The following is a 72089-nucleotide window of genomic DNA, read 5'->3' as shown; positions in this document are numbered from 1 at the left end:
ACAGAACCTGGGTTCATCCGAAAAATGATGTTTTGCCATTCGTGCACCCAGGTTCTGCATTGAATACACCATCGGCGGCGCTCCTGTCTGTAATGGAGCGTCAAGGGTAACCGCAACCATGGTCTCCGAGCTGATGGTCCATGCTGGTATAAACTGTTGTGGTTGGCAGGAGAGACAACACCGCGTTAATAGAGGAGGCCGAAAGGCACGCGATTTAGTTCACGCAGGCTGGCGTGAGGTCTGGAACAGTACGAGGAAATTAGAATTTAGAAACAACGGACGTAGCTGGTGGAATACTTAACTTTAATCCATTAATGACGAACGTCGGTCTGGACGGTACATATTTTACAATATCAATAGTAACGGATAATGGCGCCTTGCTAGTTCGTAGCAAATAACATAGCTGATGGCTATGCTAACTATCGTCTCGGCAAATGAGAGCGTAGAAGTCAGTGAACCATCGCTAGCAAAGTCGGCTGTACAACTGGGGCGAGTGCTAGGAAGTCTCTCTAGTCCTGCCGTGTGGCGGCGCTCGGTCTACAATCATTGATAGTGGCGACACGCGGGTCCGACGTATGCTAACGGACCGCGGCCGATTTAAAGGCTACCACCTAGCAAGTGAGGTGTCTGGCGGTGACACCACACAAACGTCGTGGAACTGTTCGTGCAGGTGGTAGTTGTCTTGCAAACGTCCCCATCTGTTGACTCAGGGATCGAGACGTGGCTGCACGATCTGTTACAGCCATGCGGATAAGATGCCTGTCATCGCGACTGCTGGGATCGAGCACGGCGTTCCGTATTACCCTCCTGAACCCACCGATTCCATATTCTGCTAACAGTCATTGGATCTCGACCAACGGGAGCAGCAATGTCCTGATACGATAAACCACAATCGTGATAGGCTACAATCCGACCTTTATCAAAGGCGGAAACGTGATGGTACGCACTTCTCCTCCTTACACGAGTCATCACAACAACGTCACCAGGCAACGCCGGTCAACTGCTGATTGTGTATGAGAAATCGGTTGGAAACTTTCCTCATGTCAGCACGTTGAAGGTGTCACCACCGGCGCCAACCTTGTGTGAATGCTGTGGAGAGCTAATCATTTGCATATCACAGCATCTTCTTCCTGTCGGTTACATTTCGCGTCTGTAGCACGTCATCTTCGTGGTGTAGCAATTTTAATGGCCAGTAGTGTATAAAAGCAGAGTATCTGGTTGAGTTTTGTGTGTCTGAGGAGTTGCAAATTGCCGTGAAATGGCTGGGCCAGTAAAGTAAGGAAATTTTGCAATTTTGTAGTAAGATCCTATGGGACTAAACTGCTGAGGTCATCGGCCAGTAAGCTTACGCACTTCTTAATCTAACTTAAACTAACTTATGCTAAGGGCAACGTACACACCCGTGCCCGAGGGAGGACTTGAACCTCCTACGGGGGAGCCGCGCAAACCGTGACAAGGCGCCCCTGACCGAACTGCTACCCCGCGCGGCCGGCAAATTAAGACTTGGTGCTACATAGAGTAGCCAGCTTATTGCAGCGAGTTGTGAGGGGATTGGAGGGCGAGAGGGGGGAGGGGAGGCGAGGTCTCGCCGGGTACAGCGGCCCAGCCACTTTGAAATCCCGAGGTGGTAGGGGAGAATGTGCCGCCAAGTGAATAATGAAGTGAGGTGAAACAGCCCAGAAACCATGTTAAAACTGAAATGTTTCTATAATTTATACAAAAATTAAAATTCAGTGAAACAGTCTTGGTCGCAACAGATGTTTATTTTCGTTGGCAAGATTTAGACTATCTTCAGGCCTTAGGCACCATAATGACCTGATTGCTCTTCACTGTCCATTAAAAGACTGCTTTCTAAAAAAAACTTTTACGCCAAATAATGCGTTTGTATACTCAATAGCAAATGATGCAGACACACAAATATTTATTTATTTATTTATTTATTTAACCTGATCAGATTAGGGCCATCAGGCTCTCTCTTACATCGGACCAGTGTTCCACACTTGCAGCATTTCACCCATCAGAGTTACATCATGACAATAGTTTAAATGAGAATGTTAGCTTACTCTAGTGACAATATGAATAAAGAGTAGTGACTAAGGCCTAATTAAGTAAATGCGGCAGTATTCTTACAACAGGCGCTATACATACAGATTATGATAAAAGCAATAATAAAATGTAATGATAAACATGACTAAGACTTAATAAATTAAATGCTGGCAGTATTTTTACAGCAGGTGCTGTACATACAGATTATGATAAAAGCAATAATAAGCAATAATAATAACAGTAAAAAAAATCAAATATTAATGGCAAACATGAGAAGGATTGGCAATAGTAACGAAGGTTTGTGCAGATGTACATAATATCTTGGTGTGTAAAGTAGATGTTTACTAGTTTAGCGTGTTTTGGGGAATGGGGATTTAAGGAGGGGGAAAGAGGGAAGTAATGAGGTGAAGTGCATTGATGTACAGAGGAAGGCATTACTGTTGCTTAAGTAGATACGTCATTAACTGTTTTTTGAAGCTGGATATGTTTTTAAGTTCTCTAACATAACGAGAGAGGTTATTCCAGAGTCGGGTTCCCGCTACTGTAAAGGACTTGGAGAAGGTGACTGAGCGCTGCAGTGCAACGGAGAGGATTCTGTTATAATGGGAACGTGTGTTTCTGTCATGTTGTTCCGACATGAGCGTTAGGGACGAGGAGAGATATGAGGGACAGTTTACATTTATAAGGCAGTAGATGAGACAGAGTGTATGGAAATCTCTGCGTTTGTCTGCACGCAGCCAGGACAATTTTGCATATGCTGGTGAAATGTGATCAAAAAGTCGAACGTCACAAATATATCGGACGCAGGCATTCATGACCAGTTCTAGAAGTCGGGAATTTTCCTGCATATGGCACACACTTACGTAGGTCTTGACGTCAGCTAGGGAAAGACCACATTTCTATTATTGTTACACAAATAAAGATATAGTCATAAATTATTTCTTCAAAAATGCCGAAACAAATATTTCTTTGCATGTAACTAAACGATTAACGCCAGCATGACAGGGTTGGTTCATTATCCTACTGATCCACATGTTTATTTAGTGAGATTTGGTAACATAACATATGAAGATTGTCATTTGAGTAGCATAGAACAGCAGTACCGAGTTAAATAAAGTTATCAAGATTACTAGGTCTTCTGATTCCTGTTTGTGCCTCCCAAAATTTAATAACGATGTGACGCTACAACGCAGTCCTTGCTATGAACTTTTTCGCTTACTTAACACATGAAACTGTTTGTATACGATGTATTGTCTAGTGTAAATATGTATTGTAAATAGTATGTTTAAATTATGTAATATTTAATACTGACAAGTCAGGGCATATTTAGTCAACGTTGAAGTCAGAGAGATTGTTTTGTCGTGCCGCTGGGCGCGGGAGCGCGCCGGCGGGCAATGGTAGCAGTGACGCCGTGCTCGGTGTGAGGCGTGCAGTCGAGTGCTGCCGGTGCTAGCTGTGTTGCGTCTAACGGCCAGTGTGTGGAAAGTAATGGTCGGCATATCTGGAAGCGTGGCCGGGCAAGCTATTATGGATTAATGGGCACAGTGCTGAAGAAACGAGGGCTTAAATGTGAAGCTCACTGTGGGCTCAAGTCTCAACAGTAAAAGCCGGCTGCCACATTGTGTCGCCACCGTGGACTTCCGTCGATCCACCGACAACGAGGGAAGTAAGATCTACGTAATTTTCGTAGGATAAAATTGTAGAAGGCTTGCCAGTGACTGTGCTTTTCTCTGAAGTTGAACAATTAATAACAAGCACTTTATAATCGAAGTGTTGCAATTTCATTCCACCTGACAATAACACCAAGTAGGTTCCCTCCGATCCTTACCTTATTGAACCGAGTGTGTCACGCCATTATCAAGAGTAAATATGTTAATTATCAAATTATTTGCATACACGGTGAAGAGTAAATTTCAGACTGCTTATCGTAGGTAATTGTTGCACTTAATAAGCTTACGCTAACCGTAGTAACTTAATAATAGACTGAAGGAATAAATTTGATTATTAAGATTTATTTCAATGCAAATTCAGCTGAAGTTAGTTCAAGGATATTTCATGAAACTATAAAGCTTATTCCACCTGACAATCCCCCAGTTAATGAATTATTATCATCCAAAACATAGTTAATCAATAATTGGTAATATATTTCATTATCAGTAGATTAAACTGTGCAAAGTACCTAATTTTAAAGCCAGAATGACAGTCCATTATTCAAAATCTCGATAGATAATTATCTGTCTTGTCAGCATTGCACTTAGCTGACAAATTATGAACAAAATAATTATCGAAATACTTATTGAAAGTTAACCATTAATGTTTACGTGTAGTTAGATTTTTATGACATTGTTTTATATGAATACTCAGTCTGATACAGCGCTTACGTAAAAGTTCCCGTTCCACCTGCTGCGCTACAAACAGGTAAACTTTATTTTTGACACAATTGTTCACGTACTTAACAGTCCTGTCGCTCATCAGTTGAGCTGGCGACCGATTTTTTAATTGCTTTTACAACTTAATCATTTGTTTCGGCAAAATTTCCAGTGGCAAAATTTATTTCCAAATTATTTCCATTATTTTATTTACCGATCGTTATTGAATGAAATTACTCATTCAATAACGATCAAGTTATAACGTCTCCTGTTTTCCGCGGAATAGTCACTATTTACTTCGGATTCGGATGCCTTATCCCGACGCGGGTCAAAATTCATAATTCACGGTCATTGTCAACTTGTAATTTCGCGAATCCCGAGAAGCAGGGGGGTGTTATAACGAGAGTTATTTTGCCGTGTTTAAAACTGAATAACGTGATATGAGGTTGTGAATCAAGGAGAGAGTATGTTGCATATGTTTAAAATGTACTAATGTTATAATATGTGTAATATCACGAATGGTGGTCAAGTTGCTGTTTTGAGAACAGCGGTGGGTCACATGACCCAGTTTTTAGAAAGGTAGACAGAGAAGAGAACAGGGAACCTAGAAAGATTTTGGAAATGAGTGATAGTAGACATATTCATCGTCAGGCTAAAAGTGACTGAATACTTCAGCTGTGGTGAATTTTTTGTTGTATGAAGACTTGTATACAATGTTGAAGTTTAAGATCTCTTTTCTGTTTAAGTCATTTGATACCTTTAGTTCACATTCGTTACTGCCCATGGACGCTCTGCTTGCACTCCTAAATTAATCACCTTGGTTTCTTGTATCTGTATTATGTTCAGTAACTATCTATGTCAGGCCATCATTCGGAATAAATTTGAATGAGATTTGAATAAAGGAATTATTTCCCTACGTTATCTATATCACATTGTTTGTTTCTCTTCTTAATAATCACAATCCATTTAATGATTTGTCTAATTACTTAGTCATTGTTAAATTAAGGTTCTCGTGAAAGATCCATGTTTCTACAAGGGCTTGAGGAGCAGTGCCTGGCCATATCCCTTATGATCACATGAACCCCACTCAAATCTATGGGTGTGTATTCGCACTGTCTTGGTTACATAGCAAGATAGCAAGAAACTGATGCTGACTGCAGTTTAATTTTTAATTATTGTTACTGTATTATAATGAAATTGCACACGCTAACGGTTTTGTTCTCCCACTGAGGAGATGTGTTATGTCGAGCAACAACAGTCTTCCTTCATACACCTTTAACAACTGTGTAGTTTGTCTTTTGTTCTTGGAACCTTCTATTCTCCCGGTGTAATGCATCTTTTAACTTGACTAATGATATTCTTCAGCAATTTGCAATTCTGACTGTTTTAACATTCTGTTATTAAGTATTCCCTTCCTCACGGTATTCTAACGCTGTAACGAACCCAAGCTGGTTGTTTATTAGTACATACTGTTTCTCATCGTCGATGCCGCTCATCAGACCACTGCTCCAGTTTCCGCAATTCCGCAGTAGTACATGGTGGGTGAAACAATAGCATAGGTCTGAGAAGAGAAAATCACAACTCTAAAAGCACTTGAGCAGTATGATTTAAAAGCCAGCCTGCTGTTGTAATTCTTTCACCTCTACGATGTTTTGTTTCCTTTTCTGTGTGCACTGGCCGTCATTCCGCTGCTTGCAATTTTCTCGAAAGCACTCGCAAAAAGCCTCTGCTAAACTAATTAGTCATTCCGCCCACAGAGAACCACATCGCCCGTGCGGCATTTGTAAGCCACTGTGTGCCTAGAGAAGCGCGGCGCAGGAGTATACGTTTTAATTTCTGAGCGTTCCTTAACCAAATTACAGCGTAAATAAACGGAGACAGTTCATATTTCTCTTGCCCGACTAATTAATAAACATAAATCTTAACTCCCCATTTTTAACGGCTTAATCCCGTTTAGGTTACGGTGACTGCAGTTTGTTTATTTTACTTGCAGCGTGGCACTGGATTCAGATCCACTCTCCATTTCCTCTCGTTACGTTTCTATCTAATTTTTTTGCATAATGACTTTATAAGAGCACAGATATCAGTAACGCTACGATGTCTCGAATCTCACATTTACCCGTCTCTGCAGGACGCAGGTAGAGAAGCGACGCGCTGACGCACCGTCAGCTAGGGAATGAGGCGAGCGTCTGTCGCCTGCAGGAAAAGTGTGCAGGCAGCTGGCTTGAGGGGTCGGCTCGTGGAATGAACGAGTGCGAAGCTGATCACACACCTCTTTGGCGCGAAAAAGCGGCGGGGGGTATTTATTATATAATTACCGTTGAGCAATATGAAACAGTATACTTTTCTTTACATCGACCGAATGGACTCTACAAGGGCAATGGATTGAAGAGATTGAAGAAATGCATGATGAGATAAAAGAAATTATTCAGATACTTAAGGAAGACGAAAATTTAATGGTCATGGGGAAGTCTATAGTAGGAAAAGGAAGAGAAGGGAAAACAGTAGGTGAATATGGACCGGGCGAAAGTAATGAAAGACAAAGCCACCTGGTATAATTTGGCACAGACCGTAATTTCATCACAGCTAACACTTGGTTTAAGAATCATGAAAAAGTTTCTCTACATGGAGGAGACCTGGAGACACCGAAAGGTTTCAGATTGACTATATAATGGTAAGACAGATATTTCGGAACCACATTTTAAATTGTAAGATATTTCCCTGGGCAGATGTGGGCTCTAATCACAATTTCTTGGTTATGAACTGCAGATTAAAACTGAAGAAACTGCAAAAGGGTAGGAATGTAAGGAAATGGGACCTGCACAAACTGAAAGAACGAGAGACTGTAGGGGGAGCGTTAGGGAACGATTGAAAAGAACAGGGGAAAGGAATACAGTAGATGAAGAAGGCGTAGGAGATGAAATAGCGAAGGTAGCAGAGGATCAAGCAGGAAAAAGACGAGGGGTAGTAGAAATCCTTGCGTAACGCAAGAGATACTTAATGTAACTGATGAAAGGAGACAACATAAAAAGGTCGTAAATTAAGCAGGCGAAAGGGTAATACAAATGTCTAAAAAATGAGATCGGCATGAACTGCAAAATGCTAAACAGGAATGGCTAAAGAGCAAATGTAAGGATTTAGAAACATACATCACTAGGGGAAAGATAGATACCGCCTACAGGAAAATTAAAGAGATCTTTGGAGAAAAGAGAACCATCTGCATTGAAATGAAGAGCACGGACTGAAAACCAGTCCTAAAAGTAATCAGAAAGATAGGAGTATATAGAGGGTCTATACAAGGTGATGTACTCGAGTGCAATACTATGGTTATGGAAGAGGGCGTAGGTGAAGATGAGATGGGAGATACGATACTGCATTAAGAATTTGACAGAGCACTGAAAGTCGAAACAAGGCCCCAGGAGTAGATAACATTTCATTATAATTAGTGATAGCCTTGGGAAAGCCAGCCATGACAAAACTCTTCCATCTGGTGTGCAAGATGTGTGAGACAGGTGAAATACCCTCAGGCTTAAAGAAGAATATAATAATTACAATTCTAAAGAAAGAAGCTGCTAACAAGTGTGGAAATTACCGAAGTATCAGTTTAATAAACGACGGTTGATAAATGCTAACACAAGTTCCTGACAGAAGAATGTAATAACTGGTAGAAACAAACCTTGGGGAAGATCAGTTAGAATTTTGGAGAAATTTAGGAACATACGAGGCAATACTGAACCTACGACTCCTCACAGAAGATAGGTTAAGCAAAGGCAAAGCTATGTTTGTAGCATTCGTAGACTTAGAGAAAACTTTTGACAATGTTGACTGGAATACTCTTTTTTCAAATTCTAAAGCTGTTAGGGGCAAAATACAGCGAGAGAAAGGCTATATACAATTTGTACAGAAACCAAATATCAGCTATAAGAGCCGAGGGGAATGAAAGGGAAGCAGTGGTTGAGAAGGGAGTGAAACAGGATAGTAGGCTATCCCCGATGTTATTCAACCTGTATATTGAGGGAACAGTAAAGGAAACAAAAGAAAAATTTGGAATAGGAACTAAAGTCCAGTGGGTAGAAATAAAAACTTTGAGATCTGTCAATGAAATCGTAATTCTGTCAGTCACTGGGGGACTTGGAGGAGCAGTTGATTGGAATGGACAGTGTCTTAAAAGGAGAATATAAGGTGAACATCAAGGGAAGTAAAACGAAGGTAATAGAGTGTAGTCGATTTAAACTAGGTGATGCTGAGGGAATTAGATTAGGAAATAAGGCACTTAAAGTAGTAGATGAGTTTTGCAATTTTGCAGAAAATAACTGATGATAGTTGAAGTAGGGAGGATATAACATGTAGATTGGCAATGGCAAAAAAAGCTTAGCTGAAGATTAGATATTTGTTAGCACAGTGTATAGATGTGTTAGTAAGTCTTTTCTGAAAGTATTTGTATGGAGTGTAGCCATATGTGGAAGACAGACATGGACGATAAACAGTTAAGACGAGAAGAAAATGGAAGGTTTGGAAATGCGGTGCTGTAGAAGAATGCTGTACCTTAGATGGGCAGATGACGAAACTAATGAAGAGGCAATGAATAGAACTGGGGAGAAAAGAAATCTGTGGCACAAGCTGTCTAGAAGAAGAGGATCTGTTGGTAGGACACATTCTGAGACATCAAGGGATCACTAAGCTGGAGTACTGGAAGGAAGCGAGGGGGAAAAGTCGTGGAGGGAGCCCAAGAGATAAATACAGTACGTAGCTTCAAAAGCATGGAGGTTGCAGTGGTTACTCGGAGATGAAGAGGCTTGCAGAGGATAGAGTAGCATGGAGAGCTGCATCAAACGAGGATTCGAACTATAGACAACAACAGCAACAAAGGCAACGGCTAATCGGAGTAAAATTGTGAATAATGGACATTCGTACGTAGCGCGAATGGATTTCAGATCGACGTAGGAACATTTCCATGAACTCAAAGCACAGTTGTACCGGTGGTAGTGGGAGAGACAGGAATGGGCTGAGCTGTGTATTTCACCATTTATTCACTGACCACATAAAGTATCAGTTTACAGAACTGGGTATCCAAAATAACAACAAAGATTTATTAATACGGTAACAATCAATAGAAGGCAAATGCAAGAAACAATACAACGTCGTTTAAGGCCGTGGTGATTGCACAACCCAATAAGAATGAAAACAATAATAATCAAAAATATTACAAATAGATAATGACCTTGCACTGTGAAGAACAGGATGTCAAATAAAACCGAGCTCTGCAAAATTATATTATTTATATTAGAATGCTCGCGATAGACGGTCCGGAATTTGTGCGTGCAATGACTGGAATCGAGACTGGATTCTGATAAGGATTTTCCGTCTTAGAAAAAAAACGTTAAAAAAGAGGAAAACACATTCGCGGTGAATTATGTTCTGCCAGAAACGTTCTGATCGTACGCAGGCTCCTGGACTGCTACCAGATTCCATCCGTCCGATGGTCTGTTTTGATCAACGACTCCTAGGGATCTTTCCACCCAGTATCACTTGGAATGGGGACGACATTTGCCTTTTCACAACTAAGGAATGCTGTATTTTCATATGTTCTTCTTGTAGAGTACATTGACAAATACTGCTTGTATCAATCAGATCGTTAAACATCCTGAATTAAAAATTTATCAAGATGGCTGGCTGTAACAACGAAGAAAAATAGCCTCAGACATAAAATTCAGCAACACGTTCATCTGCAGAAGTACTCGCACTAGACTCACAACAATCTCATAGCTTCAGTCGTTCAAAAATCCAGAGAGAAACACTGCACGCCACGGAGCGCATAGCCTCCCTCTCCCATTCAGGAAGCAACTGCTGTCCTTTATGAACAAAAACTGATTACTATTTAAATGACTTGCATATCTTTGTCCAGTGTTGCATTACATCGCTTACCTAGGGATCGTCAGGCTAAGATAGTAATAATTAATGGATGCACAGACGCATTCATACATTCATTCTCCCCATGCTCCATACGAAAATATAATAGTCATGGGCGCCTGAAACTCGATAGTAGGAAAAAGGAGAGAAGGAAACATAGTGGGTGAATATGGATTGGAGGAGAGAAATGAAAGAGGAGGCCGTCTGGTACAATTTTGCACAGACCATAACTTAATCATAGCTAACACTTGGTTCAAGAATCATAAAAGAAGGTTGTATACATGGAAGAATCCTGGAGATACTAAAAGGTATCAGATAGACTATATAATGGTAAGACAGAGATTTAGGAACCAAGTTTTATATTGTAAGACATTTCCAGCGCCACATGTGGACTCTGACCACAATCTATTGGTTATGAACTATAGATTAAAACTGAAGAAACTGCAAAAAGGTGGGAATTTAAGGGGATGGGACCTGCATAAACTGACTAAACCAGAAGTTGTACAGAGTTTCAGGGAGAGTATAAGGGAATAATTGACAAGAATGGGGGAAAGAAATACAGTAGAGGAAGAATGGGTAGCTCTGAGGGATGAAGTAGTGAAGGCAGCAGAGGAACAAGTAGGTAAAAAGATGAGGGCTAGTAGAAATCCTTGGATAACAGAAGAAATATTGAATTTAATTGACGAAAGGAGAAAATATAAAAACGCAGTGAACAAAGCAGGCAAAAGGGAATATAACCGTCTCAAAAATGAGATCGACAGAAAGTGCAAAATGGCTAAGCAGGAATGGCTAGAGGACAAATGTAAGGATGTGGAGGCTTATCTCACGAGGGGTAACATAGATACTGCCTACAGGAAAATTAAAGAGATCTTTGGAGATAAGACAACCACTTGTATGAACATCAAGAGCTCAGATGGAAACCCAGTTCTAAGCAAAGAAGGGAAAGCAAAAAGGTAGAAGGAGTATATAGAGGGTCTAAACAAGGGCGATGTACTTGAGGACAATGTTGTGGAAATGGAAGAGATGTAGATGAAGATGAAGTGGGAGATACGATACTGCGTGAAGAGTTTGACAGAGCACTGAAAGATCTGAGACGAAACAAGGCCCAGGAGTAGACAACATTCCATTGGAACTACTGACGGCCTTGGAAGAGCCAGTCATGACAAAACTCTACTATCTGGTGAGCAACATGTATGAGACAAGCGAAATACCCTCAGACTTCAAGAAGAATATAATAATTCCAATCCCAAAGAAAGCAGGCGTTGACAGATGTGAAAATTACCGAGCTATCAGTTTAATAAGTCACGGCTGCAAAATACTAACGCAAATTCTTTACAGACGAATGGAAAAACTGTCAGAAGCCGCCTCGGTGAAGATCAGTTTGGATTCGCAGAATTGTTGGAACACGTGAGGCAATACTGACCCTACGACTTATCTTAGAAAAAAGATTAAGGAAAGGCAAACCTACATTTCTAGCATTTGTAGACTTAGAGAAAGCTTTTGACAATGTTGACTGGAATACTCTCTTCCAAATTCTAAAGATGGCAGGGGTAAAATACAGGGAGCGAAAGGCTATTTACAATTTGTACAGAAAGCAGATGGCAGTCATACGAGTCGAGGGGCATGAAAGGGAAGCAGAGGTTGGGAAGGGAGTGAGACAGGGTTGTAGCCTGTCCCCCATGTTATTCAATCTGTATATTGAGCAAGCAGTGAAGGAAACGAAAGAAAAATTCGGAATAGGTATTAAAATCCATAGAGAAGAAATAAAAACTTTGAGGTTTGCCGATGACATTGTATTTGCTATTTGGGGAGCAAAATAACTGATGATTGTCGAAGTAGAGAGGATATAAAATGTAGACTGGCAATAGCAAGGAAAGCGTTTCTGAAGAAGAGAAATGTGTTAACATCGAGTATAGATTTAAGTGTCAGGAAGTCATTTCTGAAAGTATTTGTATGGAGTGTAGCCATGTATGGAAGTGAAACACGGACAATAAATAGTTTATACAAAAAGATAATAGAAGCTTTCGAAATGTGGTGCTACAGAAGATGCTAAAGATTAAATGGGTAGATCACATAACTAATGAGGAGGTATTGAATAGAATTGGGGAGAAGAGAAATTTGTGGCACAACTTGACTAGAAGAAGGGATCGGTTGGTAGGACATGTTCTGAGGCATCAAGGGATCACCAGTTTAGTATTGGAGGGCAGCGTGGCGGGTAAAAATCGTAGAGGGAGACCAAGAGATGAATACGCTAAGCAGATTCAGAAGGATGTAGGTTGCGGTAAGTACTGGGAGATGAAGAAGCTTGCACAGGATAGAGTAGCATGGAGAGCTGCATCAAACCAGTCTCAGGACTGAAGACAAACAACAACATGATCCATACGTGAGTGGCACGGAAAAAAATCCAAATGGCTGGTACAATTCAGTAGGAATTCAACCCTTTAATACTATACAAATTCCATTACTTAGCACTTCTATTCTTTTAACCACCCTCTGCCATTCGTCCCACGGTGGTTTGCAGAGGACAAATGTAGAGGCCGACGCAACCATACAGATGCATAATAAGCCCCTTAGCGCCGAAATGTTGTAACTCATGTTATTTTTGTTCTCATATATTTAATGGTTTACTATAACTGTTATTCAAAATTCCACAGCACTTTTTGGATTATTTTTATCATATGTGTTATCAGAATAGTTTTATACTCATAATAACAATGACAATAAATTTAATCCAGTTATTGACCTGACATAAGGACCCAAACGAAGTTACACCTCTTGTGATACGTGGAGGTAAAGAATTTTATTTACTATGAAAATATATATGCCAATCAGCAACACAATTTACGTAGTATTACATAATCGTTAGTACTCGTCGCCAATACCATTAATTCTGTTGAGTAGCCCAACGTCTTTTGCTGGGTTTCAGATGAGCGACGTGAGCACTGCTAGATTTTCCACTGCTCGGCATAGGTGAACCCTACCCTCTGGACGAGGAGGTCGGAACGGCCCTCCGACAAGCCATCCTCCGTCGGTTTCGACACTACGTAAAGCTGTTGTTCTGTTACATCACAAAGTTTCAAAAACAAACTTTAAATGATGAAACTAGGAATATTTTACAACTCCCTACGTATCGCTGCTGTAAATATCGTAGACACCAAGGTCAGAATAATTACAGCGTCTAAGGGGCCTTTAAACACTGTGACGCCATGTGAAGTGTGAGGTCTAGATATACACAAATGTAGATGTTTCGCAACAACGTATTAATCTAATGGGTACCAAAGTGTAGTTAAATATTTAGGTGAGATTAGGCACCTGTGAAATGTTATGGATCAACTGTACTCGTATTACACTGACCACAAATTGATATTCATATAGCTATTGGCGGAAAATGCAACAATGGAAACTTTGGCAGTCGATGGGTGAATGTGTGACAATGCATACAAGAATAGTAAACAGGGGAGGCCACAAAGTCTTTGAGAATTTCATGTACTGGGTCGAACCATAACTGTGCCTCAGAGACAGGCGCGTGAACAACGTACGCAGGGTAATGTCGATATTTGAGAGAAGACGCGTAATTGGGTTCAAAGAAGCCGGTTGGCGTTAGCAGAGAACCGCCCACCATTTGAAGAGCAGCTGTTGCACGATTCGACGACGATGGTAGGAATGGGTGAACACAGCGTCACGAATGAATTTGTCGATCCTGAGAGACGACAGAACGTGAGGACCAAGAAATCGTCAGAGAGGCACTCATAGTCCCGGATTCATCAATATCAACGATCAGACGTGCCAGTGGTGCTTCACTGACCACAAGGACTATTAATAGCAGGCTCAAAGAAATGGGGCTGATCTCACGGTGCACTTTCTGTCGACTATCGTTGTCCCATGTACACTTACGAGTCCGTTTGGTGTTGTTTTGAGCGCATACGGCCTGGAAGCTCATTGACTGGACTAGAATTGTCTTCAGTGTTCTTCTTCGAACTGAGCCACGACGACCAGCGAAGATGTGTCTGGAGACGCCATACTACCTGACAACAAGGAATGGTGGTCTGCAGCACCCCTTTGGTTGTCATCTGTGGCACCCAAAGAGCACAGCGGTGTACCGACGATAATCTACGCCCCAGGTGGTTGCCATTCATGGCAAGCTATCCTGACCTCACATTTCAGCAAGATAATGCCCTTCCGTCCACGGCAAGAGTTTTTACTACTTGCCAAACCTTACCTTGGCCAGCAAGTCACCAGATCCCTCCCCAATTGAAAATTTTGGAACATTATGGGCAGGGCTCTCCAGCAAGTTCGAGATTTTGACTACCTAACTCGCCAATGGTGCAGACTTTGGCAGGATATCAGACAAGAGGAGGATTGTCAAGACTGTCGGTCAATGCCAGGCTGAATAACTGCTTGCATCAGTGCCAGAGGTGGACCAAAGTGTTATTGACTGGCTCAACTTGTGTAGCTATTTCTCGTGAATGAAACTGTAATCACTTGTTTGTCTGTACACGCACGTCACATTCACGCGCGTCATTCCTTCGTGGTGCGTCGTTTGCTATCTTAGAGTGTTTTGTGACGTATTCAATAAAATCGAAATAAATCAGTAAATTTGGTAACTGGGTTAGGTTGTATTACTATCTTTAATAAAGTGAGGGGATACATGTTAGTAACATTTATTTGAAGCCTTTTTGCTTCAAGTAAACGCAAAAAACTTAGAGAGGAGGGAAGGGGACCATAATGCGTTTAAACACTGTTTTAAGTAAATGCTTTTGCATGTGATATTTGTTTAGTGATAGTATAACAAAACAGTCAATAACACAATTTTCTTCATGCAACACTTAAACAACCAAAGTAGGAATTGTAAACCACAACATAAATGAAACACATGACGGTGAACACAAAGACATGCGGACAAAGTGTTGTTACTCACTAAAAGTAGTACTAACTAATTAACCCAGTCTGGCTTCTCACAGCAACAATCCCGGCGGAAAAATCTGCTACGAATTGGGAACCAACGCCGAGTACATCGAAGATTAGTCTTTGGGAAGATGTCTCGGAATTGCTAGTTGATCAAGTTACTCGTAAGGGCCAGTAGACAAAGTGATACAGTGATACAGGGAGAAGCTTTACTTGAGATGCCAGAAGGAATTTAGAAATGTTGAATAGTAACTAACATAGAGGTGTGGTGTGTACCCCAGTCAAATATGTTGGATCTTTTTCTGCTCATGCTATATATTAGCGATATTGCGGACAATATTAACACTTGTAGATGATGCAGTTATCTACAACGAAGTACAATCTGAATCGACGCTGTGCAAATATAAGCCAGACCTTGAGAAGCTTTCGAACTGTTGCAATGAATGACAATTTCCTTTAACCGTTGAAAAATGTGAAGTTGTGCACTTCACAAAACGAAGAAACATAGTATTCTAAGCATATAATATTAATGAGTCGCTCTTGGAATCTGTAAACTCATAAAACTTTACTAGGGAAATTATGTGGAACGATCACATAGGGTCAAACGGGGCAGGCAGCAGACTTCGGTTTATTGGTAGAAAATTATGGGAATGCAATCAGTCTGCAGAGGAGATGGCTTGCAAACCACTCGTGCAAGCCATCCCAGAATATTGCTCAACTGTGTGGGACCTTTACCAAATAGGATCGGCGGGACACATTGAATGTGTACGGAAAAGGACAGAATGAATGGTCGCAGGTTCGTTTGACCCCCGGGAGAGTGTCACTGAGATGACGAAAAAAGTGTGCTGCCAGACTGCCAGACTCCTGAAGATAGGCGAAAGCCATGCCGAAGAAGTCTACTAACAAAGTTTCAAGAACCGACTTTAAATGATGTCTCTAGGAACATACTACAACTCCCTATTTATAGCTCATATAGGGATCGAGAGGATAAGATTAGAATATTTAGTGCAGGCACAGGGGCATTCAAATAAACCAAAACGTAGAAACCATTTGAAGTCAAGTAACGATCAGTATAAAACGTTAAAAATCGAATAAAAACATACTTCTACGGATATCGCTCCATCTGCCGCCACCAGCAGCCATAATGTCGGGGAAAAGCTTAAAGATGGTCTGAGGAATGGACCGAAACAGATTGCTAACGAAGAAAAATTTGAAAACGTGATCTTGAGTGTTTTCATTTAATTTTTAGGATTCAGAGTATCATTCTTCCGAGCTCCATACGTCAATGGAACGTGTAATATTCCTTTTACTGGTGCACTGAAGTGTTCCCTCTGTCACGCACTTTACGGTGGCTCGCATAGTTGCAGATGTAGATGCAACACGGAGATGTGTCTCTTCGACACCACACATCACCTGTTCTTGCTGCTCATTTACGTCAATAGCGCAGGAAGCACTGTCATGGCGACCTGAGTCGGCCAGTGTTTGAACCGAAGACCACAACAACCACAGCCACCGCCTCACAGCGCACGGCTGCTCCAGTTGCCTCAACTCGCGTTTGGTAAGCCGAAGTGGCGTGACGTCACGGCCAGAGGGCGGCAAAGCCGTGCGGAAGTTGGCGCCGGCGAGGCCTCCGCAGGCGATTAACTGGCTGGAGCTGTTGCTGGAGCTCAACTCAGCTCAACTCCGGCCGCTTTGAGGCGCGGCTCCGCCCCGCCTAATGAAATCCCCGGCGGCTGGCGCCTCCAGGGGCCGACGCGTGCCCTCTGTCGTTAGCTGCTCACTTCACATCATTTTTCTTTTCCTTGTGGCTACTATGTATAGTCTCTCGAACAGTGCTTAAGGACAGGCAGCTACGAGGGAAGTTACGGCGTAAGGTTCATGAGAAAGGCACAGCACGGTTTCAGTCAATCTCACCAGGCCTTAAGGACTAAGGCTACAAGGACGGTTCTTAACTTTTGTGCGAGAAATAACGCAAGAAAAGAGCACCATGAATTGTGGTAACTGCCGGGGCTACGGGATAGGAGCATTTTCAGAGTTCGTAGCACTGACGGATGAGCCTGTCCCGTTTTCTTGCGTCAAAAGGCGCAAGTCGTAGTGGCTACATGTGAATTAAATAACGCAGTATTTTGGTCCGCGGCCATTGGTGGCCACGATTGGTGGAATGCTGTTCTACATTCGGAATACTATGTGTGGGTAGCCAGACACTGACAGTGGCATTTATTGACAGTAAAGTACTTGTAATTGAGGTTAAAAAGCACAAATATTTATATGATGTTTGCGACAGTGATGATAAAAATTGTTATAACAAGATTCAACGCATACACACTGAAGTGCCAAAAAACTGGTACATCTGCCTAATATCATATAGGTCCCCCGCGAGCACGCAGAAGTCCTGTAACAAGGCATCCCACATATGCTCAATAATGTTTATGTCTGGGGAGTCTGATGGACAGCGGTAGTGTTTAAATTCAGAAGAGAGTTGCTGAAGCCACTCTGTAACAATTCTTGACGTGTGACGTGTCGCACATCCTGGAATTTCCAAAGACCCTCGGAATGCACAATGGACATAAAAGGATGCAGGTGACAGACAGGATGGTTACGTACGTGTCACCCTTCAGATCCGTATCTAGAGGTATCAGGGATGCCATCTCACTCCAATTCCAAACGCCGCACACCATTACAGAGACTGAACACTCCCCTGCCCTGCTGACACGCAGGGTCCATGGATTCATGAGGTTGTCTCCATACCCTTACACGTCCATCCGCTCGATACAATTAGAAAGGAGACTCGTCCGACCAGCCAACATGTTTCCAGTCACAACAGTGGAATGTCAATGTCCACGAGCGCAGGCGAGGCGTGAAACTTTGTGTTGTGCAGTACACGAGTGGGGCTTCGTTTCCGAAAGCTCTTATCGATGATGTTCAATGGTTCTCACGATAACACTTGTTGAACGCCCAGAACTGAAATCTGCAGCAATTTGTGGATGGGTTGCACATCTGTCACGTTGAATGATTCTCTTCAGTCATCGTTGGGCCCGTTCTTGCAGGATCCTTTCCCAACCGCAGCGATGTCCAAGATTTGATGTTTTACCGGGTTCCTGATATTCAGGGTATACTCGTGAAATGATCGTACGGGATGTGTCCCATCGCTCGTGCGCCGACTAAATCACGACGTTCGAACTCACCTAAATCTTGACACCCTGCCATTATGACAGCAGCAACGGATCTAACAACTGCGCGAGGCACTTGTCTTCTATAGGCGTTGCCGACCGCAGCGCCATATTCTGCCAGTTTACATATCTCTGTGTTTGAACACGCAATACTATACCAGTTTCTTTGGCGCTTCAGTGCACTATCTCGCATTTTTCTATCTTTGCTGCAGGTTTTTCACGTTCTTTAGAACTTAGGCACTCAGATGAATGTATTGGCATACGACAACAAGAAAGTTGGACAATTTTTTAGTCTTGTACATGTATGTACTTTAGGCAACGACCTTGTCGCAGTGGATATGCCGTCAGATCGTAGAAGTTAATCGCTGTTGGGTGTGGCCAGCGCCTGGATAGGTGACCACCCTGGCCGCCATGGCTGTTGCCATTTTTTGGGGCGCACTCAGTCTCGTGATGCCAATTGAGCAGCTACTTGACCGAACACTAGCGGCTCCCGTCACAGAAAACCACACGCCACTCCTATTCACATCCTCAGCTGAGGATGACACGGCGGTCGGATGGCCCCGATGGGCCACTTGTGGCCTGACGACGGAGTGCTGCTTAGTGCTTATATCTATGTACTTTCCTTTGCAAGTTCGATTTAAAATTATCCATTTTCTTTGTTTTTTTTCTGTTTCCATCATCAACCAATAAGGAAACAATCGCTTCCGTTGTTATGCTTGGTATGGCGTCGTTGTACTTCTCAATTCTCGACAGGCATAGGTGCACAATGGACCTTTTAAAAAGGACACAATGTAAGCCGTACGTCATGTACCCGATGTGCTACCAAACCTGCGTTATTTACCGCATAAAACTCTACGTTATTTAGCGTTGGGTGTAGCCAAGTGTAAAAAAAAAATAAATAAATAAAGACGCCACTGCAGCCTTCGCCTACAGCTGTAGCTACCATCCATGGTTCCAGACCTCCACCCCTCTCCTCCCCCCCCCCCCCCTCCAAACAACTCTACCCGCTTGGGATCGTTCGGTGCGCCTTCTTTTGTTTGTTGTCATTTTTTATAGTTTCTGGGTTAATGTTCAATGTGTCATTGCTATTGTTTGTCGTGTGTTGTGTGATCCTGAATAGCGTCAGAAGCATATTCGTCAAATGTTATTCAGTCAAAATGTTCGATATCGCTGTCTTCGCGACGGATTTGGCGTATGAGAGAAATGCTTTGTGCACTACGTACCTACACCCTCAACAATTGTTCTTAATAATGATCCCAACCACTGCTTTGTTGCTCACGACACGCTTATTGTGGAAACGCTAAAGTAGGAGATGACTGGCTTCAACCACTCAAAAGTCAAATTAAATGATAAATTTACAAAGACGATTTAATGTCTCTCCTTAAACCATGGTTCCCCATATACCAAACTGGAGAGTGAAGTCATTAAGATGCCAACTTCTTATTGTAATTTCAAAGAAGTAGAACTGATATGCACCGAAACTAAAGGTTACGTTGCTACTAATGTAATGCTGTCTGGAGTCGAGGCATTCAGCAACGAAGCTGGTACGGGAGTCATCTCAGAAGACGCAGTTCATCATAATAAATCGTGGCTGAATGACGATTCACTGGAAAGAAGTTCTATTAGAGCGATGAGAGTAACGCCAGTAAGTTTTTTGTTTTGCTGCACAGTCATCGTAAATAAGATGACCAAGCGGATGCAGCTGAATGTTTGTCGCGTGCAGTCTGTAGTACCGACGTAGCGAAGTTGTTTTATGGATTGACTAGTAGTAAGGCAGCCGTTAGCAACAAGTAATTCCGGCTAAAGTTCATCCCGAGAACCACAAAGGAAATCCCACTCACTCTTTGCATTTTCACTGTTGCAGTACTGATGCACTGTTATCACTATTCTTCTTTATTCCAAACCATTGAGATACGTTTCCTCAGATAAGCAGAAACGTTAATCAGAAAACCTAATAACACGTAAATCATAAAGCTAGCGCTGTGTTTCTCTCAATGAAACCGAGTGGGTAACCAATGAGGTTCGCTCTCGCGATTGCACCAGCGTATGTGACATTTAACTCAAGTTATCTCCGATAGATTTCGGCTTTGGAGCAAATGAAAATGTGATGTATCCTTAAAATTTCTTTCGCACAATGTGTTTACCTGAATTCAATTCTAAACTAAGTTTCCCTATTGGTGAAAACTGGGTAACATCGTCAGTAAATTTCGTAAACCATATATCGGAGTAAAAATTGTTACCACCGATAAAACAAAAACGATTGTTACCACAGAAAAAACTTAATCGTATCGCAGCTCTTCTAGGAGATACTGATGCCAGCTCCATCCTTGTACAGCGTGCAGTTTTCGATTTTCAGCAATTGAAGGAAATCAGAGCCAAACCGAGAGGGTCCTGCGACCCTGGCGGAACAGTCCATTGAGATTTGGTACATGAAAACTTCATGGGTTAAATCTTCAGCGCAGTAATAACAAAGATGCATAATAGTTTCATTCATTTATCAGATATAAGAGTTGTAGTGAATATGTTTGTTTACATGAATATTCACCTTACTGCGTTTTCTATTGGTTTTTCTCTCTGCATCTTCTGTCTACGTTTGTATAGCAACTTTTGCTGCTTTTGTCCATCATCAGTGACTGCCACCCTGCTCCCTGGCCGCCATTGCAAATGAACCCCACAGAAATCGTTTCACAATCGTCGGCCAAAGATCCAGCTACAAAATCCAACGGGCGCTTCTCCAGAAGTTGACACGAAAGTATTAACAATTTCGTTCAAATGACTTACGGGAATGCAGTCAGGTGATGTCGTCGACAACCGCTGATAATTAAACAGGAGCACACCCTGCCATTTGCAAGACAAAACTGCGGTAAGTAAGCAGAGAAACAGCGGGAAGATGACACACACTGTAAACACTAGCACAATCACAAACCAAAGGTGACGGATTTCTGAAGTTAGCGATCGTCAAATTAATAATAACGGGTGAGGTAGCCTAAACTTTGTGCCTCTGTTCTTTGACAAGGGAGAGAGGATTTCATGGAGGATTTAAACAAAAAACGCCATCTCCAGTTATAAGGTTACTTGCTAATTTAAATCTCTGTGTTCTTATACACACATCAAAACAAGTTTTGCATCACCCCGGTTTCCAGAACTCCTGAAGCTAGTCGTTGACTGTGGATATCAGATCGCAGGCACAGTCCCTCTGATTGTTCAGAGATGTCACTAAACCCACCCAAAGATGTACACAACCAGGCATGAAGAGCGCCTATTAGACGGAGCGGGTCCGACTGCTGATCAGTTCCAGTCATTCCACCAGGAAGGAGGTAGACGGTTCCTGTTGTCTGTAGTTCAACCATGCGCATCGATCGCCCATTTTTACTTTGTGCCAGGAAGGGCTCTCAACAAGAGAAATGTCCAGGCGTCTCGGAGTGAACCAAAGCGATGTCTTTCGGACATGGAGAAGATACAGAAAGACAGGAACTGTCGATGACATGCCTCGCTCAGGCCGCCCAAGGGCTACTACTGCAGTGGATGACCGCTACCTACGGATTGAGGCATCCTGACAGCAACGCCACCGTGTTGTGCAGGAACTGAATCAAATTGAGGGCGGAGGAATGGGGGTATATGACGCAGCTTAACTAAAAGAAGAGAACTATTGATTACTTCCTGAGACGTAAAGTACTTGTCAGTTTCATAATTGGTGGAAGTATGGCATGTAAAAGCTGTAGGGAAAGATCGACGCTTGAACACAGTAAGCTCATTGAAATATATGCGGTTTATTGTAGCTGTGCATAGATGAAGAAGCTTGCACAGGACTGAAATGCTTGGAGAGCTGGATCAAGCCAGTCTTAGGAATGAAGGCAATGTCAACAACAAATAGCTATTTGAAGTAATGTGTTGCTATCCCCAGCAAAATGGTCACATAATACGTTAAGAACGTCTGACCACAGAGCGAACATCATGCCAACGCCACTGATATTTCAAACTTGCTTCAGGTCCCGTCTTAACACCAGTTCAACACACAACGTTACACCTGGCCCAGCTAACAGCTATGGACATATTCCATCACTGACGCAGTTTGGAGCCCAGACTTTGGGCTGGATCCAGCAGCTTTAGGTACCGAGCTGAAAGCAACGGGAAACTACAGCCGTAATTTTTCCCGAGGGCATGCAGTTTTACTGTATGGTTAAATGGTGATGGCGTCGTCTTGGGTAAAATATTCTGGAGGTAAAATAGTCCCCCATTCGGATCTCCGGGCGGGGACTACTCAAGAGGATGTCGTTATCACGAGAAACAAAACTGGCGTTTTACGGATCGGAGCCTGGAATGTTAAATCCCTTAATCGGGCAGGTAGGCTAGAAAATTTAAAAGGGTAAATGGATAGGTTAAAGTTAGATATAATGGGAATTAGTGAAGTTCGGTGGCAGGAGGAACATGATTTTTGGTCAGATGAATACGGGGTTATAAATGAAAAATCAAATAGAGCTAATGCAGGAGAAGGTTTAATAATGAATAGGAAAATAGAAATGCGTGTAAGCTACTAAAATAAGCATAGTGAACGCATTATTGTGGCCAAGATAGATACGAAGCCCATACCTACAGTGTAGTACAAGTTTATATGAAAACTAGCTCAGCAGATGAAGAAGAGATTGATGAAATGTATGATGAGATAAAAGAAACTATTCAGATAGTGAAGCGAGGCGAAAATTTAATAGTGATGGGTGACTGGAACTCGATAGTAGGAAAAGGAAGAGAAGGAAAAGTAGTAGGTGAATATGGAATGGGAGGGCGGAATGAAAGAGGAAGCTGCCTGGTAGAATTTTGCACAGAGCATAAGTTAATCATAGTTAACATTTGGTTCAGAATCATAAAAGGAGGTTGTATATATGGAAGAAGCCTGACGATACTGGAAGGCCTCAGATAGATTATGTAATGGTAAGACAGAGATTCAGGAAGCAGGTTTTAAACTGTAAGACATTTACAGGGCCAGATGTGGGCTCTCACCACAATCTATTGGTTATGAACTGTAGATTAAAACTGAAGAAACTGCAAAAAAGTAGGAATTTAAGGAGATGGGACCTGGATCAATTGAAAGAACCAGAGGGTGAAGAGAGCTTCAGGGAGAGCATTAGGGAATCATTGACAAGAATGGGGGAAAGAAATACAGTAGAAGAAGAATGGATAGCTTTGAAAGATGAAGTAGTGAAGGCAGGAGAGGATCAAGTAGGTAAAAAGACGAGGGCTAATAGAAAGCCTTGGGTAATAGAAGAGATATTGTATTTAATTGATGAAAGGAGAAAATACGAAAATGCACTAAATGAAGCGAGCAAAAAGGAATACAAACGTCTCAACAATGAGATCGACAGGAAGTGCAAACTGGCTAAGCAGGGATGGCTAGAGGACCAATGTAAGGATGTAGAGGCGCATATCGCTAGGGGTAAGATACTGCCTACAGGAAAATTAAAGAAACCTTTGGAGAAAAGATAACCACTTATATGAACATCAAGAGCTCATATGGAAACCCAGTTCTAAGCAAAGAAGGGAAAGCAGAAAGGTGGAAGAAATATATAGAGGGTCTATTCAAAGGCAATGTTCTTGAGGACAGTATTATATAAATGGAAGAGGATGTAGATGAAGATGAAATAGGATATATGATAATGCGTGAATAGTTTGACGGAGCACTGAAAGACCTAAGTCGAAACAAGGCCCCGGGAGTAGACAACGTTCCATTAGAACAACTGACAGCCTTGGGAGAGCCAGACCTAACAAAACTCTACCATCTGGTGAGCAAGATGTATGAGACAGGCGAAATACCCTCAGATTTAAAGATGAATATAATAATTCCAATCCCAAAGAAACCAGGTGGTAACAGATGTGAAAATTACCGAACTATCAATTTTATAAGCCGCGGCTGCAAAATACTAACACTAATGGAAAAAATGATAGAAGGAGACCTCAGGGAAGATCAGTTTGGATTCTGTAGAAATGTTGGAACACTTGAGATAATACTGACCCTACGACTTACCTTAAAAAATACATTATGGAAAGCAAAACCTACGTTTCTAGCATTCCTAGACTTAGAGAAAGCTTTTGACAAAGAGAAAGCTTTTAAATTCTGAAGATATCAGGGGTAAAATACAAGGAGCGAAAGGCTATTTATAATTCGTACAGAAAGCAGATGGCCGTTATAAGAGTCGAGGGACATGAAAGGGAAGCAGTGGTTAGGAAGGGAGTGAGACAGGGTTGTACCCTCTCCCCGATGCTTTTCGATCTGTATATTGAGCAAGCAGTAAAGAAAACAAAAGATAAGTTCGGAGTAGGTATTAAAATCTATGGAGAAGAAATAAAAACTTTGAGGTTCGCCGATGACATTGTAGTTATGTCAGAGTCAGCAAAGGACTAGGAAGAGCAGTTGAACGGAATGGACAGTGTCTTGAAAGGAGGGTATAAGATGAACATCAACAAAAGCAAAACAAGGATAATGGAATGTAGTCGAATTAAGTCGGGTGATGCTGAGGGAATTAGATTAGAAAATGAGACACTTAAAGTAGTAAAAGAGTTCTTCTACTTGTGGAGAAAAATAACTGATGATGGTCGAAGTAGAGAGGATATAAAATGTAGACTGGCAATGGCAAGGAAAGCGTTTCTGAAGAAGAGAAATTTGTTAACATCGAGTACAGATTGTCAGGAAGTCATTTCTGAAAGTATTTGTATGGAGTGTAGCCATGTTTGGAAGTGAAACATGGACGACTGGACAATAAGAGAATAGAAGCTTTCGAAATGTGGTACTACAGAAGAATGCTGAAGATTAGATGGATAGATCACATAACTAATGAGGAGGTATTGCATAGAACTGGGGAGAAGAGAAGTTTGTGGCACAACTTGACCAGAAGAAGTGATCGGTTTGTAGGACATGTTTTGAGGCATCAAGGGATCACCAATTTAGAACTGGATGGCAACGTGGCTGGTAAAAATCGTAGAGGGATACCAAGAGATGAGCACACTAAGCAGATTCAGAAGGATGTGGGCTGCAGTAGGTACTGGGAGATGAAGAATTTTGCACAGGATAGAGTAGCATGGAGAGCTGCGTCAAACCAGTCTCAGGACTGAAGATCACAACAACAGAACGTATGAGACTGGCGATACATCGTCAGATTTTCGGGAAAACATCATCCACACGATTTTCAAAACGGCTAGGGATAAAGAGTATTCCATCATAATTACTAAAATTGAAACGTCCCCTTTGAAAAATTATACAAGACTGTGCTTAAACTGACATACAGTAGTTTTTTAGCGCAACGCAATCTGACTTTCAATAATCCCTACAAGAGATTGGCCCTGACTAAATTAACCTATACGTTTCACAATTCACTTACCTCACAAAAATCTTCGTTACTCAAGCTACTGCAATACAGCGAGCGCCACTACTGCCAGCTAACTAAAAGATTAAAACTACGGAAGTCACTAACTACTGATAGGCACAGTTAGCAAATGAAAGATTTTAATAGAGAACAAACAATGTATTTACCTTTATAGTCATAATATATATCAGTTCAAGACACCAATTCTTAGAAATTTCAAAACTCCGCCATCTCTCTCCCCACGTCCACCACTGCTGGCGACTCACCTCCAACTGCGCAACGCTACGCGCTGTTAGCATCCAGCTGCCGCTGCCCAACACTACAATAGCAGACAACAATGCAAACCAGCCACAGACTGCACACGGCACAGCCAGTGATTTTTATACAGAGCGCTACGTGGCGGTGGCGTTACCAATAAGAAAACCTAAACAGCCTACGTACATAGCCCCCATGCTCCCCACAAAAAAATTTACAAATTGTTTTGGGCAGTGGCCAATACAGATTTGAAAATTTTTTTCATATCTACAATAACAAAGAAATGAAATGCACACACTTATCAATACAATGTTGGTCAAAAGCTAAAATTTTCTCACAGTCCATAAAGACAGTCCTGATCATTCATCAAAGTAAAATTGCAGTGTTTTTCTCAAAGTCTGAGTAGTAAAAGAAAATGCACACGGAAGTAGTGGATTTCCATGCAGTCTTGAAGTAGTAGTGTTGTCCTTCCAACGGAAAGACAGTGCTGACTCTTGACATGCAGACAAGTAATGGGCCACAACAGAGCAAACCCACAGCAGAGTCAGTCGAAGTTTTGAAGAAGGTAGGTCATCACAGAGTAGACACCTTGTAGTCCTGGTAGAGATTACGGTATTGGTGGGCCACCAGAGATGCAGACCCACTGTAGACATTGTAGAAATAATGGTATTGGTGGGTCATCAAAGGTGTAGACCCACTGTAGTCCTTGTAGAGATGGCCAGCAGCCATCTGTTTGACTGTGCAGGCGCACAATCACCATTGAAGAGTCTTGCAGATAATATAGCAAGTCCATAACCACCACTTGTGCACTCACAAAAATTGTTTTTGAAATGTCCTTAGAACCAGAAATGCTGTTATCCAGTCCCTTACTGAATTATTAACACATGTGCAAACACTATCAGTCCCTACTTCTCACATATTGTCCATATACTATGACCAACAGAAACGTGTGCAGTGAAATGTAATTTACAAGTTACTTAATTTGATGAACTGGTGTCAATTACAATTTTATAACATAAGAATACAATAACAAAGGTACAAAATACATCTTTAAAGAACATAACAATACAGATAACATTTGCAGTAGTAGAGGCTTTACAAAAGAATCGAAATAGCAAATACATCAGTGTTACAAAAATTATAAGTACATACATAAAAGATCAGAATAACTTTTGAAACATCAACTTCACACATGAGCATTAGAACAATACAGAACAAATAATGTGTAAACATCTTTACGAAGTAAATAACATGTTATTAATGCAAATTATATTTGAGGATAACAGTATTCCTCATCGTAGTGAATGTAGCTTAGTATTAGACGAGAATAAATTCTATGAAACAGTACACAGAGACAGGAAGAAAACAAATACACAAGGGTACACAAACATATAGTGGGATACACGAAAGGAAAGGACAGGGTTTGTTTTCAGGGTAACATTTGGTACTGCAGTTCAACCCAAAACTTCATTCTGTAGATCTTTCGTCGTATCTCAACATTTGTTTCCTCCAAAAAAATCCTATCCAAGCATGCTTTCTGTATTCTGTTCACATCCTCTTTCAAAAATAGTTTTTCTCCACTGTACACTACCTTTTTGGCCAAACCATTTTCTTATAGCTTCTCAATGCTTTTCTTCCAATTCATCATAGTTAGACTGTTATATAGTCTACCCCCTCTTAAGCTAACTTAAATCTACTAAACAGCCTACTTACAAAATCATTAGGTGATGTGGCACCAAAACAACTATCCACGTTGGTGTGCAGAGTGTGTGAGTCTGTCGGTATACCACCTGACTTTCGGCAAGATATCATCCACACACAATTCGGAAAACTGCGAGAGCTGTCAAGTGCAATAATTATAGCTGACAAGAATAATATATAGATGAATGGAAAAGAAAATTGAGGAGCTTTAGATTACGATCAGTTTGGCTTTAGACACCAGAGAGGCAGTTTTGACGTTGTGGTTGATAATGGAAGCAAGACTGAAGAAGAATAAAGATAGATTCGTAAGATTTGTCGAACTTGAAAAAGTTTTCGACAGTGTCAAATAGTGCAGATTGTTCCAAATTCTGATAAAAATAGGGGTTAGCTATAGAGAAAGTTGGATGACGCACAATATGTACAAGAACCAAGAGAGAACGGTCAGAGTGGAAGCCTAAGAAGGAAGTGCGCGGATTAAGAAGGGTGTAAGACTGGGCTTTTGCCTTCCATCCCTACTGTTCAATCTATAAATCGAAGAGGCAATGACGGAAATAAAAGAAATATTGAAGAGTGGAATTAAAATTCAAGGTGAAAGGATATCAATGATAAAATTCGCTGATGATATTGCTCTCGTCATTGAAAGTGGAGAAGAATTACAGAATGTGCTGATGCAATGAACAATCTGACGAGAACAGAATGTGGACTGGGAATAAACTGAAGGAAGACAAAAGTAATGAGAAGTAGCAGAAATGAGAATAGCGAGGAACTTAACATCACGATTGATGATAACGAAGTAGACGAAGTTAAGGAATTCTGCTACCTAGGAAGCAAAATAACCCAAGACGGACAGAGAAAGGAGAACATAAAAAGCACACTACCACTGGCAAGAAAGGCATTCCTAGCCAAGTGAAGTCTACTAGTATCGCCGGCCAGAGTGGCCGAGCGGTTCTAGGCGTTACAGTCTGGAGCCGTGCGACCGCTACGGTCGCAGGTTCAAATCCTGCCTTGGGCATGGATGTGTGTGATGTCCTTAGGTTAGTTAGGTTTAAATAGTTCTAAGTTCTAGGGGACTGACGATCTCAGAAATTAAGTCCCGTAGTGCTGAGAGCCATTTGAACCAATCTACTAGTATCAAGTACAGACCTATTTTAGGAAGAAAATTCTGAGACTACACGTTTGGAGCTCAGCATTGTATGTTAGTGAAACATGGACTGCGGGAAAAACATGAATAGAATTGATTCGAAGCATTTTAGATGTGCTGCTAAAAAGGAATGTTGAAAAGTAGGTGGACTTCTAAGGAAAGGAATGAGGAGGTTTTCCAGAGAATCTGCAAGGAAAGGATAATATGGAATACACTAACAAGAAGGAGGGACAGATGGGTAGGCCGTCTGTTAAGACAACAGGAAATAACTTCCATAGTACTAGAGGGTGCTATAGAACGTAAAAAAAGGTTAGAAGAAGACAGAGGTTGGAATAAATTCAGCAAATAATTGAGGACGTAGGTTGCAGGTGTCACTTTGAGATGTAAAGTTTGGCACGGGAGAGGAACTTGTGGTGGGCCGCAACAAACCAGTCAGAAGACATTCGACTTATATTGATTTTTATGACGGACATCGGTTGCAAATGGAGTGAATGTTTAATCTTTCAGTATTCATTATGCGATGAACATCTCCACGAAATTGTGATAAATACCGACCGAGTTGTTTCTTCATGGTGTAAGACATTCCATTCAAGTTTATGTAACAGTGACTATCTCTCCATCTCTCTTCTCCCTCTCTTTCTTTCTCTGAAACTCGCACGCACACACACACACACACACACACACACACACACACACACACAAACACACGATGTCTGACTCTGCCCGTCAGATAATAGAAATTCTGTGTTTTGCAGAGTGTCGTAAAGTCGTAATGTAAAGTATGCCCGACTTGGGCAAAAAAGCCGTCTTGCGGTCCCTGACAAATGTAATTCCTCAAAGAAGGGAAACCGTGTTGAGTCTCCATCGTTCGGCGGGAGATATTTCCTGCGGCGTTAAGTCCCTTGATAAATTCCACTCCTTCTGTCTCATTATGCCCGACATTTAATTCCACAGCAGTAAGGACTTTATGTACGATGTAAACTGCGCTACAAAAATACCGCCCTTAAGCCACTCGCGCGCCTCCGCCCGACATTACTTTTTATCTCTCGCTGGAAATTAGCGTAATGTTTCTTGATGTTTCCCTGGCCCGCGAAAATCCAGCAGCCTGGATTGTGAATTGTCTCTGCGCCCCCCATAACGCTGTTTACGACAAGCAATAGGAGTAACGCCCCACTCAAAGTACCCTTCCGTTCCCTTTCCTTCCCTTCAACTCCCTCGCGTTGCCTTCCATTGCGGACGCGTCTAAAGTGTATCGCCCCATTCCCTGCGATGGCCATATTCCCGGAAACGTCGCACTCAGCGCCATCTCAAAACATTTGTATTTCGTAGTAAGCTACTCTGAGGCTTCCAGTGCCTTTAAGACGTAAGGAATAGTTCACTGTAAGGAAAGTTATTCTCTGAATGCGCGATGAACTCTTGAGCGAGGTGAAGTGCTCGTTAACCCGGCCATCTTGGTTTACCTCTTTCCACATTCTTGTAATTCACTTCAACCGAGTTTCGCGATGGAACCTGCAAAACGGGGATAGCTGCAACATACTGTCGAACGTTCCTTGTGTTAAAAGCTGTTCTGCGTCTGCATTAACCTCCATATCGACTACGATACTGCAGTGCGCGTGTTGTCTGTAATTACGATACAATTTTCCTTCGTATGAAATATATAAAACATGTTCGCAGTTGCGACTATGGACAGTCATCAGCTGTATAATGGAATGACAATAATGAAAATTTGTGCCACACCGGAACTCAAATCTGCACTTCCCGCTTATCACGATCGGTCGCCTTACCTTTAGGCTGTAAGAGCATGATTGAGGAAATGTGGTTGTTTGGGTCTGGCCTTGGAACGTGCTCGGGTAGCCTGATGGTAGGCGGCCGCTCGCGCTGAGCCGGAAATCCGGGGTCGAGTCCCGCTCCGGCACAAATTTTCCTTCTTGTCGTTCCATTATACAGCTGGTGGTTGTCCATATTCGTAGCTGCGAATATATTTCATGTAGTCCTTATCGACTGGCCATTTAGTTAAGTGTATAGTTTTCTTGTTGAGACCTTCTCTAGGAGAATAATGTACGCTGTACACGTAATTCGGTTGATTTCATTAATACCCTCGACTGAGTTCGCTCTTGTAGTTTTTATGTGGTCTCGATTATCACAACTACCCCACTCGCGAACATTCGGGGCTGGCAACATGTTTCATGTGGATATAACTGTTTTGTTTCTGCATGCTCTTTCTCCTACGAACTTTATGCTTAACCAAAAATTTTGTGAACACATTTGTGCGGTCGGCTTGGAAGACAAATTTCTTCCATTTTATGTAGGACTTTGAGAGTCGACTTTTCAAGTCAACAGCCTTTGAAACAACAGTTTTTTACAGAATTTGTTGGCAATGCTGATCGTTCCTTGGTGGCGTCTCGCCTCCTTTACCAATCACTGTTCTTGTGCGTCACGGATCTGCTGCGTTCTCCGCTTCCTGTTAATTCTAAACAGGGACACAATGTTAACAGATACACCCCATCCTTGTACAATGTTATGCGATGATGGTCTGTTTCTCGCCAAAAGAACCCGTCAAGATCTAAAAATTCTGTCCCTTGACTGGGAGAATCGTTAAAATGGTTTACGGATTGAGGTTAAACATGAAGAAAATTCAGTACGTGGAGTGTGGACTTAAAATCAGTTGCATAATCGTCAAAGAGAACCAAACACAGTTTGAAATACTTATGTTCTCTTATCAATCCACATGACAAGACGCTTACGACTGTTCGAGTAAGGCTTAGTGCTTCGCGGCTGAAACGGCAGTGTCACTGGAGTGTTATGTGACAAGTGTCCATTCGTCTTCATGGGGGAGTTCACATATCCGTCATGTTCCCTGTGTCTCTGCACGGGTAGGAATGTTGGTCAGTGAGAGAAAAACAAGAACAGGCCTTGCTCGAATGGAAATGAAAGTGGGTGTGACGGTGATCACCAAAACAGAAACTCGCTTAAGTGATGTGGACCCCAGAAGCGGCGAAAAGAGAAACCGCTCTGCGTTATGATCCAGGAAGAAGGAATGGGTAAGGCCAATCTATAGGCCTCCAACCTTAGGATGTGCTGGAAACAAATTTGGGTGGAAAACAACCAAGCACGCGAGCCCCTTATCGATACGTGACACACACTGTTGTTGTTGTTGCTGATGATGATGCTATTTTCTTCAGTCCGACAACTGGTTTGATGCAACTATCCATTCCAGTCTGTATCAACTTCTTCATCTCTGAACCTTCCTACTTGTAACCAAGCATTGCTCTTCCTGTACAACATTTTTATCCTCCACAGTTCCCTCCATTACCAAATTGATACTGTCTTGATACTTCAGGATGTTCCTTACAGCCAGTCCCTTTTTTAAGTCAAGTTGTTCCATAAATTTCTCCAGTTCGAGACCTGCTCATTAGTTATTCGCTTTACCTAAGAAATATTCAATATTCATCTGCAGCACAACATTTCAAAAGACACTGTACTTCTCTTTTCTCAACTGCTTATTGTCGTACAAGGCAACATTCCGGACAAATACCTTCATAAACAACTTCATTTAAATTTATCAAATTTCCTGTTTTCAGAAATGCTTTACTTGCTATTGCCAGTCTGCGCTTTATACCCTCTCTACTTCGGCCCAACAACAATTTTTCCTTTTTTCAGAAATGATTTTCTTGCTATTACCAGTCTGCGCTTATATCTCTCTACTTCGGCCAGCATCAGTTCTTTTGCTGTCCAAATAGCAAAGCTCATCTGCTATTGTGGTGTTTATTTGCTAATCTAATTTCCTCAGCGTCGCTAATTTAATTCGACTACGTTTCACTACACTATTTTTCCTTTTTCAATGTTCATCTTATAATATCTCATTATCAGTTCTATTCAGCTGCTTTTTCAGGACTTCACCCTCTCTGGTAGAATTGTCATCGATCAACTGAACCTTTTATTTCTTCTCCCTAAACTGTAAATCCCTTTCCTAATTTCTTTTTGATTTCCCTTACTATTTGCTCAATGTATAGATTAAATAACACGAGAGATCGGCTACCACACCGTTTCAATTCCTTTCTCAACTTGTACTTCACTTTTATTTCCTTCGTCTGTTACAATTGCAGTCTTGTTTCTGTACAAGTGTAAACACTCTTCCGGTTCCCGTATTTTACGACTGTTACTTCAGAATGTGAAGGACAGTATTCCAATGAACATTATCAATTCTTTCTGAAAATCTACAGATTTTTGTCTTTCTTCGACCTAGGTCAGTATTACCTCTCTTCTTCTTACATTTCTCGTGAACCCAAACTGATCTTCCACAAGGTCGTCTTCTATCAACTTTTCCATTTTTTTGTGTATAATTCGTGTTGTCCTAAACTGATGTTTCACGAGTATAAACACTTGTAAGTTACTATCTTCTTCACAAATGGGGTTATTACATTCTTTGTGAAGTCTGACATTATTTGGCCTGTCTCACATATCTGGTACACCAGATGGAACACAGTTGGCATGGATGGCTCTCCAAAGGATCTCAATAATTCTGAGGGAAAGTCGTCTACTCCAGGAGCCTGTTTAGGTCTCTCAAATGCTCTGTTAAATTTTTGTCGAAGCACTAGGCAGACGATTTTCCCGCTCCGAGCAGTTACGTCAGCCGCTTTGGCCCACTAGCCAGTGTCCGTCTCGTGGACACATCGGTGTCGTCACATTGTCCTGGGCCGTCGATGATGGAGCCATCGCTCTAATCGGACCCCGACGCCTGCCGACGCCGCCCACACATCGTCTTCGCAGCCATTCGGCCTCGCTGCGTTCCAAGTGGTCGCCGTGGATCGAGCGTGCCCCGTCAGTGGCCAGCAATGCCTGTCGATGCCGCCTCCGTCTCACTGAATAAACCGACGTTGCTAGTGTCCCGGGCACCAGCCGCGACCTAGTCATAGCACCACGCCGCGTCCACAGCAGAGCCGAAGAGACTTCCACATTGTACACTACTGGCGGTTAAAATTGCTACACCAAGAAGAAATGCAGATGATAAACGTAGGACTGACATGTGACTACATTTTCACGCAGTTTGGGTGCATAGATTCTGCGAAATCAGTACCCAGAACAACCACCTCTGGCCGTAATAACGGCCTTGATAAGCCTGGGCATTGAGTCAAACGGAGCTTGGATGGCGTGTACAGGTATAGCTGCCCATGCAGCTTCAACACGATACCACAGATCATCAACAGCAGTGGCTGGTGTATTGTGACGAGCCAGTTGCTCTGCCACCATTGACCAGACGTTTTCAATTGGTGAGACATCTGGAGAATGTGCTGGCCAGGGCAGCAGTCGAACATTTTCTGTATCCAGAAAGGCCCCTACAGGATCTACACCATGCGGTCGTGCAATATCCTGCCTAAATGTAGGATTTCGCAGGGATCGATTGAAGGGTAGAGCCACAGGTCGTAACACATCTAAAATGTAACGTCCACTGTTCAAAGTGCCGTCAATGCGAACAAGAAGTGACCGAGACATGTGTAACCAATGGCACCCCTATACCATCACGCCGGGTGATACGCCAGTATGGCGATGACGAATACACGCTTCCATGTGCGTTCACCGCGATGTCGCCAAACACGAATGCGACCATCATGACGCTGTAAACAGAAGCTGGATTCATCCGAAAAACTGACGTTTTGCCATTCGTGCACCCAGGTTCGTCGTTGAGTACACCATCGCAGGCACTCCTGTCTGTGATGCAGCGTCAAGGGTAACCGCAGTCATGGTCTCCGAGTTGATAGTCCAAGGCGGTGCAAAGCCCTCATGCAATGTGGTAGTGTACCGACACTCATGATCGCTATTATAAACGACTAATAGTGACCGACTCAGCCGCAGTGGTGAATATAATAGAGGGGGTAATGAATGTTCTACTTAACAACTCTCGCTATCGATGAAGTCACTTTGTGCTGTAGTATTGTTGATGACGTCACTTCTAGTAGAATTAGCTGAACATTCCGAATGGCAGGAATAGACTACATGCCCTAGATGGAATGGCAACCAAAGAACACCTGATGAAGGTCAGAATGAAGAAAAAACCAAATTTATACAGAGAAATAGGAAGAAGAGCTTAGATATCGTGAGTTAAAATAGCAGTAAAATATTTGAAGTGTTTTTCCATTCCCTCTACTGTCCTGTTTGGACGTTGGACACTTGTGCATTGTTGGTGAACCAGGGCTGTTAAATTTTATTTACGGTAATGTTATTTCTTCGAAGTTGTCGTTAATGTAGCCGTTTTCGCACACTGCAAGCATTACACACTGTTGTGCAGATGGTTGTTGTCTTGCGAACGTCCCCATCTGTTGACTAAGGGATCGAGACGTGGCTGCACGATCCGTTACAGCCATGCGGATAAGATGCCTGTCATCTCGACTGCTAGTGATACGAGGCCGTTGGGATCCAGTACGGAGTTCCGTATTATCCTCCTGAACCCACCTAATCCATATTCTGCTAACAGTAATTGGATCTCGACCAACGCGAGCAGCATTGTCGCGATACGATAAACCGCAATCGCGATAGGCTACAATCCGACCTTTATCAAAGACGGAAACGTGATGGTCCGCATTTCTCCTCCTTACACGAGGCATCATAACAGCGTTTCACCAGGCAACGCCGGTCAACTGCTGTTTGTGTAAGAGAAATCGGTTAGAAACTTTCCTCGTGTCAGCACGTTGTAGGTGTCGCCACCGGCGCCAACCTTGTGTGAATGCTCTGGAAAGTTAATTATTTGCATATCATAGCATCTTCTTCCTGTCGGTTAAATTTCGCGTCTGTGGCACGTCAACTTCGCGGTGTAACAATTTTAATGGTCAGTAATGTAGTATGATGTGACAGGGGAACTCCACTGTTAAACGCAGAGGAGGAAGTGGGTGTTTATGAGGGGTAGAACTTGTTTCACGACGTTATGGAAAAAGAAACGGGAGGCGACGAGGAAGAGATAGAGAATACGGTATTTGAAACCGAATTTAAAAGAGATTTGTGAGGCTTAAATATCACACAAAGAGGAGGGTATTTCGCCATATTTTTATTATGCAAACCTTCATATCTACCATATTATTCCACTGTTTTCAGTGGAAGACTGTAATTTATAAGGGCCATCGCTAACTGGTCAACGGCGAGATAGTGTAGGTTCTTGGAACAGCATAGGTAAAAACATTACACGTTTATTTTTCTACTGATGATGTGCTTTCCCATAACTTCATTGACTTTACTTGTTCCTCACTTTATAAGCCACTGTTCCAGAATACTCTCGCAATTTCGAATACACAACATACCAGCGAGGTGACTTGGTATGAACACCGCAGTGTTTGCGCAAAAGAAGGAAATTTTGACATGGCAACACCAGAAATGTGTATTTTACTCAAAATTCACCTCTCATGACGATTCTTTGAAAGTGATAAATGGTTAACAAGTTTGGCGAAAATAAATCGATTCTTCTGATGCATTTTCAGCAGAATTCTTTTTTGGGTAGTGACTAAAGCAGAGGTGACTGTAGATCTTAATGGATGGTCTCCATGCAGCTGTGCACGTGGAGATGCTCCACTTAGTATTTACAAAACTGTGAGGTAGGCATAATTTGAGAATGGCACTTCTCCCTCCAGCGCTCGGCATTGCCCGTAACTTCCACTGCAACCGCTCTCCCCACGCTAAACCCTGACGATTGCGCATCCATCGGCCACGTCCATCTGCTTGCACTCTATAATCTGTACAACTCGCGCAGAACCTATGTAGCAGGACGGCGTTGTTATTGTGAATGAAAGAGACAGGTCGAGGTTCAATGTAAGTCAATAAATCATGTTTGTTTCTGTGGAAAATTGAGGGTCATGAATTCGTAGAGTTCTTTCCCTACTTACGTTAAACTGAATTTATGTTTTGTTGTCGTAGCGATTATCGACAGAAATTGCTAGCATCCAGTTGCAGCCAATTCCTTCACCTATTAGCAGTGAAGATATTCCAGACCAGTGGTTGGATCTCGGAATACTTCCTGGAAGTAGACAGACTGCTACATACGTTTGAATACTGTGAAATTTTACTGTTTCTCTTGGCTGAAAGCCAGGCTGGCGACTCTTCCTTAGACTGATTTTATACGTGTGCTCGTGCAGAGAATTAATCCGGACCAGTCAACAGACGTTTCCGACTAAACTCGCTCAGCAGTACATTCTGTAACTAGCCTCGCGCGACACACATCGCCAAAGGCATCCTCACACGAGACGCGTTTCTCATTATGAAGCATTCCTGGCATGATTTCTATCGTTTACTTTAGTTACATCACACGGGGCTTGCTCGACCGTAGCGTTTCTAGCTGCAGTTCTAGACTATATCTGATGCGAAAACAATATGATTTCCTAACGAGAATGACAGCAATTAAAACTCCTACGTTAGGTCTCTTATAACGGCAGTTTTCTCCCTCGTCCAAATGCTAACCAAGCTATTTTGTTTGTAATACATACAAGGTGTTGTTTTAACTAGAGACAACTAAATTTTTCGAAAACTATGCATCGCAGGAAGAACAATGTTCTTGGTGGAAAGTTTAGGAGAGGTTTACTATCTATGGCCCGAAAAAGCATGTTCTTTCAGAACTATTTTCTCGGGGTGTATTATAGATATCAATGTCAAATTTGGTCCAAATGTTTACTAATATTTCCTCTACAATCTGAAATTTTATCGACCGGAAATGTCGAAGAGCAAAGGCGAAAGTGCCGTCGGAACGAAACAAAATTTCGATGTAGACCCCCACGCGCGGTATGTCACAGGTCAGCCGGCTCGTCTGAAATCAAAACTGAGTCAACGTTAGCGAAGTATATAAGATTCTTTAGGACTTGTTCCTAGCTTGAGTTATTTAGACCATAGGAAAGAAAATGGCGGCCGTTTCAACAAAACAGGGTTTTTTTTATCGGTTTTTCGAATTCTTCGGCCAAGTAAAAATATTTATAATTGATGGATCGGAATAAAAGTGGTATAACTCCTAGATAATTTAGTTAGCTTCGTCGGAAACAAAGAATCATGCCAAACGGTTCAACAGATTTGAAGTTACCAAACCGCGCGAAAAAAAGAAGTCATTTCGAGAGAAACGCGTTTGAAGTTTTGACTGTATATAAATGCAATATTATGCAACTTACGTTCAGTCTGCTGTTCCGGGTCCATAAACTCGTCCTTCCTCTTCCTCATACAGGCCGTTCTGCTCGACCTGGGCCATCCTGCGCTGTTCCAGAGCCGCTCGCACGGCCGGTGACAAGCGGTTTTCGGCCGCTTGAATTCAGTGGTCGTCCGAATGCTTGACGAACTGCGTGGAATAGAGTCCCAGCGTGACGTCCATCGTTGTCATGGACTTCAGAATTGCTGAAGACCCTTCGTTGAAGCTGCTCACTTCCCGGAAAGTCGCTATCTCCACAGTATTTGCACCAGAATGCAAATGCTTGGCGGCTAACTTCCAAACACACGCGTGCAAACTTTAATTTAAATTTTGTGTGTTTCCTCCCAAGCACCGGTACAAAAACTTGTCCTCTGAGAGGGCCTCGTAGATAGGATGGATCATTTTTTGAATTTCTTTGGAGAGCGGCTGGTCGTGTTGGTATTCGTCCAGATGTCCGTAGCCTCAGCAATGCACCATTTGCACCAACTAGTTTTCCCACCCCGGACAATTTTGGAGTTGTGGGTGGTCATCCGTCGAACAGTTGTGGAAATACGTAGCCTAAATTGCCTTCTTCATGTGTTCAATCGAAGTGGAATGCCGTCTGATTGCCAAGCCGTAGTACGTCGTAAGCTCCTTGATCACTTTACCAGTTTTAGTCATGGGCAAGCACACAGAATAATTTTTCGCTGCTAGAAAGTAGAAATTCCCGAAAAAACTGGTGCGTGAGAAAGGCCGATTTCAGAAGAGGTGTATTTTTTTGTTCAACCGCGAAAAAACATTTCTGTTCCGTATTCGAAAAAACCGTTTCAGGGGTGGATTCTAAACGCATTTAAGGAACAAAAATGCAATTTTTAAAAAATAGATTTTTTTTAACCAAGCCGGCCGCAGTGGCCTTGCGGTTCTAGGCGCTTCAGTCTGGAACCACGCGACCGCTAAAGTCGCAGGTTCGAATCCTGCCTCGGGCATGGATGTGTGTGATGTCCTTAGGTTAGTTAGGTTTAAGTAGTTCTAAGTTCTAGGGGACTGATGACCTCAGAAGTTAAGTCCCATAGTGCTCAGAGCCATTTGCAACGGTGCTTGGATGGGGTCAGGTTTGTATTTTCAAATGGAAACCTCCACCCTCCCTCCACCCCCCCCCCCCTCCCTCACCATCTTCACTGCATATTCGAATGGAAAGAACATGTTCACTAATTTTTTCGATTACAGCATCAAGTACCACGTATGTAAAACAGTGGTCTGAATAAACCGTACGTATTTTGACGTAGGATCATAAAATGCAATAAAAGATTGTGGGAGCGTTCCCATTTGGAAATACAAAGTTGACCCCGCACAAGTAGAAGGGGTGGTTGTAGCACAGACAAGTGTCCCCCTTAACAATATTAACTATTCACCTAGATTTTTTCCGAGTGATGCATGGTTTTCGAGATTTTAGTTAACTGAAAACAAACCCTATAAACATATAAATTCAGTACCCGTAAACTTGGTGCAAGGTAAAAAACGAAGATTCATGTCCAATCTGTGAGGGCACCAGCTTCCAGTACAAGTAGTAATATATAAATTACATTGATATAGCTCTAACGTAATTTTTATTAGATCTTTGTTTCCTCAGTAGCAGAATTTTTAGAGCGTAATTGATTCAAAGCAAAGCAGTCACCTATCGCATTTCCAAAAAAAGTATGTACCGTACAATCCGGAAGGTCATTACGGTGAACTGCAAATGAGAACGCGGCTAGAAAGCAGTCGTGTAATTCATTGCTCCATGTTCCCTGGTATGTTTACAAAGTCGAACAAAATTGCCTCTGAGAGAGAGCACACTTACCTATGAAATGATGGGAAAGAAATCGTAACATCAAAAAATAGAGAAATAAAATTTCAGGGATACATTGTCCAGGCAATGTCTTTAAGTGATTAAGATTGCTAGACCACAGGTTAATTAAGTTAGATATAAGATATTGCAAATGTGAAATGCTGGTGCCTTAACAAAAGGTGTAATCACCAAAATTTTGCATGGAACCATGCAAAGCCAATGTATTGTGGTGTACAGGTGCCGCATGTCAGTTTGTGGGATGCGGTTCCGTGCCTGTTGCAATGTTGACGCAGGAGTTGCCTTCCGATTATGTCCCACATGTTATCGATTGGAGACAGGTTTGGTGATCGGACACGCCAAGGTAACATGTCGAGTATGTTAGGTTACAAGTATGTGATAGAGCGTGATCGTGTTGGAAAACCCGGCTGGAATTCTGTCCCTGAATGGCAACACACCTGGTCCAGTAACCAGATTGAAGGACAGTCTTACAGTCAGGGGGCGTGCGATGGTCACGAGTGCTCTTGCTGCCATACGAAATCTCATCCCAGACCATAACTCAAGGTGTAGGTCCAGTGAGTCTAGAACGAGGACAGGTTGGTTGCCGGCCCTCAACTAACCTCCTTGTAACCAACACATGGCCACCACTGGTACTCAGGCACAACCAGCTTTCATCAGAAAACGCGATCTCCACCTTGACGCTACTGAAGTCGCAAATGGCGGTTTGGGGTCAGTGGAATGTACGCTGTAGGGAGTCTTTCTCTGAGCTGTCCTTGAAGTAACCGATTTGTAACAGGTCGCTGTGTCACTGTGATGCCAACTGCTGTTCAAATTGCTCCTGCAGATGCAGCACGATGCTCCAGAACCATAAACCTAACGAAATGGTCTTCCCTCTGGGCAGTACCACGTAGCCTCCGGAACCCGATCTCCTTGCGACTGTATATCCTCGTGACCATCGCTGCTAGCAGTCATGTACACTGGCTGCATTCTTCCAAATCGTTCTGCAGTATCAGACAAGGAACATCAAGCTTCTCGTAGCCCTATTAAACAAACACGTTCAAACTCAGTGAGGTGTTGAAACTTCCTGGCAGATTGAAACTGTGTGCCCGACCGAGACTCGAACTCGGGACCTTTGCCTTTCGCGGGCAAATGCTCTACCTCAAGTAAATCTGTGAGGACGGGGGGTGAGTCGTGCTTGGGTAGCTCAGCTGGTAGAGCACTTGCCCGCGAAAGGCAAAGGTCCAAAGTTGGACTCTCGGTCCGGCACACAGTATTAATCTGCCAGGAAGTTTCATATCAGCGCACACTCCGCTGCGAAAATCTCATTCTCAGTGAGGTGTTGATAATGCCGTCTTTGTCTCCTTAAAGGTATTCTTGATGAACAGCACCACCTCCAGTCTCAAAGGCAACTAATGAAAATGACCGTTACAGCTTGTGTTTAAAGCAAACGTGATTTGCATCCTCAAAGTGGTGTTGCTAGCGCCACTCTTATGTGACTGGCGTGAAATTTGAATAGATGTCAACTTTCAGATATACAAACACGTCTACCAACTTTAGTTTACGTAACACAACTCCCCCTTGGCGTTGTGATCTTTCTTCCGTCAGTGAATAGAGAGCATTACAGCAAATGAATCCATTAATTTGATAAGAAAATCTTAGAATACTTTAGAAGACGAAGTTGCACAAAAAAGTCACAGACTGCACAACGTCGAACCAGTTACGTTTGATTTCAAACTCCACACCTCTATCAGGAACACTGTAGTGAAGTAATGTTATGAGGGCTTATGTCTTTGACATACGGGACCTGAAGCCTTTACCCGCCCAAGCGTCGCTCCCTGACGTTCAGTCAACAAGCACGAACAAGAGCGACACCCTTTTGTTAAGTTTTCAAGGGTCCGTTCCTCTGAAACGGCACAGTTTCGTAAAACGTAACTTGTGATACGAAAAAAAAAAAAACAAATAACCGAATCCTTTGCCACCAATATGACGTTTCCCGTCATTTTGTTACAACAAAACATACGGAAAACGACGCATTGTCAAGAGATTCTCAATGTGCTGGTTCTTTTTGTTAGTTATGACAAAAAATCCAACAAATATGACTTTTAACTGCAAGTAATGTAATCCAATACGACATCTCCTAAGTTCTGCTTGTTTCGAGGTATGTGAATTTGCACCTCTTTCTTCGTGTTCGTCTCCACGAAACAAAAATCTGACTTGTCTTATTAAGTCTTTCACGGAATGCTGTGCAGGCTGACGACATCCCACTTTGTGACATCACAAAACTCGACCAGTTACACGTCTACGAAAACTTTCACGTCTCCTGTGAAGATTACTTAAGAGTGTGTGGATTTTATCTGCGGTCGAGAGTGTGTTTTCGCACGACATACTGAAGCTCCGACGCACGGAAGAAAAGGAAAACTTTAAAGGGCTCCCACTCGTGCAGCCGTTATGCAACCACTTAACAGTTTTCCGAACACTCGCTACCGGCTCACCGTTCGCCTCCCGCGGCCCCTGCCGGATGCTCAGTACCCCGCATTCCAATCTTCCAATTCCTGAACAAGTCTTTCTTCCCTCTCTGCAAGTACCGCCCGTTCCAAGAGCCCAACACTACACCCGCACTCGCTCAGGGAGGGATTGAAGACTGAACTGTCACAACTCGGATACCTGCCAATAACACAGTCTGTTCAAAATTGCTTTAGGATTGACAGCTACGAAGTTGTGGGGTGTGCCTCACGCCAGAGGCACGGTAGGGATTCAGTCAGTCCCACGAGACCAGTTGCTGCAGTAACCGCGCGCAGTTCCCAGGTCTTTACCCTCACCATCAGAACACTTCCCGCTTGCACGATGCCACAGTTTCAGCTTGTTGTACTGTGGGATTGTTCGTTGCTCACTGAGATTTTGACCGCTTTCATTGATCACAATTGCGCGGTTAACATTTTATCTGCAACGACGGTTGTTTGTTGTGTGTTATGTGATACTGAACATCTCAGAAGTAACTTTATCAAATGCTGTCCAGTGAAAATGTTCTAAATCGCTCTCCAGGCCAGAGGATTGTTGAATGAGGACAGTCAAGGAACAGAGTGACTTCTTGAAGATGTCACAGACTTTCGGAAAAAGGTAACTATATGAATCTGAGATAAGTCACCTTGGTCTGGAAAAGATCAAGTCGGAGGTTATACGCGAAAATCTTTCTGATATCTCTGACAGTGCAGTAGTTTTGCTAAGATTGCAGGCTACCCAACTTCTAGAAGTAAATAAAAAAAACGGACCACAACAGCCGTATCATCAATAAGATTTCAAACGACTAGTTACGGTGCAACACTTAATCCGTCTTCAAGTCCACTATAAGTGAAAAAAATACATTCATTCCTTAGCTCATGTATCGTAGAAGCGATACATTAGTAGTTGCCGTGGACTGCACACATACTCTACAACTTATTGACAGGAGTGGCAACACGTTGTACACAATCCCGATGTACGCAATCCACTAAAATTCGTAGTGCTTGGACCAAGGAATGAGAGTACGCCATTATCAGATCTACTACAAACCAACAGAGTAGGTGTTGGGCCCAAACTAGTCGTTTAAAATAAACTTCTTTGATGATACGCCTGTGGTGGTTCGTTCTCTTTGTGTCATTAGCCGCTGTCTCACGTCCGCAATAACTATGGACTTCCAAAAGTTGAACTTTCATAGGTAGTGATATGGACCAGAACAAGGAGAAAAACTCCAGTAAACATGGGCTTTAAAATGTGTAAATGAGGAGATATGGGCATTCCTTCGTCTTCTATACTCTGAAACACATCACTTCTACTGCAAGGTCTTTGGTACCCATATTTTCGGAGGAGTTAGTATGAAGCAAAAACAAAACAAAGAGTCCGGTAAATTCTGCCTCTAGACCTCAGAACCGGAGAGAGTACGAAATGTTGCGGGTTGCGTACTTCACTAGTTAGGGCGCCGCCGTTACGTCGGTTCTATACCGGTTTGCTTTTCCCGCTTTAGTTCCTCAAGTCTGACGGAACTGAGAACTGTGGCGCTGCGATCGCTTCAACTTTTTTAATTAGCAAATTTATCAAAACAAAATACAATTGAAAATAAAAATTCTTTTACATGTAAGTCGTGGTGGTTCATGGTGTGGGTTCCTGTAGTTATGTCCTAGTTCATGAACCATGGGCAACGTATGAGTGGCCAAGTAAGTGGTCCCGACAGTCGGGATACCAGCTACTTTGGAATAAGGCTGGGCATCTCAAACATATTCTGAGTCGTGGTCACCTTTGTGCTCATACGGCAAAGACTACCAAATCCACCGGTTAGTCCCTCAACCATTAGGGGTAAAACCCAATGGGACTCGGGGCAAGTAAGGCTAGCAACCTGCTTCCCCGGTACTTTAAATATGATGCACGCAACAATCAGAGCAAAATGCCTCGGACCTTTGGAGGTGACGGAGTCCCACCTCTAACTGACAAACCAGGAACTCCTAAGATACGACTTGGCAAACAAATGGTAATGAGATGGGGAGCTATTAATATCAATGGGGGCTACTCTGCGAAGAAGGTAGAGCTGGCAGAGGCTGAAAGTAAGATGGGGCTGGACGTTTTAGCTGTTAGTGACATTCGGGTAAGAGGTGAGAAAGAAGAGGAAGTGGGAGAATACAAGGTCTACCTGTCAGGAGTCAAAGGAGGAATAGCACAATAGGATGTAGGACTTTACATAAGAAAAGAAATGGAACCCAGTGTAGTTGAAATAAGGTATGTAAACGAAAGACTGATGTGGATAGATTTGACAGTGTCTAGCAAGAAAATTAGGATTATGTCAGTATATTCGCATTGTGAAGGGACAGAAGATGGATAGTTTTTGTGAGGCACTCAGTGATGTAGTTGTTAGAGTAAAGGACAAGGACAGTGTTCTGCTCATGGGTGATTTTAACCCCAGGATTGGACATCGAACAGAAGGGTATGAAAAGGTTATGGGTAAATTTTGAGAGGATATGGAGGCCAACAGGAATGGGAAAAAACTTTTGGATTTCTGTGCCAGTATGGGCTTAGTAATCAAAAACTCCTTTTTTAAACATAAGAACATTCACCGGTATACTTGGGAAAGAAAAGGAACCAGATCTGTCATTGACTATATAATAACAGATCAGAAATTCAGGAAGGTTGTGAGGGACACACGTATATTCAGGGGATTCTTTGATGACACTGATTATTGTTTAATCTGCATTGAAATTGGGATTGTGAGGCCGAAAGTGCTGGAGGTCAGGTCCGTATGTTGTAGGATAAGAGGGGAGAAACTTCAGGATAAGGAAATCAGGCACAAGTACATAACAGCGATCTCAGAAAGGTACCAGTTAGTTGAATGTAGTCAATTACAGTCATTGGAAAAGGAATGGAGAAGGTACAGGGACACAGTACTAGAAGTGGCTAAAGAATGTCTTGGAACAGTAGTGTGTAAAAGTAGGATGAAGCAAACAGCTTGGTGGAATGACACAGACAAGGCAGCCTGTAAAAGGAAAAAGAAGGCGTATAAAAAATGGCTACATACTAGAACTCAGGTAGACTGAGAAAGTTATGTTGAAGAAAGAAGCAAAGCCAAACAGATAATTGCAGCATCCAAGAAGAAATCTTGGGAAGACCTTGGAAACAGGTTGGAGACATTGGGTCAAGCTGCTAGAAAACCATTCTGGAGTGTAATTAGCAGTCTTCGAAAGGGAGGTAAGAAAGAAATTACAAATATTTTGGACATGTCAGGAAAACTGCTGGTGAATCCTGTGGATGCCTTGGGCAGATGGAGGGAATATTTTGAAGAGTTGCTCAATGTAGGTGAAAATACGATCAGTAATGTTTCAGATTTCGAGGTAGAATGGGATAGGAATGATGATGGAAATAGGATCACATTTGAGGAAGCGGAGCAAATGGTCAATAGATTGCAGTGCAATAAAGCAGCTGGGGTGGCTGAAATTAAGTAAGAACTCATCAAATACAGTGGAAAGTCAGGTCTTAAATGGCTACACAGGCTAATTGAAATGGCCTGGGAGTTTGGAGAGGTTCCATGATACTAGAGAAAAGCAGTAATCACACCAATCTTTAAACATGGAAACAGAAAAGGTTGTAACAACTACAGAGGTATCTCTTTAATCAGCGTTGTGGGTAAAATCTTCTCAGGTATTCTTAAAAGGAAAGTGTAGGTATTAGTTGAGGACCAGTTGGATGAAAATCAGTGTGGGTTTAGGCCTCTTAGAGGTTGTCAGGACCAGATCTTTAGCTTACGGCAAATAATGGAGAAGTGTTATGAGTGGAACAGGGAATTGTATCTATGCTTTATAGATCTATAAAAGGCATATGACCGGATTCCTAGTATGAAGTTCTTGTCTGTTCTACGAGATGATGGAATAGGAGGCAAACTTTTGCAAGCAATTAAAGGTCTTTACATGGATAGTCAGGCAGCAGTTAGAGTTGACGGTAAATTGAGTTCATGGTCCCGAGTAATGTCAGGGGTAAGACAAGGCTGCAACCTGTCTCCACTGCTGTTCATATTATTTATGGATCATATGTTGAAAACAATAGACTGGCTGGGTGCGATTAAGATATGTGAACACAAAATAAGCAGTCTCGCATATGCGGATGACTTAGTTGTGATGGCAGATTCGATTGAAAGTGTGCAGAGTAATATTTCAGAGCTAGATCAGAAATGTAAGGACTACGGTATGAAGATTAGCATCTCCAAAACGAAAGAAATGTCAGTTGGAAATAAATATAAACGGATTGAGTGCCAAATAGGAGGAACAAAGCTAGAACAGGTGGACGGTTTCAAGTACTTAGGATGCATGTTCTCACAGGATGGCAACATAGTGAAAGAACTGGAAGCGAGGTGTAGCAAAGCTAATGCAGTGAGCGCTCAGCTTCGATCTACTCTCTGCTGCAGGAAGGAAGTTAGTACCAAGACTAAGTTATCTGTGCACCGTTCAATCTTTCAACCAACTTTGTTGTATGGGAGCGAAAGCTGGGTGGATTCAGGTTACCTTATCAACAAGGTTGAAGTTACAGATATGAAAGTAGCTAGGATTGGGGAGAAGAGAAGTTTGTGGCACAACTTGACCAGAAGAAGGGATCGGTTGGTAGGACATGTTCTGGGCATCAAGGGATCACCAATTTAGTATTGGAGTGCAGCATGGAGGGTAAAAATCGTAGAGGGAGACCAACAGATGAATACACCAAGCACATTCATAAGGATGTAGGTTGCAGTAGTTACTGGGAGATAAAGAAGTTTGCAGAGGATAGAGTAGCATGGAGAGCTTCATCAAACCAGTCTCTGAAGACCACAACAACAACAGGATGATTGCAGGTACTAGTAGATGGGAACAATGGCAAGATGGAGTCCACAATGAGGAAATGAAAGAAAAACTGGGAATGAAATTTATAGATGCAGTCACGGCGAAGAGGCTTAGATGATGGGGTCATGTTAAACGCATGGGAGAAGCAATGTTACCCAAGAGACTCATGGGTTCAACAGCAGAGGGTAGGAGGAGTCGGGGCAGACCAAGGAGAAGGTACCTGGATTCGGTTAAGAATGATTTTGAAGTAATAGGTTTAACATCAGAAGAGGCACCAAAGTTAGTACTGAATAGGGGATCACGGAGAAATTTTATAAGGGGGGCTATGCTCCATACTGAACGCTGAAAGGCATAATCAGTCTTAAATGATGATGATGATGACGATGATGTAAGTTGTGGTATCTTTCAAGAGTACCGCTTCTTGATGTAACCTCCGTCAGCCGAAATGACTGCATCCAATTTTGTTCTGAAGTGTCCGCACGCACTCTTTAGAAAAGCGCTGTCCATATTCGCGAATGATGCTTCGATAGCAGTGACTAGAGATGCGACATTAGGGTTCCTCGTCTTATTGGCAACTCTTTCGATGCGCTCCAAACACGTTAGCCAATGGGATTCAAATCCGGGCTGTTCGGGGGCTAGAACTCCTTTAACCAGAACACGTCAACGTTCTGACATATCAGAGTTTAGCGCATGGTCTTGCTGTCGTAAAGTAGCGCAGATAGGGTGAAATGACCGACTGTCAGGATCAGATGATCTCTGACGAAGCTGTGTTTTGTGAGACTGTGGAGGGTGTAAAACGAAAATTAAGTGATTCTGTGTATACAATTACAAATGTCTTCAGTTAGAGTAAGTCAACGCTTCAGACGGAAAACATACAAATTTCGCGTAATGCAAAGAAAATGGTTGTATTCTAATTTATTCCAACTCCACCACGAGAAAACATACCTACTGCGTCAAACGTCAACTGGGCTCAAAGCAGCGTCCCTTTATCTCCGTGCAACCAAAAAACGCTCTATTTCTGTATTGTTTTTGTCAAGGAGACTTGCGTTTATGGGCTGACAGCGATCTGTGAAGCTTAGCATTCATTTCACCAGTACCTTCGCAGATGGTAGGAGATTTATTTTTGTAACCAACATTTAGGCAATACACTCCGTCCTTTTGCAAAATTTGTTGTTCTGTCGTCTCAGACTCGCCAATGTGTCGAGAGTGTATGGCGTCTCCGAAAAGATATTGAATATTAAAATACACATATACACATAACCTACATACAGCTCGAAAACTATTAGCCCCCCCCCCCCCAAGAAAATAGAAAAAAAATTATTAGTTGAGTTCTGTACGGGGATACATTTTTTTCCGTAGCAGCCGTAGCTTTCCCAGTGCGAAATTGAATTACCTTACATTTCCTGCAAAAGGGTCCCGTTCATTTTTTTGTGGGACTAATAGCTTGCGCTGAGAGAGCGAGAAAATATGAAAATTTGGCGAGTGGTTTTTGACGGCGTTGTGGGTTCCATGACACCCAGCTGAATCACCCCGTACATATACATACACGTACATCTACATCTACATCTACATGATTACTCTGCAATTCACATTTAAGTGCTTGGCAGAGGGTTCATCGAACCACAATTATACTATCTCTGTACCATTCCACTCTCCAACAGCGCGCGGGGGAAAAACGAACACGTAAACCTTTCTGTTCGAGCTCTGATTTCTCTTTTTTGATGATCATTCCTACCTATGTAGGTTGGGCTCAACAAAATATTTTCGCATTCGGAAGAGAAAGTTGGTGACTGAAATTTCGTAAATAGATCTCGCCGCGACGAAAAACGTCTTTGCTTTAATGACTTCCATCCCAACTCGCGTATCATATCTGCCACACTCTCTCCCCTATTACGTTATAATACAAAACGAGCTGTCCTTTTTTGCACCCTTTCGATGTCCTCCGTCAGTCCCACGTGGTAAAGATCCCACACCGCCCAGCAATATTCTAACAGAGGACGAACGAGTGTAGTGTAAGCTGTCTCTTTAGTGGACTTGTTGCATCTTCTAAGTTTCCTGCCAATCAAACGCAACCTTTGGCTCGTCTTCCCCACAATATTATCTATGTGGTCTTTCCAACTGAAGTCGTTCGTAATTTTAACACCCAGGTACTTAGTTGAATTGACATCCTTGAGAATTGAACTATTTATCGAGTAATCGAATTCCAACGGATTTCTTTTGGAACTCATGTGGATCACCTCACACTTTTCGTTATTTAGCGTCAACTGCTTCCTGCCACACCATACAGCAAACTTTTCTAAATCGCTTTGCAACTTATACTGGTCTTCGGATGACCTTACAAGACGGCAAATTACAGCATCATCTGCGAACAACCTAAGAAAACTGCTCAGATTGTCACCCAGGACATTTATATAGATTAGGAACAGTAGAGGTCCCAGGACGCTGCCCTGGGGAACACCTGAAATCACTTCAGTTTTACTCGATGATTTGCCGTCTATTACTTCGAAATGCGACCTTCCTGACAGGAAATCACGAATCCAGTCGCACAACTGAGACGATGCCCCATAGACCCGCAGCTTCATTAGAAGTCGCTTGTGAGGAACGGTGTCAAAAGCTTTCGGGAAATTTAGAAATACGGAATCAACTTGAGTTCCCCTGCCGATAGCGGCCATTACCTCGTGCGAATAAAGAGCTAGCTGCGTTGCACAAGAACGATGTTTTCTGAAACCATGCTCATTACGAATCAACAGATCGTTGCCATCGAGGTGATTCATAATGTTTGAATACAATATATGCTCCAAAACCCTACTGCAAACCGACGTCAATGATATAGGTCTGTAGTTCGGTGGATTACTCCTACTACCCTTCTTAAACAATGGTGCGACCTGCGCAATTTTCTAACCTGCAGGTGCAGATCTACCGGTGAGTGAGTGGTTGTATATGATTGCTAAGTAGGTAGCTATTGTATCAGCTTAATATGAAAGGAACCTAATCGGTATACAATCTGGACCTGAAGACTTGCCCGTATCAAGCGATTTGAGTTGCTTCACAACCCGTAAGGTATCTACTTCTATGAAACTCATGCTAGCAGCTGTCCCCGTTTCAAATTCTGGAATATTCCATTCGTCTTCCCTGGTGAAGGAATTTCGGAAAACTGCGTTCAATAACTCCGATTTAGGAGCACACTCGCCGGTAACAGTACCATCGGCACTGCGCAGCGAAGGTATTGACTGCGTCTTGCCGTTTGTGTACTTTACATACGAGCAGAATTTCTTCGGATTTTCTACCAAATTTCGAGACAATGTTTCGTTGTGGACCCTATTAAAGGCATCTCGCATTGAAGTCCGTGCCAAATTTCGCGCGTCTGTAAATTTTAGCCAATCTTCGGGATTTCGCGTTCTTCTGAACTTTGCATGCTTTATCCGTTGCCTCTGCAACAGCGTTCGGACCTGTTTTGTGTACCACGGGGGATCAGTTCCATCTCTTACCAATTTATGAGGTATGAATCTCTCAATTGCTGTTGCTACTATATCTTTGAATTTGAGCCACATCTCGTCTACATTTGCATAGTCAGTTCGGAAGGAATGGAGATTGTGTCTTAGGAAGGCGTTTGTTTCTCGTGGATTTTTTTAAGAAACGGTATAGAGCCTAGCTACAACGACCTTGTGATCACTAATCCCTGTATCAGTCATGATGCTCTCTATTAGCTCTGGATTGTTTGTGGCTAAGAGGTCAAGTGTGTTTTCGCAACCATTGACAATTCGCGTGAGTTCGTTGACTAACTGCTCGAAATAATTTTCGGAGAAAGCATTTAGGACAATCTACTGCCTACCATCGGTTTGAACAAGTATTTTTACCAACATATCGAGGGAAGGTTGAAGTCCCCACCAACTATAACCGTATGAGTGGGGTATTTATTTGTTACGCGACTCAAATTTTCTCTGAACTGTTCAGCAACTATATCATCGGAGACTGGGGGTCGGTAGAGGGAGCCAATTATTAACTTAGTTCGGCTGTTAAGTATAACCTCCACCCATACCTATTTCTACGGAGTATCTACTTCGACCTCACTAGAAGATAAACCACTACTGACAGACACAAACACTCCACCACAAATTCTGCCTAATCTATCTTTCCTGAACCCCGTCTGAGACTTTGTAAAAAATTCTGCAGAACTTATTTCATGCTTTAGCCAGCTTTCTGTTCCTATAACGATATCAGCTTCTGTGATTTCTATTAGCGCTTGAAGCTCTGGGACTTTCCCAGGACAACTACAACAATTTACAACTACAATTCCGACTGTTCCTTGATTCAAGCACGTCCTGTAATTGCCATGCACCCTTTGAGATTATAGCCCATCCCGTACTTTCCCGAGGCCTTCTAACCTAAAAAAACCGCCCAGTCCACGCCACACAGCCTCCGCTACCAGTGTAGCCGCCAGCTTAGTGTAGTGAACTCCTGACCTATTCAGCCGAACCCGAAACCCCACCACCTTATGGCGCAAGTCAAGGAATCTGCAGCCAACACGGTCGCAAAACCGTCTGAGCCTCTGATTCAGACCCTCCACCCGGCTCAGGTCCGCAGTCGGTTCTGTCAATGATTCTGCAGATGGTGAGCTCTGCCTTCATCTCGTAAGCAAGGCCGGCAGCCTTCACTGTGCAGTCACATAAAGGCGCTCGCTGCTTTTGTTTAACATCAAAGTGCACCAGTCATTCACATGTCGGAAGTGTCAGCATTAGCAGTGGAAAGTATGTGAAGCGCGTCCGGGAAGCGGAAAACAGTGCAGTCGTTTCCAGAATGAAATTTTCACTCTGCAGCGGAGAGTGTGCTGATGTGAAACAGTTTCGCAGGAGAGCTCCTGTGAAGTTTGGAAGATAGGAGGCGAGGTAGTGGCGGAAGTGAAGCTGTGGTCGTGTGTTGTGCTCGGGTAGATCAGATGGTAGAGCACTTGCCCGCTAATGGCAAAGGTCCTGAGTTCGAGTCTCTGTCCGGCCTACCAGGAAGTTTCTGCGCAGTCGTTGTGATACGGAAACGGAGTGATTTATCTAACGTCCAAATGGACATGATCATTGGTTTTCGAACCAGGAGTGGAAACACTTCCGAAACAGTTAAGTCTGTAAACGGTTCGCATGGGTGGTGTGTGGTTTCAAAGTATACAATGCATGGCGAAATGGTACTGTCTAAAATCCGCCCCAAGGCAAATATGGGCATCACGGGCTATAGATAAACAGGGCTGAAAGACGGCTGCAGAGAGGTGCACGGGCGAATAGACCGCCCAGATGACCCAAGGGGCTTCCAGCAGTGTCTCCTCAACGACCGTTGTGTGAAAGTTGCTGCGTATGGGCCTCCGTAGCAGGTGCCTTGGTCGTACACCCACGCTGACAGCTGTTGATCAGCGACGATGGCTCGAATTCGCACACCAGTACTGCAACTGGACCACTGCGTGGTGACGGGTGGCCTTTTGAGACGAGTCACGTGTTTTACTCCATCGGCGTGAAACGCTTGCAACTGTCGTCGAAGGGTCTCGCATGGCATGGAGAATGACTTCGTCACATTCTGTGGACTATCTCGTTAGTCTGGAAGGCACAGTACATCAACATAAGTATGCGTCTATACTTCAGGACCACGTGCACCACTAGATTTCCTCGACAGGATAGCATCTACCAGCAGGACAATGCAATGAGTCACGCAGCTCAGTGTACGTCCGTGGTTCGAAGAGCATCAGCGAGAGTTGACCGTACCCCCTGACCACCAAACTCCCCGGGTGTAAACCGAATTCAGAATCTGTGAACCACCTGGACGGGGCTGTTCGTGCCGTGGATCCTCAATCGACAAACCCAGCGCAGCTCCCCACAGCCCCACTTCCAGAACCTTACTGACTCTGTTCCTGCACCCCTCACAACTGTTTCGCTTTTGAACAGGTACTCACATTAAAATTGCTGTACAGAGAATACACATACACACAAATGTAGATATTAGTGAGCAGATTCTCTGAAGACGCGGGGACGGCGGGTTCGAAAATGACATCATAGGACTTGCTATCGATTTTAACGGAGTATATGGACCTCATTTCTGATCTGTGCTACCTTGTCTCACTTCTAACCATCCTGTGACACTTCCAGAACACAATTTATCCCATAATCCGGGTCTACTGCACTTAGATATGGTACAAGCATGTAGCTAATATTCATTCTTATCACACGATGTTTGACAGTATACAACATACACTAATTTTGTATCATTAATACACTATTTTTTATTCTCTGCGAGTTTTCCCATCCCCTGCAACGCGAAAACTACTCCTCTCAGAGAAAAAAAATGAATCATACCTTTCCTGTAGGAAATTTCCCGTAGTTTAATTTTGTACTGGAAGACATTTTCGCTGAAAGCTACAGTTTTTGAGGCAGTCAAGAGAAATATAAAAAAGTGACCTCCTGCCACGCCCCTCTGGACAGGATTTTTAATGTTATTCATTATCGTCTCCCCCTCCCCACCACCGCACAAAAATGTGCAACTACACCAAATCTTCCCCTTCATGTTCCTTCTTTCAGTGGAACCATTCTCTCGTTGTTGGCAAGATGCCTACGACGGCAAACTGAAGGCAGGTGATGCTTGGTTTCAGCGTGAAAAGATCGAAGGGGGTGGTACATTTTAAAAGGTGGAGCTCATAGACCTGAAATCTCCCCACTCCTCATTGTTCACGACATTCAAATTATGTAACTGACAAAAACATACGGGCGTAAAGTCATTACGCTCTCACCCTATCGGGGCCATTTCAAACCAATATACCCTACCTGATATACACTCAAATTAAGGGGTACGTTAGCCGTCAACGTATTCGTGCATTACCATAATTCCTCTTTCTTCAAAATTCGTAAGTTGCCTCACCTCGATAAACACTTGTAATTTTTTCTTATACCACAAATAAGTAGATTGTTAAATCAGAAAACCTGTTGCAGGGTAACTATAAACGTAGCTCTCTGTTTCTGTCAGAGAGATCAAAAGGTAGACCGCTAAGGCTCTGATACAAGAGCGTAGCATTATCCGTCACATTTAACTCGAATTATCTCGTGTTAGAGACCTCCAACACAGTTTCGGTTTCGAGGAGATGTAAACAACAGGAATTATTAAGATTTTGTTTGCTTAATGTGTTCGCCTAATTTAAAAACACAACTATTTCTCGCATGTCGGTAGTTAGATAACGTCGTCAGTAAATCTGCTTTCGTAAATTGTTTGAAGGACATCATCTTCCGCCAGTGACTGTTATAAGCTTTTATTACACTATTGCAATTTCGGCCTTAGGTCATTATCAAGTGCTGATATTATGGCTTTGAACAGTGTCAACGTAATGTAAGCTGAATCCCAGCTACAACAAGTTTATTTTCGTAAACATCCGAATATAATGTTAAATATTTCTTTGCTGCAAATAAAAGTAAAATGAAAAACTAGAGTAACTCTTTCAGAAGACAATGATGCCACTTTAATCCTCACACGTAGAACAATTTGAGCGGTTGGGTGAGTTGAAAGAAATGTAAGATTCCGCGTGTGCTCTATGCTGATCGTGACAGCTCAGCGCCTCCATGTGTTCCTGCCTATTTTCGCTCATATCAGTACTTTATACCAGGGACATTCAATAACTAATGCTACACATTTTTTCTCCATCAGTTTCAGTTAAAAAATATGGAATTTTTTGTGGGACATCATGGAATATTTCCGCTTTCTATTTTCGTTAAACTACGACACTTGTCGGTGCTGTAAGTAGCCTTAAAAATGGTGTCCGAAACGGAGGTGCGTTACAGGCAGAGAGCTGTCATTGAGTTTCTTTTGACGGAAAACCAGAGCGCCGCAGATACTCACAGGAGCTTGCAGAACGTCTACTGAGACCTTATAACACTGCAATACGGTTTACCTAGCTTGTACAATCAAATACCAAGTTTGGCTTACTACGTACTATGCCCTAACAGAACGTCTACGGAGACCTTATAATACTGCAATACGGTTTACCTAGCTTGTACAATCAAATACCAAGTTTGGCTTACTACGTACTAGGCCTCAACAGAACGAAGTAGTCCTGTCACGGAAAAGCCACGTGTCGCACTACTGTCCGCTACTGATACACTATAACCTCAAAGATGGAGGCAGTTTGTGTAATGAAATTATTTTTTTCAAGCAATTATAGTATAAAGAAGAAGAGCAGTGTTACCCTCTGAGAGGAATTTTGTTATGTTGACCGTGTTGTACGTAACGGAGGTGTCTTATCGGAAGTGAAAGTCGAAATTACGTAAATATTCTAACAGTAACAAACAATGTCTTACCTAACTACACTTTTAAAGAACAAAGAAAACGGTCGCCAGCCTAATTAGGCAAGAGAATCAGTAGCATTCTTATTCAAGAACTGAAGATAAGTAACTTCAATGGGCAAACACAGCCTATACTTTCGTCATTCGAGAGTTCAATGAACTCTGACACCTGCATATGTTCACGGTAAGGTTGGATCCGACAGAGCAGAACAAACTATTTGCATAAATATAACAGATAACCATACACTCTATTACTTTCAGGACTTATTCAAACTGAGTGGTCTTTATAACACTACTATTAATATTCACTGTAGAATCATAAATTGGACATAGGTTCTGTATTACTTTTCAAACATTTTCCTGTCTGACAAAAAATTGTAAATGTAGTTCACTGCATTATTATCAACTGGTCATAGGTTAAGTCTCTCTCAGCTAAATACTTTTCTATGTAGAATGAATGTTAAATGCATTTCACCAACAAACAATTTCTTACTGAATTTTGAATAAAAATGTTACTGTTTTCATAGATAGTGGTATTTCTATTAATTGTTGTTTATCATGAGCATAAACGATCAGCTGTGGATCCTATTACACTATTAATATGCACTTTCAATACACAAGGGGAATTCAATATTGAACAGAATTTGACTTGAGTAGCAAGAGTAATTGAAACTTTCTATGATTAAGTAACTTTGTGCATTTGAAATACTTTCAAAGGAGGGTGGGCCCTTAATCTTGACCACTGTATCAGAGCAAACTAAACACACTTTCAATACACTACAGAAACAAGTACTTAGCAAGCATGAACATATACTTCTCAACAGGTGCAGTTCTGAACTTTTACTGCAGTGAAACATAAATTTGACATAGTTGTAAGATCCTTTCAACAAACAATATTAAATTTCGCTCAGTCTAATGTCATATTAATATTAATATGCCTTCAATAAAGGACACTCGGTAAACACTTTAGCGTGGGAGGGACCCTAAGCGGATATGTGACTGAGGATAAACCACAGTAGGTACAAGAGTTCAGTCAAATTTTACCTTATATTTGGGTACACTATAACATCCTATGAGCTGATCCTTCACTGTACATTACTATAGTGTTCCTTTACAGTGATAGATGCAATGTGGTGGAGATTGCATGTCGGTAGGTGGATTTGCAGGTTGAATTGCTGGAATCTGTCATTTCTTGGTGGCGTTGATAGACATCAGTTGCAGAATAGTTCCAGCTCTTTATCCATCTATCCGAGGCACTGGAAAGCGGCAGGAAAAGCCTCTCCCGGAACCAGCACAATATAAAACTTTTACATGGGCAGTGCACAGTTTGGTAGCTCGTCCCCGACTGACTCTCTGTTCCACCTTTTCTACGTAGGCCAACCACAATTTGCGCGCGCTACACAGTTCCGTTCCCGAGGGGAACCACAACACCTTTTACATACAAAATAACTAAGAACTGTAAGTGAAGGTCAGCAGTTTACATAACAGCAAACAAACATTTTAAATAAAACAGAACATTTGCATATACTGGTAGTTCTAGACAAAATAATTTCAATACAGTTATTTAATTTTAAAGATAACCAAAGAGATTATATGACAACGACAAAACATATAATTTGCTCATATTGTACATATTACAGAGATTACACTTCCTGCACTCTAAAAGACATCAAAGTTCCTACAAAGGAAGTAGTAGACAATTTTGTGCTATCGATTCAATCAAACACATTTACAGAAGCTCAACTTTGTAACATTAAATGAAACAAAAGGCAAACTAAATCGATAGAGTATTAGAGCTATGGTGTTACAAACTGAAAGTGAAAAAAAAGGACAGTGAATTGTTGGGCCAGCCGTCTGCCATCATAGCAACATGGTCGTGCATACCTGTTAGATCTATCGGTTGGCCACACACACACAGATGCCGCCAGAAATACTGGAACGTGTGGACACTCTTACTTGAGATGATTGAGAGATCACAATCAATCACATCGCTGCTCACGTGGACATCTCTGACGGCAGTGCTGACACACTTGTCCATGAGGCAGGGTACTCAAAGGTGTCTGCCCGCTGGATTCCTCGCCGCCTAACAGAACATCACAAGGAGCAACGAGGAACCACCTGTGCGGAACTGCTTGCGTATGACGATGCTGAGCGCGACAGTTATTTATCGAACATCGTCACTTGCGATGAAACATGGGTTCATCACTTCGCACCACAAACAAAACGGCAATCCACCTATTCTCAGAAGAAAAAGTTTAAGGCTCCACCCTCAACAGGTAAAGTCATGGCGAATGTCTTCTGGACTCTGAAGGGATTATTCTACTTGTTGTATTCCCTCATGGTGCAACGATCAACTATGTAGTGTAATGTGCTACCGTCAGGAAACTGAAGAAAGGACTTCTCCGTTTCCGTCGCCACAAAGATATAACGCAAGGTCTCACACAAATTTACGCACCCGAGAGAAGCTCACAAAACTTTACTGGACTGTTTTTCCTTATCCACCCTTCACCCCATATACCGTACCTTTCAACTTCTATTTGTTTCGACGAATGAACTATGCACTTCGCGAGAAGCAGTTCCCTTTGTACGTCGATGAAGGGATGCAGGAAGACATTGGCTCCGACTTTGACTAGTAGAATTAGTAGAGTGGCACCATGCGGGCATTCAGCCCCCCCTTCCCCCCTCCCGCCACCGTAAGTGAAGCATTAAACGGAAATTATTTATTGGAATCCTAGATAATACCAATCTGCTTTCAGAAAAAATGTGTTTCATTATATTTATTGAACGATCCTCGTAGCAGCTATCGCTTCGAATAATCCAATCAACGATTTATTATATTTCCAATATTTAACGAAAACTATGGACGCATGATTCAGTTCCAACGCGCGAGCTACAACAAGCCAACAACTGAACAAATGATGTGCGTGCGGTAAAGCTTCGCCAACGTTGGAAAAGAACCGTTCGCTGTACCTTCACTCCCAATCGCACTGTTTTCGCGATTCCAATTTTTTGTGTATAAAAACAGTTTGAATGCAGTAATTACTGAATCAGCGGAACGAATAGCGCCTACCAAAAGTGAAACTCGGCAGTATTCTGATAACTGGATAAAAGTGAAGTGAGATTGTAACCATCCTACTACCGTAAATACAGATTAAAATACTATTTTTGTTTGTGTATTGCTTCAGCTTAACAGCTAAGCATGTCACAAATTTGAATACGGCAACAGAATAAACAAAGCTATAAAATTTGGCTTATCTCGACTGTTTACTACTCGCCGAAAATGTATTTCAGTATTTGCTTACTGCAGCCTGCAACGCACTGGACTTTAGTGAAAAGGAAAAATGGTATTCTAATTAAAAGGACATACCCAACATTTCCAATAATGACTTTGATCTAATAAATTCCAAGTTATTTGCAAAAAAAACTCTAGTAAATTACATCCGGGACTAAGTATTACACTCAACAACAATTTGAAAGTAATGTTGCCACTGATTTGGCGGATGCAGACGATGTAGTGTAAATGAAGATGTACCAATGGAATATCGACAATGGGTTACTAATGTAATGGCGTAAATAAACTTAAAATAAAAAATTACAAGTTCACGAAAGATACGGTGATACGGTTTCACAAATTCTGAAACATGTCTGACATAATCTCAATTTTGGTAAGAGTCCACCTTCAAAAGTAAGATTAACAAAATACATCTAGGAAACAGTTACATTTGAATTATTTTGAACCACATTTTAAATATGTAATTACTTTATTTACAAACATTTTTACAGAATGTTAAATAAATGCTAAACAATTTATTATAATTACTTCAAAGCTTTATGACACATATTGTAAGCTGATTCGTTGTTATCCAGTCATCTTCTCGAAGTTTCTGAATAGCAAAACAATTGTGACGAGAAAACCAAATAACATTCGTTATAAGGTTAACAGTATTTATTGTATCATAAAGCAGTGAATCACGAGAGACAAAATATGGACAGAAATTTTATGTTATTACAATGACTGCAGTTTTGTATTGGGTGCTAGATTATGAATATGAATCGTGTTCTATATTAGAGAATGTTACAAAAAAGTGTGAGCAAACTTTCAGGAAACCATACATACTACTACATATGGACAAGTTGTTGTTTAACTTTTTTACCAACATCTCGAAACGTTCTTTACCATTTTACTTCAGATATTTTCACAATGTTCTGATAAATGTTGGGGTACACATAGCTTCAGTTCGTTGTTGTACGGTGTATGCGGCAAAGTGTCGACAAATCAAATTACATTTTCTTTCTCACAGTCAGTTTTAACTACGATGGCAGGGCATTTAAAAATTACCCACGTTGTTCTTCCCCACACATATTCTTCCTTCGTACATCTAGTTTTAATTTCTTCACTGATGTAAGTTATATTTTGTGCGTATATATACATATATGCATATATTTTGGAAATGTTTCAAGGAAAATCTCTAAAAATTATTGATCGATTAAATTAAAACTTTACACACTACTCTAATAAAAAAATTTCGAAAAGTACTTGACTGATTTACTTCAGATTTCTACACGATATTGCAATAAACATTTCCATAGAGTGAGGCCACATATTGTTGAATATACTTAGTATCTGAATATTTACGTATATAATACCATGGCGGCTGCAGTGTAACACGTGTTAAGTTCGGCTCGCGAAATTTAGTCGAATTCGAAGGTGTTCTCGCAGGTGGTGTTGTCTAGTACAAGTGGAAATCGTGTAAACAACAGTGCTCTGTGTAGTAGTGCTATTTTTTTTCTGTGCTCCGCCAATATCTGCGAGAAAATGGTAAACAGAAGAATCAACAGCAGCGCGTCCAGCAGCGGGGAAGCAGCAGGTGCGGCGGGCCTGCTCCTGGCGGAAGGTGCGGCCGCGGCTCCCGGTATAGCGGAACTGGTCCGCTCTGAGGTAAACGCTGCGCTTCGCGATAAAAACAATCTCGATCTGATAGCAGGCACCATATCAGATACTGTAACGGCAGCAGTATTGGCCAAAATGCGTGAAACTGTTGAGGCCAATACTGCCGAAATTACAGCACTAAAAAAGTCTGTGTCTGAATACGAGAAAAAGGCACGAGAGTTGGAAGTGAAACTATCTGCCGCCACAGACGAGCTAGAACAGTACCAAAGGCGAAATAGTCTACGACTGTTTGGAGTAGCAGAAACTAAAGAAGAAGACACGGACAACCTGCTTATACAGGTTGCGCGTGAAAAATTAGGCGTCGAAGTGACCAAGGCAGACATTGACAGGAGCCACCGGGTGGGACGAAAACTACCAGGTGCTACCAAACCTCGTCCAATAATAATTAAATTTGTGTCGTACCGAAAAAGGGCTGAGATCTTTACCCAGAAGAAGAAGTTAGCAAGGACAGGGATTACAATAAGGGAAGATCTGACACACGAGCGGCTAAAGATTTTAAACAGTGCCATATCCCATTTCGGTCTTCAGAATGTATGGACTCAGGATGGCAGAGTAATCATTAAGACTGCAGCTGGAAAGAAGACAGTCACAAACATGACAGAACTAAATAGTATTAAGTGAACCTACTCGAGCCAAAAGTCAAACTTAACACCATTTGCAAATTTTAACAGTCCTATACTCAGATATAGTCTTGTAATTGTATTAACTTTTTAATTATTTGTACCTTCAACTAATTGTTCTTGTAACTGTATTAACTTTGTAATTATTTGTACCTTCAACTAATTGTTTTTGTAACTGTATTAACTTTTTACTATTTTTTTGTGTCTTTAGCTGTAGCCATTGCTTAGTTTTAGTTACTGCTAATACTTTTTTCATTTTCTCAGTTTATTCTCTTCCATTCTGTAATAGTTCTATTGCAATTATTAGTCTTTCCTTTAGTTCATTAGTCAACCATCTCTTCGGTTTAATTTGTTCATAACAAAAATCACTATCAGTATCACTTTAGCAAATTTCAATTTAATTCTAGCTTCCTACGATACTCTATTAAATATTAAGCTTACTTCTCTCTGCTGGCAGCATCGGCCTCTTAAATCACTCCTCTTTCCCTTATTTCCACCCTAAGCTGATTAAATACTCTAATTACATTTTTCCTCTTACGACATAGGATACTCAGTGACACACAGCTGTCACCATTTTGGTCATATTCTCCCTGCACCGAATACCACTAATCCATTTTCTATACTCCCGCAACCTCAGGAAATCTCTTGCAGTCGCTTTTCTTTCGGCTCTCGCGGAGTCACAAACAGGGCGCGCAAAATCTCGGACACCCCTGTAATATGTCACTTGGCGGAAACACCGGTCAGTGCCCCTCGCGGCAGGTAGTGCCTAACAAAGGGACAAACCAGTCTGCCACCCTACTCCAGGCTGCTCAGCGGAACGCGTCCGAGGTTTTAGCAGCTCACTGCAACATTCAGTCTTTACCTGCGCATTACGAAGAACTTAGCCTCCTCTTCCACCAACTAAACTACCACGTAATCCTCTTATCCGAAACGTGGTTGAAACCACACATATCCTCTGCATCTATTCATCTCCCAGGGTACACATTTCTTAGGGCAGACAGATCAAAAAAGCGAGGTGGCGGGGTCGGCGCATATATACGAACAGATCTCAAAGCGAAAGTCTTATGTACGTCAAATCCTGCTGAAGAAAAAGAGGCTGAATTCATGTTCATTGAAATAAATATACAAAGTCGGAAATTCTTGACTGGCGTCGTGTACAAGCCGCCAAAAATAAGCTCAATGAGTTCCTTCCAGTCGGAATTACATTCACTTCAGTGTCAATACGAACATGTCATCGTAATGGGTGACTTGAACATAGACCTGCTAAGAGACACTCCCTCCGCAATAAACCTAAGAAGATTGTTTAGTTGCAATAGCATGAACATTCTTCCATTACAACCTACACACCATACGGCGCACAGTCATACTCTTATAGACGTGATCGCAACGAAACAGACTGACAAAGTAAGAGATGTTGGTCAATCATCGGCCCCTGGCCTCTCAGCACATGATGTAATATTCCTGGCCTACTCTGTGCAGCCCCCAAAGATCAAATCGCGTTACATAACTTGTAGGAACATGAAACGTATTGACCTTGACGCTCTAACAGCCGATTGCTCAGAAATCTCATGGCATCAAATAATCAGAGAACCTACAATCGACGGCAAAATTAATGAACTTGGTCATAAACTCACTGCCCTCTATGACAAACATGCACCTGTGCGCACAGTCCGTGTAAGAAAATCTCCTGCTCCATGGCTGACAGCTGAATTACGTCAAATGATGACTAATAGGGATGCTGCCCACAGGCGTTTCAAGGCAGATCCGAAACCCGAACGTTTTGAAGAATATAGAAAGCTACGGAACAGAGTGAAACAATGCATTCGCAATGCCAAAATCAGGCACGCTCGCTCCCTTGTATGCAGCGATCTGACACCCACGACTCTATGGAAGAATCTCCGTAGCTTGGGGGTCGGAAAGGCAAAATCGGAAACTACTTTTCATGTGTCAGCTAACGAATTAAATGAATTCTTCTCTGCACCTCTGAATACCAGCACGGCTGATAATTACCGTCCACAAGAATCCCCAAACAGGATAACTAACAACGATACCTTCCATCTAAAACATGTAACAACAAATACGGCAAGAAAAGCAATAATGAGAATCTCTTCTGATGCAATAGGCAACGACAGTATCGGTATAGCCATGATTAAGAATGTTGCCGATATCTTAGTACCTGTCTTAACCGACATATTTAATTTTTCCCTCGTGAACGGAATATACCCCACTGCATGGAAAAGAAGCATAATTCGACCCATCCCTAAGGTCGAAAACCCGCAACTGCCTAGTGATTACCGACCAATTAGCATACTGCCTGCTGTTTCCAAAGCACTGGAATATATTGTTCATGACCAAATCACTGAACACTTGCATGAATTCAGTCTATATGACAAATTTCAATCCGGTTTCCGTAAACATCACAGCACAAACACTGCTCTAATTAAAGTAACTGATGACCTGAAATATGCCATCGACAATCGAAAGGCAACAATATTGACGCTACTGGACTTCAGCAAAGCTTTTGACACTGTTAACTTTGACATATTACTCAGAAAAATGCAACAGCTTAATTTCTCTGATAGTGCAATGAGATGGTTTGAAAGCTACTTAAAAGACAGACAGCAATGTGTTGTCTGCGCAAATGAAAAATCTTCCTGGAAACATGTTTCTTCGGGAGTGCCACAAGGATCAGTCTTAGGACCACTTTTGTTTTCTTTATATGTCAACGATATTTCGTCGGTTTTGTCCTCCTGTAAACATCATTTCTATGCCGACGACCTCCAGCTCTACCTAAGCGTCAGACCTGAAGACGTAAACACTGCAATCGCTCTGATGAATGATGATCTGTCTTCAGTAGTGACATGGGCGAAAAATCTGGGGCTTAAATTAAATGCAAAAAAGACGCAAGTAATCTTAATAGCCCATCAGAAATTAATAAGTTCAGATTTCCGCCAACGGCTACCTCCTATTCTGCTCGAAGGTACTCCAATACCATATCAGAAAACAGTGAAGAACTTGGGTGTAACTTTGGACGAGCATCTCAACTGGGCGGAGAATACAGTCGCAGTGTGCCGAAAGACGTCTGCTTGTCTCTATGCTCTCAAAAAGTTTCGGAACATATTCCCACAGGACTTGAAACGCCAGCTCGTGCAAGCACTCGTTCTACCGAACCTCCACTATTGTGATGTGATTCAACAAGGCATGAGTAGTGAAAACAAAAGACGGCTAGAGCTAACCATGAATGCCTGTGTGCGTTACACCTGCAACATTCGCCGATATGATCATGTTAGTGCTTCATACTCCGAGCTAGGGTGGCTGCGGCCGGACAAACTGCGTGACTACCACACTCTATGTCTACTTCACCGACTCCTCATCGCGCAAGCACCCCAGTACCTAGCTTCAGAGATAAAAAACCTGTCATTCCATCATAATCGAAACACGAGGTCACTCTTATCTGGTATCCTAACTGTGCCCACTCACAAAACAAAAACTTTTGCAAACTCCTTCTCAGTTGCCGCTGTCCGCCTCTGGAACAAACTGCCCCTTACCTTGAGAAAAATTCAATCTCCTGTGGCTTTTAAGAAGAAGTTGAAGCATTTCCTACTATCATCCGCATAAAATTCTCCACAAAATTAATGTGCAAGGCCAATCCTCTCATCTGTCAAATAGCAAAGCTAGCGTCTCGTATCTTGCTGCTGAGATGCCTTCCTCTTCATCTATCTCTATTAGCCACGCAGTCTCCTTTTCCTTTATATTTTCCTTAATTATGTTTCATCATGTCTCTCTATTCTTCTCCTCCCTTCACCATGAGTCTCCCTCATACTCCCTGCTGCCAGCACTCCTATATGAAATCTTTCTCTTCAATAATGTATTTTTCGAGGTGTACCTTTCTAATTGTTTATCTCACTTTTTGTATTAGATGTAGTTTAACATGCCTACTGAAACATATGACTGTAAAATAAGTAGAATGCCTGGTTAGATGTAAGAGAGGGCCTGATGGCCCTAATCTTGCCAGGTTAAATAAATAAATAAATAAATAAATAAAAATAACAGAATAGGAAAGAATTGTTAGCGAAAATCTCTATAAGTTCTTGACGATTTACTTCGAATTTTTACTTAGTGCTGTAATAGACAATCAGGTACACGTAGGCTATATACTGTTTTTAAACAACTGTGTACAGCTTTTCTACTAAAATTGTCTATGAGAATGAAAATGCAGTGCTATGTTTCGTTGTGAAAATGTGGCGTTTCATTTTCTTTCTCACAGTCAGTTTTAACTACGATAGCACGGCATTTAAAATTTACACATATTTTTTCTCGCATATATTCTTTCTTCTGACACGTAATTTTAAACATGAACTGTATACACAACTACGTGCTGTTTTTTTCTCACAGTAGATTTGTAGGAGAAAATGGTAAAGTTGTATTTGTGGCATATCGGCTTATGAATGGAACGTTACTACAAAATCTGATCGTCTGAATCTTTGTATTCCTATCCGCTTGCAGAGTAAGACTATGCGAAATACTGTCACTGAATGTGTTACCCACTCAGATCCAAGCAAGCAAGATTAGGGGTTAACGTCTCACTGACGTCGACGTCATTATAGAGAGAGCACAAGTTCGAAATGTTTCAAGAATGGAGAGGGAAATCGGCCGTTCCCTTTCAAAGAAACGATCTCGAGCGATTTAGGGAAATCATGGAAAACCTAAATCAGGATGGCTGGAAGTGGATTTGAGCCGTCGTCCCGAATGTGAGTCTTGCGTGCTAACCACTACTCTACCTCGCTCGGTTCACAGCTCCAGCAACAGGAGGGGTTTCTCTCATACCCTATATAGCAACGATCACAACGAATCACCAACTCGTTTTAGGCAACTGTAATTCCCCAATGAAGGTTTCATTAACAATAACTATAAACAAGGCTGAAGGACAGGGAAATAGGAGGTAGAGAGAGAAAGGTTGGGGGGGGGGGGGGGGGACATACGTAAAGAGGGGACATAAGGAGATGGACAGAGAGGTTGAGGTGACAAATGTAGAAAGAAGGAGGAGAGAGATAGAGGAAGGGGGAGAAGGAGGTAGTGGATAAAGAGAGGAAGGAATAGGAGATCTGAACGTATATCCCAATCCCATACGTATTTAGAAATTGCTAAGCATTTCTGGGTTCGTTACTATGTTAGATGGGCATGAGTCGGTGAGAAATTCCATGTTAGTTGTTACAGTTCTTCATCATACCAATCGTGGAACACACACAGGAAAAGAACGATCTATGCAGAACTAAACAACTTAGTATGAAACATTTTTCTACATAAAATGCTCAAAATTCTCTCAATTAGTAAACAGATATCAACCTGCCATCACTTAGAATCACTGATGTGCTGATATATGTTTATATAGCTGTGTATTGTTTCACAGCTTTCCACAGTACGGGCACGTAGAATCTGCACATCTTGTACCGGGATACCGCGAGCAAGAGCTTCCAAATGATCCTACAAATAAAATTCTAGTGGAATGAACAAGTCTGCCTCTGCTTACCCATCTGTCTCGGAATCTTTTATTCGGAAGCCTACTAAAATTAACACTGAAACCAAGAAGAGCTCCATTGTGCACGAAGTAAATGTTTTGTCGCACTGCCAAAGGTACATGTTCTAGTAGAACGGGTAGTGTACTACTTTAGAACACGTCGTAAGTTTCTCCTTCGTGCCTCATTGGATGAACATGAGGCCGAGTCGAACAATGCCGACCAATTCGTTGACAGAAAGCCTTTCTTGACGACATCCCGTAACGAACAATAAATATAGACTCCCTTCGTCATTTCTCCTCCTCCTCCTCCTCCTCCTCATCATCATCATCATCATCATCATCATCTAAGCATAGCACCCCTTATAAAATTCCACCGTGTTCCTCTATTCAGTGTTAACATTGGTGCCTCTTCTGATGTTAAACCTATTACTTTAAAATCATTCTTAACCGAATCCCAGGTACCTTCTTCTTGGTCTGCCCCGACTCCTCCTACCCTCTACTGCTGAACGTATGAGTCTCTTGGGTAACCTTGCTTCTCCCATGCATGTAACATGACCCCACCATCTAAGCCTGTTCGCCCTGACTGCTACATCTATAGAGTTCATTTCCAGTTTTTCTTTGATTTCCTCAATGTGGACACCCTCCTGCCATTGTTCCTATCTACTAGTACCCGCAATCATCCTAGCTACTTTCATATCCGTAACCTCAACCTTGTTGATAAGGTAACCTGAATCCACCCAGATTTCGCTCCCATACGACAAAGTTGGTCGAAAGATTGAACGGTGCACAGATAACTTAGTCTTGGTACTAACTCCCTTCTTGCAGAAGAGAGTAGATCGTAGATGAGCGCTCACTGCTGTGGCTTTGCTACACCTTGCTTCCAGTTCTTTCACTATGGTGCCATCCTACGAGAATATGCATCCTAAGTACTTGAAACCGTCCACCTGTTCAAACTTTGTTCCTCCTATTTGGCACTCAATCCGTTTATATTTCTTTCTCACTGACATTACTTTCGTTTTGGAGATGCTAATCTTCATACCGTAGTCCTTACATTTCTGATCTAGCTCTGAAATATTACTCTGCACACTTTCAATCGAATCTGCCATCACAACTAAGTCATCCGCATATGCGAGACTGCTTAACCTCACCCAGCCAGTCTATTGTTTTCAACATATGATCCATAAATAATATGAACAGCAGTGGAGACAGTTTGCAGCCTTGTCTTACCCCTGACACTACTCGGAACCATGAACTCAAGTTACCGTCAACTCTAACTGCTGCCTGACTATCCATGTAAAGACCTTTAATTGCTTGCAAAAGCTTGCCTCCTATTCTATAATCTCGTAGAACAGACAATAACTTCATCCTAGGAACCCCGGTCATATGCCTTTTCTAGATCTATAAAGCATAGATACAATTCCCTGTTCCACACATAACACTTCTCCATTATTTGCCGTAAGCTAATGATCTGGTCCTGACAACCTCTAAGAGGCCTAAACCCACCCTGATTTTCATCCAACTGGTCCTCAACTAATACCTGAACTTTCCTTTCAACAATACCTGAGAAGATTTTACCCACAACGCTGATTAAAGAGATACCTCTGTAGTTGTTACAACCTTTTCTGTTTCCATGTTTAAAGATTGGTGTGATTACGGCTTTTGTCTAGTATCATGGAACATCTCCAAACTCCCAGGCCATTTCAATTATCCTGTGTAGCCATTTAAGACCTGACTTTCCACTGTATTTGATGAGTTCTGACTTAATTTCATCTACCCCAGCTGCATTATTGCACTGCAATCTATTGACCATTTGCTCCACTTCCTCAAATGTGGTCCTATTTCCATCATCATTCCTATCCCATTCTACCTCGAAATCTGAAACATTACTGATCGTATTTTCACCTACATTGAGCAACTCTTCAAAATATTCCCTCCATCTGCCCAAGGCATCCACAGGATTCACCAGCAGTTTTCCTGACCTGTCCAAAATATTTGTAATTTCTTTCTTACCTCCCTTTCGAAGACTGCTAATTACACTCCAGAATGGTTTTCCAGCAGCTTGACCCAATGTCTCCAACCTGTTGCCAAAGTCTTCCCAAGATTTCTTCTTGGATGCTGCAATTATCTGTTTGGCTTTGCTTCTTTCTTCAACATAACTTTCTCTGTCTACCTGAGTTCTAGTATGTAGCCATTTTTTATACGCCTTCTGTTTCCTTTTACAGGCTGCCTTGTCTGTGTCATTCCACCAAGCTGTTTGCTTCATCCTACTTTTACACACTACTGTTCCAAGACATTCTTTAGCCATTTCTAGTACTGTGTCCCTGTACCTTCTCCATTGCCTTTCCAATGACTGTAATTGACTACATTCAACTAACTGGTACCTTTCTGAGATCGCTGTTATGTACTTGTGCCTGATTTCCTTATCCTGAAGTTTCTCCACTCTTATCCTCCTACATATGGACCTGACCTGCTGCACTTTCGGCCTGACAATCCCAATTTCAGTCCAGATTAAATAATGATCAGTGTCATCAAAGAATCCCCTAAATACACGTGTGTCCCTCACAGCCTTCCTGAGTTCCTGATCTGTTATTATGTAGTCAATGACAGATCTGGTTCCCCTGCCTTCCCAAGTATACCGGTGAATGTTCTTATGTTTAAAAAAGGAGTTTTTGATTACTAGGCCCATAATGGCACAGAAATCCAAGAGTTGTTTCCCGTTCCTGTTGGCCTCTATATCTTCTCCAAATTTACCCATAGCCTTTTCATACGCTTCCCTTCGATTTCCAATCCTGGCGTTAAAATCACCCATGAGCAGAACACTGTCCTTGTCCTTTACTCTAACAACTTCATCACTGAGTGCCTCACAAAAACTATCCATCTTATCTTGATCTGTCCCTTCACAATGCGAATATACTGACACAATCCTAATTTTCTTGCTAGACACTGTCAAATCTATCCACATCATTCTTTCGTTTACATACCTTATTGCAACTACGCTGGGTTCCATTTCTTTCCGGATGTAAAGCCCTACACCCAATTGTGCTATTCCTGTTTTGACTCCTGACAGGTAGACCTTGTATTCTCCCACTTCCTCTTCTTTCTCACCCCTTACCCGAATGTCACTAACAGCTAAAACGTCCAGCCCCATCTTACTTGTAGCCTCTGCCAGCTCTACCTTCTTCTCTGAGTAGCCCTCATTGATATTAATAGCTCCCCATCTCATTACCATTTGTTTGCCAAGTCGTATCTTAGGAGTCCCTGGTTTGTCAGTTAGAGGTGGGACTCCGTCACCTCCAAAGGTCCGAGGCATTTTGCTCTGATTGTTGCATGCATCATATTTAAAGTACCAGGGAAGCAGGTTGCTAGCCTTACTTGCCCCGAGTCCCATTGGGTTTTACCCCTAACGGTTGAGGGACTAGGTGGATTTGGTTGTCTTTGCCGTATGAGCACAAAGGTGACCACGACTCAGAATATGTCCGAGATGCCCAGCCTTATTCCAAAGTAGCTGGTATCCCGACTGTCGGGACCACTTACTTGGCCACTCATACGTTGCCCGTGGTTCATGAACTAGGACATGATTACAGGAACCCACTCCATGAACCTCGTTTGCTATTAAAATTTTTTCTCATGCCAACATTGTTTGCAGTATTCCGGCGTTTTGCATCCTTCTTGTTAAGGACGACTTAAACTGGTTGCATTACGCGTGATTAATGTAAATATGAAGATACATATATATGAACTATGACATGGAAATAAAGTCTTTCTGGAGCCACGTCCATATAACACGTTTAAGTCGTCTATGTGCAAGGAATGTATCCTGCAAGTTGTTTCATCCTGTAAATACTTTTAGATCTGCTACTTTATGAGGAGCAAAAACTGTTTCGAAATTTAAAGTCTTTGACAAATACTTAAAACATGAAAAAGCTTTTCAGAAACACGTCATTACAGCAACAAGGTGAAATAATTTATATAACAATAAGAGAGTGAACAGAGCATTACAAACACTGCTGGAAAAAATTAGTACTCATGGAAGGGTGACACCGATTTTGATCTGATGACGGTATATGACACCTTGGGGATAGTAGACGTACTGATACTGGTTTCAACGGATTCCGGCAACAACTAAACATAGCAGCATAGCTACCAGTGGGGCATCTGTGTCTGCCCCTTAACAGGGAGTACTTACACCCAGAAGGCTGTGTGGGGCAAACGTGTGAAGCAAGCAGCCAACCATGCCACAGACACATACTCGTGCTTCAAGCAGTCAACCGGGCGAGTTTGAAAGGGGTCAAATTATGACCTTCCGAGTGGTGGGACGGTCTTTTCGGAGTACTTGTTGTGTACATAGTTCATCGTAGTCAGCGCGTACATAACTTTCCCACTAGAGCGCGCCCCGGTAAGCACAACAGCGCAGGTGCAGCGCTCGTCCGTCTCCGCACTACGAGATGGCGCTGTCTTAGAGAAGGACCGAATTCTGCTTCCGCCGATCCGCATATTAATATGTAACGCAGCCAATGAGATCGCTGCTAGCGTAGAACCTTTTGTCCTCGCGGATCACACTCGCGCAGTGATACCTGAACGCGTGAGGTATTATAACGAGTGTACAGATCTCCGATTAGTCAGTCTGCATTTGTCTGCACCAGTCTGTTCCAGTCTGCATTAGTCTATACTAGTCTATAGTCAAGTTCAGTCTGCGCCTAATAAGATTATCATATTCCTGTACATAGCCATGAAGAGAAATATATAGACACTTTGTCAAGTATCCGAGATATGTGAGAATAAGATTAACATACCAAGACCAAAGGAATCTCAGATTGTCAATTGTAAATAGCATCCAGAATCAAGTTACATAATACCTATGTTTTTCATTATTTTAATAAATGTGTGTGAAAGTGAATCAAGTTCTGTTTAAAGTTGGTCACCGTCAATCTGCTACTCTAAGCGTGCAAGTGGCATTTCTATCGTCTGACCTAACGGCATAAGATAAACACGCCACGATATAACCACGAGACATATTGCTGACACTCGCCTACATCGCTAGAGCGACAAGTCAAATAATCTGATGGTGTGTGTAGCGGAGGTCTTACAGTACGCTCACCACAGCACTGGCACACACTCTGGACGTGCTGCGTCGGCTGTGCAACAATGCTGACATCAGTGGCTACGTGACCATTTCTGCACCGTTAGACGAGGTCCTGGACGTACACGCCGTAAGGACGCCCGCCACGGCAGCAGTGGCAAGATCTTTCAACTACCACGGCTTAGATAAGGAGTCTGGTGAGCCACCCAGCGAGGTGGCGCAGTGGTTAGCACACTGGACTCGCATTCGGGAGGACGACGGTTCAAAGCCGCGTCCGACCATCCTGATTTAGGTTTTCCGTGATTTCCCTAAATCGCTTCAGTTCCTTTTCAAAGGGAACGGCCCATTTCCTTCCACATACTTCCATAATCCGAGCTTGTGCTCCGTCTCTCGTCACCTCGTTGCAGAACGGACGATATATGCTAATCTCCTCCCCCCGCTAGTGAGTGCAGTAGTAACTTTTGCGAACCCGTTGCTAGCAGTGAGAC

The sequence above is a fragment of the Schistocerca gregaria genome, chromosome 1, assembly GCF_023897955.1.
Source record: "Schistocerca gregaria isolate iqSchGreg1 chromosome 1, iqSchGreg1.2, whole genome shotgun sequence".
Classification (NCBI taxonomy): domain Eukaryota; kingdom Metazoa; phylum Arthropoda; class Insecta; order Orthoptera; family Acrididae; genus Schistocerca; species Schistocerca gregaria.
The sequence above is the reverse complement of the archived record's forward strand: the minus strand, read 5'-3'. Positions refer to the sequence as shown.